We start from the raw sequence: 72,089 nt of genomic DNA, 5'->3' as shown, positions 1-72,089 counted from the left end.
AGCAGTGTTAGATGGAAATGGCTGAGACGACCTAACCCACAGGTCACATACCTAAACTCACAGACAAGTATTCTTTTTCTTGTTCTACTAGTGTTTTGAATTTTTTTGACCTAATACTTAAGATTTCCCAGAAAAATCTGGCCTTGCGGATTGATATATAAGAAAGGCTGGCAACTACGACCTCACATTACCACCTGAAAACACCTAAAATTTGACGGGGACCGCGCCCATGACGTAGGCATGGCCCTCCAGCTAAGCCCAGTCCCCAGCCCAGGTGTCCCTTGTTAGGAGATCCTCCTGACCCTCCAGGTTGGAGCCTGTGAAGCCAGACCTATTCATGCTTCATACTTTACCAGGATCCTCCCCAGCCCACAGTTCATTTCCCTCCTTTATTTTAGCCTGTTCCCTTCCAGAGCCTTGTCACCCCCTACGATTTCCTTCCTGTTGTCCTGCTGCTATATCCTTCATTAGTATAAAAACAACCCAGCCAGCAATGCAATTTTGTGTAACACTCCTTTTGCTGTGTCCATGCATCTAAATAAGTGGCTCTTAACCTGCAAGGAGACCACCTCTCCCATACCGTCACAGCTTTGGTGGATTTCTGCTGCTATTATGACTAGGGCAATCTGTGTTTAGGGGCCACAGATGCTAAATTATCCTGCTGCGAAAAATACTTCTACTAAAAAACAAACAAGCAAAACATCCCACTCAACGCTAGTAACTCTCATGCAGAAAAAACTGCTTTGAATGGAATGCTTGCTAATTTTGTCCTGTATCATTTGTGTAACTGGTCTATGCCTGTGTAAAATGGGGATGACATTTCATTCATATAACACCAATTTCCATCAGAGTTGTGTGGATTATGTGAGATAAAGCAGAATAGCTACTTGACATATATGAAGCACACAAAATGAATGATGACTGATACAGGAAATGGAATGGTGTGGCAAGAATTAAGTGTGTGTGCCCACAGAACCGAACCCTGTTCTGCTAACGGAACTATCTGCTACTAAACTATGTGAGCCTCATCATGTTGTTTCTCCTGTCTGAACAATGAGGGGCTGGCCTAGATTTCTGGAGTCCCGTAAGACAGTATGGCATACCCTTCTGATTTTCTCTCGGGCTTCCTTGATTAGGCCAGCATTCCCAACAGGGCGAAACTTACTGGGCTGTATTTACTTCCCCCTCAGATTAGAGAAAAAAGACAGGTAAAGACCCAAGTATAGACACAAGGCAGATGCACACGCGGCTCCCCTGAAGTTTATGATGCTTTGCGGTACACTGTGGTAGGAGTGGTAGTGGCCTCAACTGCTGTCCCTTCATCAGATAGTTCCTCCCCAACACCCGCCTTTTGTGATGGACACCTGTCCATCAGTAGACTCGAACACAAAAAGATTCATGAAGCAGCTCCCGAGGTTCAGAAATAGATGCCTCCTCCTGCTGCCTGCTGGGAAGCAGGCTGGCCACACCTGGGGGAGGCAGGGCATCAAAAGGAGAAAGCAGTGCAGTTCATCTGAATAAACCAGGAAGAAAGGAACTTCACTAGGTTATTACTGAAAGAATAATCTGTAACTAGGTTACAGTCTTGACAAGATGGAGAACGAACAGTAAAAAAGGACAAAATAAAAAATGGAAATATAGTTCTCTTATGTCCGGTGTGGAGTTAAGAGTACCATCTACCCTTTTACTGAAGGTTTCACTGCTGGATTTTAGAGGAATATTACAAATGAGCCCTCAAAACACCAGATTATTTAAATAAAGATCTGAACCGAGGTGGCTATCCTCTGGCAGATTCAACTATATTGTTTAAGGGCAGAGGGACCGTCCTTAGAGTCTATAGGTTACTGGTGCCCTCTGGTGGGAGATAAAGGGGACACTTGCTGGTCAAAGGCCAGAGATTTGTTTGGTCATTGGTATTTGAAACAGCTGCAATTCCCCAGCCCTGATACACCAGCAAGAGGAAGAAATACCAGGTACTAAGTATTTGCAGGCACCACTTCATTTGTCCAGCACACCTGTTTTACAAATCTGTAAACTGAGGCTGAGAAACATCAAATGAATTGCCTCAGGTTAAACAGCAAGAATCAGCAAATCCTGTGCCAAGGGTTCAGAATACTCATGGCCAGTGTTTCAAATAGACACATGTGCATATATATTCTCATGAAACCCCTTCTCTCCCTCCCACCCCCACTAAAGAAAAAAAAAGCAGACACATATCCACCAACTATGTCTGTCTTCTATTCAGGAAGTTTAAATGTTTTTTTTTTGGTTTTTTTTTTTTTTTTGGTTTTTTTGAGACAGGGTCTTGCTATGCTTGCTGTTCAGGCTGGCCTCAAAGTCAGGTGATCCTCCAGCCTCACCCTCCCAAGTGCTGGGATTACAGGTGTGTGCCACCAAGCCCAGCTTTAAGTCTTTACCATAACTCAAATGCATGGTTTATTTTCCATTAGTGATTCTTTTAGCAATTAATGATGAGGAAAGAGCCCCAGTCTGAGAAGAAAACCCTTACCCGGATCCAACATGTTCATGAGCCATGCAATGCTTGGTCCCGCCTCATGACTTTGCAAGGTAAAGGGGATCAAGACATGGTCTTTACAGCATGTTAACCTAAATATTTTTCATACTCCAGGTCCTAACCCTAAAATGTGTGCTCACTCTCCTCTTCCTTTTCTCCCCTCCTGAAAGATTTTCTATGTGGCAGAAATTACCCGGAGTATCTGCTTAATTAAAACTAAGTTCCACAGAACAAAACAAAAACACATTCTCACATACACACACACGTTTCCATGATTGTCCCTCACCACTTCCCACGCCTTCCTCTCCCTCCACCTCAGCCTTGACTTCACCAGCGGCTCTCAGGGCAGGCTTCCTTGCCCAGCAGCAGCAAGGAACACAGTGAAAATGCAGGCAATTGGGCCCCTCTCAGCCTACTTGACTGGAACCTCTGGGTGGGTTTAAGTCTGATGTCAAAGCCTGCCAGGTGGTTCTGGCACTTGCTAACACTTGAGAGCCACTGTTCTGTAACAGGGCTCTTAACCTGGGGCCTCCTGATTTCCTGCAGTTTAAGGCTCTTGGGTTCCATATAAAATTTTGCATATGCACAGGTCCCTTTTCTCTCCTAAGCTCCTTCCCAATCAGATGCTCTCATGTGCACGAAGTCAACACCCAAAACATTTTCTCCTATCTCCCACCACTTTACTCACCCACCCACATTCTTAACCCTGGCCGACCTCGTCCCACCCACCAGCTGCCCAAGGGAACCTTGACTTCCCCTCCCCCTCACGCCAACTTTCTAAAGCCCGTCACATTTTCACCTTGTTTCCCTGCACATGGGAAAACCGTCCTCTGTACCCACCGCATTGTCGAGACGGTGGGCAAACCGAAGGCAGCCTCCTAACCACGCCATGTCCCCAGGACAGAGCAGTCTCTGGCCCACGATAACATTTCATCAATATTCAGTGAATGAATTTGGCTATCATTTATTTTGAAGAGGATTAATCAAATGAATTCAGAGTAGAGGATGTACGTATCAGGACTGTCCTCATATCCTCACAGCTGTAGTAACATGAAACTTTTCTAACGATGCCTTTCTGTATACCTTCACAGGTTGCGTTTGTGCAACTGTAATGGGGGAAGCACTGATTTGGAATTTGTCTGACAAGAGTTTGTAAACTCAGTTCTTAGTTTCAGCTTACGTTCCTCCAGCCTTGGAACAGTCAACACAGAAAAACCTGCACCAGGAACGCAAGGTGAGCAAGGATGTAAAAGCCCAACAAAATGTTACAAATTTGGAATCACATTAAAACGTCATTGTGCAAAGCATGGTAGTGTACGCCTGCAATCCCAGCTCAGAGCTGCAGCAGGACCATGAGTTCAAGGTCAGCCTGCACTACACAGACTGTCTCAAAAAACAAACAAAAAATGTACTTTAAAGAGAAATGTTGGCCACGGATATAGCTCAGCAGCACAGCACCTGCCTGGTAGGTGCAAGGTCCTGAGTTCAATTAGCAGTACAAAAAAAGAGAAATGTAGAAAGGGTTACACAGAGAAAGCAGCTGTTCCCATCACAGTCTCTAATCTTACTCTTGGTTTCCATTTTTAAAATGCCATCCTGGTATTTCTGGTAGCAGCCTGCCCTACTCCAGGGTCTCCTCACACATTCAGGGATGCCACTCATATGGCAGTCTGTGATTGGTACCCTGCAAAGCTGTAGCGTACGTATCAGTCCAGGCCCCCTACATCGCAACCTGTCCTCAGCACTGCTCCGAACTGACCTGTTCCATCTTACTGGCTTTATCCTAAAGTGAATGGCCTTTGCAAAAGCATGTGCACTATCACAGTTTTTGTATCCCATTCACTCTTTTTTGCTCCCTCTCCAAAGAGCAGAACCTGAAGGCTATGGCCACGGACTAGTGGGTTTAAGGAAGCCCTTGAAATTGAATTTAAATGTTACACTATAAACACGGTTTTGCTGGATGTGGTAGAACACAGTTGTAATCCCAGTACTTGGGAGGCTGAGACAGGAGGATCTTGTGAGTTCAAGGCCAACCTGGGATACATAGTGAGTCCAACGCTATCATGTACTACACAGTGAGACCCTGTCTCAAAAAAAAAAGTTTCATAAATTTCATCAGCTTTCCAAGGAGGGATATAATCCCTAAAGTTTAAGAATCAGTGTTGGAGCGCTCCCTTCGGTAGCACATATACTAAGAATCAGCGTTACAGACCCTAGCAGATGCTAGGTATACACAATAAACGCAACAGACACAATAAACTCAATGTTAAAAAATAATTCACAGCTGGGCATGGCAGCACACAACAGCCACATAGTGAGTTCAAGGCCAGTATGAACTATGTTATGGTTTGTCTAGATGTCCCCCCAAAGCCTCATGTGGTCATGGGGTTTCTTCAGAGGTGGCAGAATCTAGTGCGTAACTGATTCATGTAAATGCTGGGTTTAAGGGTGCTAGGATTAAGGGTGAGTGACTGCTGGATCAGCCCACTGACTGGACTGGCACCACCCTAATCCTCATAGACGGGATACAATATAAGGTACAGAAAGAGGTTTCTCCCTCTCCTTGCCTTGGTTGCTTTGCTGTCTTCCGCAGCCATGAACTGCTGCCCCTCTGCCACACCACTGTGCCTTGGAGCCAGCCAACTATGAACTGAAATGTCTACAAACTGAATTCAACAAACCTTTCCCCCTTCAACTTTAGGTGTCCAGTATTTTGTATCAGCAACATAAGAAAAGCATCTAAAACAAACTACTTAGTGAGACCTTATCTCAAAACAAGAAACTTTGCAGGTGGGTGTGGTTGTGCAAATCTCTAATCTCAGCTTCTTGGGAGGCTGACAAAGGATGATCACAAGTTTGAGGCTAGCCTGAGCAACACAGTGAGATCCTGTTTCAAAAAATTTGAAATCAGGGATTTAGCTCAGCGCCACAGTGCCTGCCTGGCAAGCGTAAGGTTGTGAGTTCAATTCCTGGTACTGGGGGAAAAAAAAATTTGAAAACAGAGCTGGGGATGTAGCCCAGTGGTAGAACCTACCTAGCATATATGAGGCCCTTGGTACTTATTAGGAAAAAAAAAAAATCGCAAAATTTAAATGCTTCCTTTAGATTTAGGAATCTAGGGCCAGGGATACAGCTCAGCGGCACAGCACCTTCCTGGAAAGCGCAAGGTCGTGAGTTCAATTCCCGGTACAAAAAAAAAAAAAAAAAAAAAAATAGACTTAGGAACCAAAAAATGAAATACAGCAATTACTCTAATAGGTAACTCGGGGGAAAGTTGCTATTAAGTCGAACAGCTTTCTCAAATCAGATCAAAGATACAAAAAAATGAGATTTAGTTACATCAGTATTTCCCCAATAATGACAACACAAAATGAAAATTAAAATATTTAATACACAAACACAATAAAATCAGAAGGCATTGAAAGCATTACACAGTGCAAACACCGAAAATATACAGAGCTACTGACTTGGTGGCGTTTATAAAAACTACGCAGGAACACAGGAAAGTGTCTCTGTCTCCATTTAGTAAGCAGGCCGCTGCACCATGCTATTTTAAACTGCCTTTTCTTTCCCATCTTAGGAAACCTCATCTGCTGCTCCTGCTGACTATAACTCTCGCATTAGAAATATCTGGAGAAACCACGTGTTTTCTGTGTACTGGCAGTTCACTTTATACCACTTACTCAAGTGTACATGGGAAGAACTGTTCTAACTTTAGACCACTGCAAGGCAGTTCCCTCAGGATAAAATCTGTCATCCAAACTTACACACAATTCTCTCAGAACATCTGGAGGCACAACTCTTTTCTAATCAAAGGCTTTATATGAAGCTGACCATGGTGGCGCACGCCTGTAATCCCCGCGTTCTGCGAAGCTGAAGCAGGAGGATCACAGATTCAGGCGTGGCCTGAGCAGTTGAGAAACACAGTGAGACCCCGTCTCAAGAATTAAAAAATAAAAATGTTTAAAAAGGGCAAGAGATGTAGCTTAGTGGGAAGGGCCCCAGCAAAGAAAAAATGAAAGCCTTACATGAAAGGACAGAGTTAGAAGCGCAGCTAAAAGGGTCACACTAAGTAACGCTGGCCCTGCTAGGCAGGCATAAAGAGGCACTTGTGCTCAGTTCCCAGGACAGAGGGACTCTGAACATCACCCCCGAGCTTGCTTTACCAGGAGTAGAACAGGTTCTTGTATCTTCTTCAAGGCAATTACAGGTTTTAAAGTTGTTCATCTCCACACTAAACTATGAGGTAGAAAGGGAAGATGTGGACGCTAATTTTCAAATCAGAAAAACTGACGTAAGTCCATGGCTAAAGCACACATGATTGCACACACCTGAAATACCAGCACCTGGGAGGCGGAGGCAGGAGGATTATAAGTTTGAGGCCAACAAGGACTACATACTGAGTTCAAGGGCAGCCTAGACAACACAATCATAGCGTATCTCAAAAAAAAACAAAACCAAAACAACAACAAAAACCCAGAAATACATAACTTTGAACTAAGAGGACCTAAGAAGAAAAATAAGGGAGGAAGGGGAAATATATGCTGACATCAAAGTACTTGTTGTTTTTTTTTTAAAATACAGTTAACACCTTTGGATAAGAAATTAAATGTCGATAAATTCTCAAGTGGTGTAATGGCAATGTCAATTTTCAGTAAAGCACTTGCCAAGTTACAGCAACTGCTTAAGAAAGCAACTGCTCTGATCATGCCACGTCACTTTTAAGGTATCTCTAACCTTAATCTCTACTTCCAGAAATGGGGTGCGGGTGGAGGTCCTACCAGCTGCACTGCACTTCTAGAAGGCATTAAATGAAGACCCGTCATACAGCAATGACAACCTGCAGGTGGATCCCAGCAGACTACCAAGAAATACTAGCCACCTCCTACAGACCTACCGCTTTCTCTGTAACGTTTTCAGTCATTACAAAGACTACTGATGAATGCTCAATAAACTGTAGGTTTACTATAAAAGTTTAACAATACCACATTCACCAGTAATGACATTCCTTCTACTGCACGTTCATTACATCAACCAACCTCAAAATGCTTATGCAACCTTCTCCTACAGGATCGGATACACAGTGACTCCTGAAAAGGAAGAACACAGGTACAGCCATGGGAGGTAACAAGGTGAACTGGGCCAAGAGAAAAAACATCTCAAAACAATCAGAAAAAAATGCCTTTAAACCAAAGAGCCGCTTTAACCACTATCTCAGATACTCATTTCCAGTTTAGCCTTAGGGTCCCCAACAGTTCTCCTCCTTTGTTCAACTGCAACTCTGTCTACTCATAAATTTGAGAAATTCCAGCAAAGTAACCTCACCACTCCCTATGGCAGTGCAAATTTCCTGACACTTGTAAACACTGTATATTTTACTTTTGGCACAGGGGGAGAGCTTGCGGTTCCTGTATCTTTGAAGTGCAGATTCTAAACACAGCTAGTTCCTAGTCTACAGCCATTGCTGGCAAAGGCAACCTAGTCTTGACCCTGTGTGTGCACATGCATGCATGCTCACAAACAAGGGACCAGCAAAATGAACTCTTCCCTAGAATATGAGTCGCAAGGATTTCAGCACATAATGGGCTAAATGGAAACAACAGATTCACAGTATCTCAAGCTATGTACTTTTAAAAGTCCACATAACTCTGCAGAAAAAAAAAATACCTAATAGCTGCTTAGCGAGTTTCCACCTTTCTAAAGTGAACAGAGGTAACATTACAATAGCTTTGTAGAACCCAAGAACATTCTCCAATTTCTCATGAGTGACTTTTCAAAGCCAATGTTGCACAAGTGAGCACACACAAAAGTTACAAACTGCCATGGTCTTTAAAAATAACTCAAACTACATAATATTCTACAAAGTATTACATATATCTAAGTATAATAAATTATAACTAAAACACAACACCATTATTTCAGGTGCTTGGCAGTGACTCAGTTTACATGAGAGGAGCTTGTGGCAGATTGGAGGCTGACCTGGCTGGATCCCCGCACTGCTCAAGCCTGCGACTGGAAACCTGGGCTGTCCCTAGACAAGACTTTGGGAAAATGGTGATACCAGGTTAAAGGCTTCAGCTACAGTTTTTGAGTCTGATTTAAGTACTAAATACAAAAGCATACAATCACTAGTAAGTATACTATAAGGAGAATGAGTAATGCTGTAATCTAGGAAACACTCTTCTAATGATTTATCATCTCTTCTCTAAACCTTTTGTCCAAAGTAACACGAGCATAAATACTAACCTAAATTACATTTACGATAAGAACTGTAATGCTCATGTGGTGTGGTCTCATTATTCAGTCTATGGCACGATGCAGCAGAACGTGCTGAACTCTAACACCTACTTTAAAAGCTCCATCCTCACAATCAAGATTTCACCTGAAGCAGGGCCATACAAACCAGGGGCACACAATTTAATGTCCAAATGCAGACATCTGAAAATAAAAGGAGAGAGACCGTGACAAACTGAGTAGAATGCTGAGAAGAGGCAAGCTGGTACTGACTCTGGAAAATCAGCATTATGTTGCCACCATCAAAGCTAAAAGGCAATGGGAGTATATGCTACAGAAGTAAACTTTTTTAACATTTCATAGGCAAACTGTGACTTACTTTAGTAGCAGAGAGTAAAAGTATCTGTAACCTGGTGACAATGAAAAAAGAACAAAGCCAGGCGTGGTGGCACACCCCTGTATTCCCAGCACTCAGGAGGCTGAGGCAAGAGGATCACTGTGAATTCAAGGCCAGCCTGGGCTACACAGTGAATCCAAGGCTAGCCTGAACTACATAATGAGACTCTTTCTCAAAAAAATAAAAAATGAAAATAAAATAAAATAAATTTTAAAATTTTTTAAAAAAGAAAAAAGAACAAAACCATCTGGCTGTGGTGACACATGACTCTAACTCCAGAAAGGCTGACACAGGAGGACAAGTACAAGTCCAGCCAAGTCAGTTCAACTTAGCAAGATGATGGCTCAAAAAGCGGGGGCGAGGGGTCCCCAGTTCAGGTGGGTGGGCAAAAATGGACTAAGAAGATGGTTTGAAGTTTCCTGCAAGTAAACACAAGGTTTGGCTCAAACATTATCCCCAGCAGCATAAAACAAAACAATTTACACTTACATCTTCTAAGCAAAGTACTTGGTACTAAGAGGGATGGTGAAAATCAAAGTGAGCAAACAGGAAAAGGAGGAAGTTGAGTGGCCTACAGGGATTTCGTGCGAGGTAAAGATGTACCAACAGTACCAATACATACCTACAAACATAAATGTGTAGTTCTTACATTAAAAAACCCACAAGTTTACATGAAGGGATTGCAGCCATAACTGCAGTTCCCTAATTCTCTCAGCACTCCAGTTTAACACTTACAATGCCTGACTAATAAAACAGTTTAACACTTACAGTGCCTGACTAATAAAAATCAAACAATTGACAGCTATCTCTTAGGAGGACAATGCTGCGGGGAGGAGACAGGGAGAAAATTAACCTTCTATACTTTCAGACCATTCACTGTCTTCTCACAAACAATCTGACTAAAAGGAATGATAGTTTTGCTTATAAGGGGAAAAACACTCATCCTTAAATGCCTAAACAGCAGTGTGAGCTTCAACCAGGACAAAAAGTTCAGGTCTCTCTGTTACCTTTACTTGCTCTCACAATGGGGCAAGTAATGTTCTGATGAGCTAAACCTGACATTTACAGAGTCTTTCTCTTTTAGGAGAAGTATTAAAAATCACTGTTCTCTCTAAAGTTTCATTTTGGCTACAAACCAGTCTCTAGTACTAATTATTAAAGATCTGTATTTTAAGCTTCTTAGTTGTCCCGTGTTCAACAGGTCCCACATTTAAAGTATTTAATAAACAAGGTGGCACACAGCTGCTATCTCAGCACTCTGGGAAGATGAAGCAGGAAGACTGAACGACTGAACTCAGCCTGGTCAACCCAGTGAGACCCTGTCTCAAAAAAGTTAAAAAGGGTTGGGGATGTAGCTTAGGGAGAAAACATGGGGTTCAATCCCCAGGACCACTACAAAAAAACAAAACAGTGGATAGGAGAAACATGTATTTTTAAAAGATTTACTAGTTAAGACATTGGGATTTTAGTAATACCTCTACCATTAGCTATGTCATGTGGCTTCATGAACTAAAAAACTGAGTGCTTTATAGTTTCAAAATTCAGAAAATTTGCCAGGCATGGTAGTGCACTCATAATCCCATCATTTGGGAGGCTGAGGCAGGAGGATTGCTGTTAAGCTTGAGGCAAGCCTGGGCTATGTGAGTTAGTTCAAGACCAGCCTGCATGACATAGTCTCAGACAAGATCAGGCGTGTTCAGGATGGTCTGGTCATAGACAACATAGTCTCAAAAAACAAACAAAAAAAAAAACAACAGGAAATTTTAAGAAAGCTTTTCTTTTAAAACTAGATATGACCCGGCATCCTGTTCTGTCTTTCTGTCTTGGATCTACAAGAACAAGAGAGAAAAGCCCTCCCTTCTAGGATAGGGATAATCAGTCTCTGGGGTCTTGGGCACTTTTAACAACAACCCAGGAGATTCTTAGAACTCACAGCCAACTTCCTAGGACCTTTGTCCTCAATAATATAAATCACATCCCTGGGATACACGACAATTTTCCCATGGGTTAAGCAGACATAAATGGCAATAAAGAAATCAATTTGAATATCTTCAATTTCTGTATTTTTCTAAAATTGATGTGGTTTAAGATGACTGCAGAAAATTAGATTCATTTCTCTTAATTACTTCCTTTGCCACAAATGCTGTAATCCCTTACTCATGTGAATCTTACTGTAGGCCATTGCCTCAGTGTGAACTCCAGAGGCAGAGACCAAAAAAACACCTGGAGGCCTCCCAAGAGACCAGATAAAGAAACCAGAGGAGTATGGTTAAAAATTCTGTGCTCTTAAGAAGTGATAACTGAGAAGGCTGTGCTAAGAATCACATGCTCATGTATATACTGAGACATTTTCTGACTAAGTTTAGTCCAATTTAGCTGATTCTGAAATGAAAACAGCTTTTGTCAGTTTATATGACTGGCTTTCAGCTAAATCTATAGGTATGACTATTTTCTTTTTCTGTAGTACTGGGTGTTGAATCCATGGCTTCACACAGAGCTATACCCCTAGCCCCTCCCCCGCTTTTTAAGGTCTGTTACTAAGGTGCCCCAGGCGGGGCTTGAACTTGTGACCCTACTGTCTCAGCCTCCTAGAGTGCTGCAATTACAGACAGGTGCTGTCATGCCCAGTTTGATCAGGGCATATATATTATATGCATAATTTTTGATGGTATATTCTTTGTAAGTACTTCAATTTTAAAAATTTAAATATCAAAGATGTGCAAAAGGAAATTAATCTAGGATGAGAGGCACGAAATGAAGGACTGCTTGAGAAAGGATACAGGGGATATTTTGGGGAGACAGGAATGTTCTGTAACTAGGAATGGTTACTCGGATTTCTCCAACTCATCCAAAAGAAACACTTCATTATATGTTAACTATACCTAGATTTTTTTAAAATGTGCATAAGGTACTTTTCTCAGGGTTGCAATTACTCAACTGAGAAACTTAAATGTGATGGGTTTAACAGGATCCGGGGTGTCAGTGCTCAACCATCAAAGGCCTAACAGGGCCATCAGTGCTGTAATGAACAGGAGAAGCAAAACAAATGATAAGAATGATCTGATATAGCTGGGCATGGTGGCACACAGCTATAATCCCAAAACCTGGGAGGCTTAGGCGGGAGGATTACAGTGAACTTGAGGCCAGCTTGTGCTACACAGTGAGTTCAACGCCAAACTGAACTACACAGAGCAAGACTGTGTCTCAAAAAAAAAACAAAAAACAAAATGTATAGACCTATGGTACTGATTAATTTACCACGTTTCCAAAAATGAAATACATAGGAAGCCTACCAAAAAAAAGCTATAGTTTCTAAAATTATTTTAAGGGTATGATACAAAATTGTTTGATAACTATAGACTAATGCATACAGGAAGAAATTGCTTATATTTCAACTTTTTTCTTGAGCTGGACACAGTGACATGAATCTGTAGTCCCAGCTGCTCAGAAGACTAAGGGAGGAGGGCATCAGTTCAAGGCAGCCTGGCTAACATAGTGAGATCCTGACTTTCATAAGAACAATAAAGAATGTAGCTTAATGGTACAGCACATACTCAAGCCCCTGCATGGATCCCCAGAACCCAAAAAGCAAACAAAACCAAAAACAAAAAATACTTTCCCTTTTGGCTTAGCAGAACTAAACAGCCTTACTACAACACAAAGTGATTCACAGCACTTCTCAATTTGATGAGTCAGATAATTTGTTTTTTCAGTGTTAGCGCTAGTATTTTTCTAACAACTATCTTGGATTTTGATGGCAGAACATTATATTAACAGGACGGTAAAAAACAAAATTAAGGCCAGGGATGTAGCTCAGTGGTACAGTGCTTGACTGGCAAGGCCAAGGCACTGGGTTCAATTCCCGGTACAAAAAAAAAAAAAAGAAACAAAATGAACTAAAGAAGGAATTAGTCTTCAGATAATTTGCTAAGTGAATGAATAAATATACTTTTAAGTTCATACTGGTAGTTGTTCCCTCTCAGACCTTCATCTTTGGAGAATGAAGTAGCTTATGTGTTTTTATTTTTATTTTTATCTTTATGTTAATGAAGTCTCCAAACTGATGTCTAGTTCTACATTACTCATTCTCAAATTCCGTAAGTTTATAAGCAAAACTGACCCAGAACACAGATGTTTACGTGAATAAATAAACATGGGGAATGGGTCATACTTGGCAGACAGGCTCAATACTGACGTAGAGACCTGGTCCTCTAGTATTTCACAACTGATTCGGTTATGCTATAAAAACCTTAATAACCAACTGAATCTCTTTCTGGCAAATAGGACACGAGGCCCCAGCCTTCTTCAGTCTTCTAGCACAGTGAAAACAAGTGGTGAGATGGCTTGTCCTCCCATGGATAATGTTTCCGTCTCGTGGTCTTCTCTCACATAAACTACAAGGCTTCAGGATATTCTGGCAATCCTCCATATTTTCTATATCTACTTTCTGCTCAAAAATGCTGTCTGATTGTTCTCCCATGCTTGAGATGGTCTCTTGGCTTTCAGAACTGTGAGCCAAATCCAAAAATTCCACTGAGCTGCAGGGATTAAACAGTTTGGAACTGTCTTCCTTGACAGGTACATCTTTAGGTCTAACAACTGGAGCTGAAATGGTTCTTCGGCAATCAGGGACATCAATTCCTTCATTTTCCGTCTTTTCAGGTATAGCAGTGATATCGGATGTGGAGAGAGAATGAGTTAACTTAGAACAATCAGAATACCAATCCTTCCTCAAGGCCCAGCAACGGAAACAGTACCTCTTGCTTGGAGAATTAAATTTCTTGCACTCTGTACACTGCCACTCGTCCTACAAAGACAAACACAGCTAATTAACACTCGGCAGTGACCATGACGCTAGGAGGAAGGGCCAAGTTATCATCACACTGAACTAGCAACAGGGCAGACATTCCATACCTGTGATCCAGCCTAGTATTTGAATATATTCCATAGCAATGTGGAAGAAAGTCTTTGGAAGCTGTATACTGATAGTGCCACAACTGCATTTTTCAAGCCAAATTCTGATACAGCTATTTTTTAAGAAAGTTAAAAAGAAAGACTAGCCAGATGTGGTAGTGCATTCCCTAATCCCAGCCCTCTGAGAGAGGCTGAGGCAAGAGGACTGAAAGTTCAAGTCCAGCCTGAGCAACTTAGCAAGACCCTGCCTCAAAATAAAAATATTAAAAGAAGGCTAAGGATGTATCTCAACACAAAGGCCCTGGGTTTAATCTCTAGTACAGGGAGGGGGAAAAAAGCTAAATTATTTTGGCTTCCCATCCACTTCAGGTGAAATTTCTATTGTTTGTTTTCCTTGTTACCTTCTTCAGAGCACTTTCCTATGCACAATTTACACTTTCAACAAAGGAGAACAAGATAATATTTTTTTTCATATTAATTAATAAATAATAAAACTTGGCAAAGAGGAAACTAAAACTAAAATGGGATTTGAAAACTACTCAATTTTACAAATGTTCTCCTACTGCTCTGAGGATCACAGGTAGACTGTAGGCCTAAATCACATACTCTTTTTCAGAGAGTACTTATCCTTGAACTCCAACTAGTTTTACTCCTACTTCTCAAATATTCAAATTAGAGGACACCAGAACTCAATAAATTTTAAATGCCTTCCTTAATTCAAAGGTAGCTACCTGGAACAACTCATGTGTATTTAATGTGGGTAAATGCCTGCTTTTGACCGGATCAATGATTTGACACAGACAGACTTCATTTCTTTCAGGACAGAGACCAAGCCCTTCAAGTTTAGAAATCATAACTCAACTGTCACTCTACATGGAGAGGCAGGGATACAACCATTTGTTAAACTAAGATCTTCCCCAGAGAGTCACAAAACACTCTCACCAATTTATGATCCTCTGATCTCATAGGAAATGCTATACTCAAAGGAACTTCATGAACAGTTGGAATTTGTAATTGATGGCATGTTGCAGTTTATTGTTTTTTGTTTTTGTTTCTTTTGTTTTTCTTCCAGTACCAGGAATCGAACTCACGACCTTGTGCTTGCTAGGCAGGCACTGTGCCACTGAACTAAATCCCCAGCCCCCATGTTGCAGTTTAATTCGCAACACTTTTTCTCTCTTAATAGTACATAAAATAATAAGGCTTATTAAACTCAGTGGTATCTCTGATTCAATAAAATATAGGCTATTTGCTTAATAGGTTTTCTGGGCCCAAGTAGCCATGGAAGTCTGATTAAGATGGAAACATTTATCTCTGCTGTTTGTACTATGGTCAAGCACACTTATTGGACCAATATATTATACTTTATTACTTAGCTATGCACAGGTAGACAATTTGCAGTGAATTAGGATGGTCAACAGCAGTGCAGGGCCAGGGATATATAGCTCAGTGGCATAAGTGCCTGCAGGGCAAGCCCAAGGTCCTGAGTTCAATTCCCAGTATCAAAAAAAAAAACAAAAAAAAAACCAGCAGTGCAGAAGGAACAGAGAAGATCAACACCAGGACAACCTAAAAGTGTTTCTATTCTCAAACAGCAAAATATGGTCTCCTTATCCATGCTCGACCACTCTTCTCCCAGAGTCAGTCAGTTATAGAAAGTACAGCGCTAAAAGGAAAATAAGAAAATTACATGAAAAGGGAAAAGCAAAGTATACACTTGGGTCTGGGCTTATGCTCTCAATCTGTAATAAATCATTCCTATAACCTAAGAGTCTAATACCAAATCTTCCTTCATAGTAATCTGTGAACTAAGCTGTCATTTGCTACTTTGTAAGAAAACACTGACAAAAATTTTTTTGTATTGTACTCATCACCGAATCTTAGATAGCCTACAAGTCTGTCCTTGGGATTACAGAGAGGTGTTTAGGGGGGAAAAATTATTAAGGAGTACTTTGAATAAGCTGTGTATCTCCACTGTATTAAAACCGAAGAGTTTTGATAACAGGGACATGGAGCCATTGAGGTCATCTTTCCAAGAGGAAAGGGCAGAAATTAGACCAAATTATCCTTTTCTCCTCTCAAATTCCAACAAAACCCCTAACAAGATGTAAAGAACCCAGTACCTCTTAGCAGCTAGGAAAAGTAGATAGAAACAGGAAAAAATGGCATTCCTTGGCACAACAGAACTGCTGGGATTATATCACCTAAAGATATGGGGCCAGGGCAAAAGAGCCCTGACCAGGTGTTCATACCTCAGAGGTAACTTCTACATCAGTATCATCACTTAAGGACTTGGAGTCCTCAAGGTCATCATCTTTCCCCACTTCAGTCATCTGTGAAGGCAAAGACACCTCATTACTAAAGTTTATCTGTTTTAATTGAGGCCATTATTACCTGAAAGCAAAAAGACAAAACGGCTTCAGTTTAAAAATCACATTCTGCCTCCATCACTAACATTTAAAATGCGATAGCGTAAATGCGAGACCAAATGTGATTCTGTGGACATTTAGCTAGCATTTTAGTGGTACAAATGGTCGAAAAGCATCCAGAAGGGTTACCAAGTATCCTCTACCTTCAGAAGGGAAAGAGTACCCAAATTTACAACTTTCAAGAAAATAAATATTATTAGCATAGGAATGCTACAAGTTACTGAGAAATTTTTCATCTTGGGAATCTAGGTAGACCATAAAAGAATGAAAATAAACCATTTAAAAACTTTTCAGATTCAAAAGTAAAACTAGTTGTTACTCCGGTTGTCTTATAAGAACCTTCCCCATAGTCCAGGAAACAAAAGTCAAGGAATATTTAGAATTTAAAATTCTAAAACCTAAAACTCTAGTTTTGCAGTCCAATAAATGGAATAAAAACAGCTAGGAAACAATTATGAACCTCTATTTAACAACTTTCTCACAAAAGTATTTTAACCCCAGCTCTTTATGTAAGTTCCCAAATGTCACTTTTGTCTTTATTCTTCCACCAGCATTCCTTCCTTCCAACTAGTCTAAGAGAACCCAAGCTATATAGCAAACTACCCAAATTCCTATGTAACTCTCATAAATGAATGGATGAATAAGACAACTCAACTTAGGCGTGCCTGTCCCCGCCCAGTATTTATTCAATAGCTGTTTACTGAAAATCTATATGCTGGGCACTAGGTGTCTTGCCCAATCTCTTTTGAGACATGAACATACAGCCTATTATGACTTCATTTTGGTGTATTCACACCATATTATACTCAAGATTCTAATTTCCCTCTTTTCTCCCAACTCTAGAGTAGGTAGAAGGAAATCATCTACCTTCCCATTTAGTTATGGAAAATGTTAAGACAATTCAGAACCTTGCCTTTTCAGCACAGCAAGATTCTGAAGGGAAAAAAAAACACTTCACAGTAGGACAGTAGGTAAGCAGTAAGGAAAAGAGTAGCTTGTAGCTTCTGATGAAGAAGGAGTTTCACCATGACACTCTATCTTACTTCTAAGGCAGCCTAGATTAACTTAGTGTAAAACTGAAAACGATATACACGTAAGATTAAAAACTAAAAGAGATTATACAACTTGTTGTACAGAGAGAGAGATCAGAAGAAATTAACACTATGAACACATAAATACAATGAACATTGAATTTTCCAAAACGTACCTTTTTGTCACTCACTTTCCCTACTTCTTCACTTGCTTGTTCAGTATCAGCAGCTTCAACTTTTATTCCAACACCTAACTGCTCTGATACTGACTCATTTAAAAACCACAAATCATCTGTAGTATCTGAAACAATGGCAGTACCTATATCCTAATAGAGAAAAACAAACGTGAGCCTCTATAGTTAGTGACTTATCAGAGATGCCGAACCAACACAAAAGAACCCAAAACTATAGTCTTCACATTACATCTCCGAAGAACATTTCACCTTCCCTCAACCTCAACAGATACCTACTTGGCACCTAACTACTAGGAATTTTCTTTTACTTTTTTCTTTTTTTTGAATGGGGGAGGTATTGGGAATGGAACCCAGGGTTTGTGCATGCTAGGAAATTTTCTATTGTAATAGTAATCCAGAAATAGTACTATTTTAAAAGGTTAAGGACTCTCAATTCTTAAGTAAACAAAATTCATTCTTGGTATTCCTTTCCACAGGAAGCCTTCTAAAAATCCAGAAAACATTCCACTACTTCTGGCATAGTCTTCCTTCTAATGGTCAATGACTGCTTGCTGAAGAAATACGGATGGTAATCCAAACCTTTAGTCTCAACATCTTCTGAAGTTTTAAGCAATTTAAAATGTTCAAAAACTTACTTTCTGCATTTATCTAAAAACATTTTATGACATGCATTTCTACAACATTCATAAAACTACTCATCATTTGGCCATTGTTATATCCCCATTCATTTATTCAATAAATGCTTACTAAATACCTATTATGTATCAGAAACTGTTCTAGGTACTAGGCAAGGGAATAGAGTGGTAAATAATGCAAAAGCCCTGGCCTTACATTTCAGTGAGTGTAAATGGACAATAAATGCATACATAAAGTACTGATAATATTTTTACAAAATGAAAAGTGCAGCACAGAATAAAGATTAAGATAAAAGAGCACAATGCACAGTGGCCAGGAAGGAACTATTTTAATTAGGGGTGGGTTTTGCCAAGGCTACCACTTGAAACTGCACAGATACAAACATCAGCAGAGTGGACACCACAGTGTGCAGCATGACAGTACTGGCACTCAGGCACAGCCTCTTTAAGGACAGCACATGGGAGCCAAGACCTAACTCACAGAAGAAAATGAAAGGATTTGGGGGAAGAATGTTCTAGAAAGAAGAAAAACCAAATTTAAGTTGCCTGAAGGTGAGAAAAATTTTGGGCTACAGGGTCAGAAATAAGCCTGGTGTGTCTGGAGGGCATGCAGTGAGTAACGATAGAAGGCAAGGCAGCAGGCTGGGCCCAGCTCCACTACGGCTATGGTAAGGAGTCTAGATTTTACTGTACTTGCTTTCTGAACTCACTGAAGAATAAGAAATAGGACACTGATATAAATTACCCATTTAAAAAGATTTGCCAAGCATGGTTGAACATGCCTGTAACCCCCAGGCTTGAGAGGCTAAGACAGGAGGACCCCCTCAAGGTCTAGGCCAACCTGGGATACATAATAAGTTCCAGGCCAGCAGGAATCACATAAACTGCCTCGCAAAGATAAACCAAAGACAAAAAAATACCTTTTACTCTTTGAAAGGACTCAACTACTAAAATGAACGAGAATAAAAACAGAATCACTGGATAAGGATGTTGCAATACCAGTCTGAAAAAGAATGATGGCTTGAATTAGGTTATGACAGTAGAAGTAGCCAAAACAATAAATTTTGGATAAAAAGCTGATAATCCAAATGTGGCCTATGGTTGAGAAAGAAGGCCGGGGGTGGTGGCGCATGCCTGTAATCCCAGCACTCAGGAGGCTGAGGCAGGAGGATCGTTGTGAGTTCGAGGCCAGCCTGGGCTACAAAGTGAGCTCAAGGCCAGCCTGAACTACAAAGTGAGACCCTGTCTCAAAAAGACCAAAAAAAAAAAAAAAAAAAAAAAAGAGAGAGAAAGAAATCAGTGCCTCCTTGTGTTTGGTCGGAAGAACAAGGCAGATAATACGAGTACAAAAACGGGAAGTGGAGTACCGCAGTCTGAAAAAAAAAAAAAAAAAAAAAAGAGCTCATGTTAAATGTCAAATCCCCTAAAAGTAGAGGTGCTAAGTAGGGAACCTGATATGAAACTCCGGCATATGGGGGAGCACTCAGGACATAGAGATATAGATTTGGGCCTCCAATGTACATAGATAGTATTTAAAGACAAAGCAGTGAGTAAGAATTCTTAGAGAACACAACATATACTGAGTAACCAAAGAAAGTCCCCCTTCAAATGTGAAATTTACCTGATGTGTCTGTAAATCAGTTGAGCCATTACTTCTACGTGTATAGTTGCTTCTCAAGTTTCCTAGAAACCACCAAGGGAGGCCAGCCACATCCCACTCCTCAAACCCAAGGTCCAGCCTAGAAGTCTCTTCTTGGGTTAAATTTTCTATCAAGTCTTCATCTATAGAAGTTAAATGAAAAGAATAACTACATATACAATATTTGAAAGCCAAGGATCTCCTTCAAGAACAACTAATATTTACAAACTCTATAAAATAGGTAAAACAAAAATTCCTACTCTCAGTACAAATGAACCAAAAATCAAGTATCTGTCTTAGTGGAAGAGCCCAAACCTTCTCCTACTTAGACTTCCTTAGCAAATAATGAGACTAAAAGTAGATATTCACTTATCAAAGAACCTAAACTTTAAAACCATCTGAGCAATGAATGGTATTATTCCAAAAGGATTTCTACGTGGTTAATAACTGGTGCGTGCATGCGTGTGTGTGTGTGTGTGTGTGTGTGTGTGTGTGTGTGTGTGTGTATGGTATTGGGGACTGAACTTAGGGTTTTGTACATGTTAAGTAAGTGCTCTACCACTGAGCAACATCCCCAGCCCAGTAAGTATTTCTACCACTGTAGACTGTATGATATCAGATAACGGCTTGACCCACTGGACTACAAATAGAAACAGCATAGTAGCCTCATTCTTGAGATCAAAGCAGAGTGGTACAAACCTAACAGGCAATCACAAGGTTATCAAGGCATTCTTACTTATACATCATGTGGGACACTTCTCAATAATTTATGTTTTAGTAGGTAACAACTGTTATAAATACTAAACTCTAGGTTGTCCAAATACACACACACATACATATATCCTTCCTGGGTCAAGAGGGTCTTTTAGAGTTAAGTTTATAGAACTGTCGCAAATATTTAGCCTCCTGCCAATGTGTTTCAAGCAAAAGATATTATACTATACATGTAAACCACATTCCAGGTAGTTACTAACACAAGTCTGCTGCTACCACACAAAATCTTTTTTTTTCTTCTCACCCTCCAGGTTTGTTTTTTGTATTTTATGCTTCTCCTACTTTCTCACTCTCTTCTATCTTTTCTCAATGCCCCAGGCTTGCCAATGGCAATCACAGGAATTTAAATATAGTGAGGTACATATGGCTGAAAAGATTTCTGCAATAAATAGATCCCTGACACAACCTAAGGTTATCCTATCTACTGACAAATTATGTTGTTCCTACTTATTATAAATGTATCTGTGCACATGGGAACTTCAACTACTGTTTTACTTATCACTAAAATGGTCAAAAGCCAAATTCTGGAGATGGCATCATATTGAAGTTATGCTCATGTATGCAAGCCCTATAATTTACTGTGAATGGAATGTAAATAGGTCATTTTTACACAAATAAAAAATTTTGTCCAATCTATAGGCCTTCCTGAAAATTCTAAACAATTGATTTTCAAATTACCATCAAACACTACATAGTTGTTGGACCTGACTGCTCTTGTATTTATTGTCTATTCTTATACTTTTTTTTTTTTGGTTTTTTCTCCGGTACCGGGAACCGAACTCATGACCTTGCGCTTGCCAGGCAGGCGCTTTTGTCGCTGAGCTAAATCCCCAGCTCCTTATTCTTATACTTTAAGCAGCCTTTTAGACAGAAAGTAAGGAAAGACCTGCATTCCAATAAACAAAATTACATATTTAATTTTATACATACAGACTGCAATAGTTTCAAAATGAATACAAAGCCCAAAATTCAACTTTTGTTCAAATGCACTTTGAAGGAAACAATCCAGCATGATAAACTAATTCAATGTGACTTAAACATATAAAAAAACTTCTGCACCATAACTTTCTGGGATATAGTCAGAGGCCCAACCTGCCTTGATCCAAGTAGCAGACAGGTACCTAGACTAGAAACTATCATGTCATAAACTGCCTTTGGGAAATTTATTATCTTATACATTAAAAAAGCATACTTTAGAAGATAATGTATAAAAAGTGGGATTCTGGAGAACTTCTAAAGTATCACTTAACTCATTTAGCTTCAATAAACCGCAACTAACAGGGTGATAAAGATCTGGTGACTACCAGCTAAGGCCAAAGAAGTACTAGGCTTACTATACCTTATTCTTGGCTCTGTGGTACTGAATATAATTTGTCACTTTTTGCAAACTTCAAAATCTGCAAAAATTAGCCTTTCCCTCAAAAGGTAAATACAAACCAAGATAAAAATTCTAACCATATCAAATATATACCGGTGTACTAAGATTAAAATAATCAAGGCAGCTGTGAAACCATGTATATAGAAAATTCACCAAGGGATAAACTGACAAATGTAGAGCTACTTTAAACTAAGCATACTAGTTAATAAAAGGGTCATACACTGTCCAAGTAATCATGGACTAGGCAAACACTACCATCTTCAAATTAACATGGTGACTAGGCTGAAAAAAGGTGTTCAGAAAAGAACAAGGAGTGTGACATGGCCAAGCGTGGTGGCCCATGCCTGTAATCCCAGCACTTAGGAGGCTGAGGCAGGAGGATCGTTGTGAGTTTGAGACCAGCCTGGGCTACAAAGTGAGCTCAAGGCCAACCTGAACTGCACAGGGAGACCCTGTCTCAAACACCTCCCCCCCAAAAAAAGAGAAGTGTGACATATGCAAATGCAAAGAGACAGCATTATTTTTTGAAGTTTTCTACGTAAGTTTCTAAAATGGTCTTTATTACAGCTAATACTTAACATGGTTAGATACCATTTGTAGAAATAATCAACCCAAGGAAGGGAGGGAGGGAGAGAAAAAGAGAAGAAAAAAAAAGCCTATATACCCTTAATCCAAAACTTACCTCCTGTAGAATTTCTGTGTTTATGTTGTGAGGTAGGCAGTGTGTGACCATCACCTTCTTCGGCTCTTTTCCTGGGACTGGAACCTTCCTGCGCACTTTGCTGAAAGAAGGGAAAGCTGCCCATCAGTGCAACAGAAACGACTGAGACCAGGGGATGTAGCAGTTCCACTCTGGCTCACCAGTTAGTGTGCAACACAATGGGTTAAGCACCAGAAAGAGAACTCTGGAGTTCACAACAGTCATCAAATAAAGCAACACAACACCTCTCAACCCACCATGAGCAGAGCTAGGAGAAACCCACACCTACAAGGGAGAAAAAAATCCTCTGCACAAAGGCCAAAATCTTAAAAAACAGGCTATTTATATAAAGCCTACAGCCTACTATAAAATTAGGCATAATGCAAAAAACTTGTGAAACCTCCAACATCTATCAAGATGATCATAAAGCTTCTTCAGGTTTGAGGAAAAGTTAGGAAGCGGCCTGACACAAGCTTAACTGCAACAAGCCTACTAAAATCTAATATAGTATGTAAAGCAGTTTGCCAATACCTATATAGACACAAGAAGACACAAGACTGCTCTCTTTCTCTCTCACATACACACTTGCAGAGGCACACACAAACCCCAAAAAAATGCAACTGGAAGAACTGAAGAACAGAAGTGCTACATCCCAAAGAAAGATTCAGAGACTGGAACTCTGTTATGGGCAGAACAGAGAAGTTCACTCTGTCCCTGGTCTGTGAACTCCCAAGAACTTTTCTTGCAAAATTCTTACCACACCAAGGGAAAGGCCTTGGGAGTTCACGATCCACAGGTACAGAGAAGGGGCCACTCTGTACAACAAAAGAAGTCACCGTGTGGTGATTTTACCTTCGGTTGGTCTTGACTTGGAATATCCATACTGTGATCCTGTGCGAGAGCGAGAGTCTGAGCAGCATCTGGATAGCAAGTAAAACAAAAGGAAAACCTTCCCTGGTAATAACCATTCTTTCCACAGAAAAATGGACCTCAGCAAACAATCCTGCAGCCAGGCCCCTATAGCTATGCTTCACGTTGGCTGGACAAGGCGCACGTGCAAGAAGGTAAGAAACAAAAGTGATAAAAATGACAAAGGCCAGGACAGGCCCTGTTCTAAATAATACTAAAGCATAATCTTGCGGAAAGTGAAAAATGATTAAAAATGTTCTCCATGCAAGCGTTCAAATTTTTACAGGAAAAGTGTTTCCATGCAGGAAATAACGAAAAAGTATTTTTACCATTTCCTACATTATCAAACTTGCTAAATAAGCAACAAAAAGCCTGGTTTTTTAAATTTAATTTATATTTTTAAGTATTAAATTCTAAAGCTGGGCAGGGTGCAACATGCCTATAATTCCAGCACATGGGAGGCTGAGGCTGGAGGATCACCATGAGTTCCAGGCCAGCCTGCACTATATAGTGAGTACAAGGCCAGCCTGACCAACACAAAAAACAAAAACAAAAACAAGTTGGATTATAAAATGTGAAAATCTGATTTTTCCCTCACTTGCTTCATAAAATAGTAAGTTTCAAGCAAACCTACATTTTAAGTGTTAATCTTGATTTCACGACCTAAAATTCCCATCACCTTAATACAGACTAAGTTCCATCACCTTAATACAGACTAAGCTTTTTAAGCAAAAGTCTAACTACAAACATTTCCTAAGCAGAAAGACAAAGCAGATGCAGTTTTCTCAAGACCAATAAAAAGAAGTAAAGAAAAAAATAACCTGAGACAAATTTTTAGATAATGCATTAGGCTAAGAGAGAAATGCATTTCAAGGACTTAGAAACTTCAAGCAAACAGAAGAAAAAAACTTGGCTCCAGAAAACAAGCTGCAGGGATTTAATGATCTATACCCAAAATAATTCTGTTGTGGACTGGGTTCCTCAGCCACTACTAGGTCCAGGGAGAAAACATTTATGACAAACATTAACTTCCTCTATTAAAGATTGTCAGAGACTATCCAGACTCTACAACCAGTCTGACAATTCAGCTGTTTTGCACAAAGCAAACGTGCAATATTTTAATAAGGAACACTGTTCTGAGAAGTATTTTTACAGCTAAGTGGAGATACTGAGTTCAAAGACAGTATTTTCTGATCACAGTGGTTTTAAAAGCAAATGTCAATTAACATGCAATGCAGAAGAAGCAGTTCTTTAATAAAGCAATTCTATTCTTGCCAGTTATATTACTAAAGCCTTATTACCTTACTTAGGCCAAAATAATTAGAAACAGAAAGAATTTATCTAGAAAAGCTACCAAGTAAAAAAAACACCTACTTTTTTTTTTTTTTTTTTTTTTTTTTAGTATTTGCGGAGTAAACCCAGGACTTATTAGGGATGGAACTGAGCTACTTCCCCAATCCTTTTATTTTGAGACAGTGCCTCACTAAGTCACTAAGTTGCCCAGGCTAGGCTTGAACCTGAGATCTTCCTGCCTCAGTCTGCCAGAGTACTAGATTACAAGTGTGAGCCACCATGCCCAGCTGTAACAACAAAAAAATTAGTATAAAGCTTGTTGTATCTATTTCATTTTATTAGTATACATGGAAAAGTTTGGAGAAATGTTTTAGAACCACCTTCACTTGAATAACGGCATTGTCTTCAACTATCTACATAAAGGTTTAAGCATTTGCAAAGGTGTAAGTCATATGAAAAGTATTTTCCTCATTTGTCCTTTCACCCACAGTGAAATAGTTGTGAGCTAACTTATGAAAATCAACAGAGATGGCTAGCTGTAAGCACCAGTGCAAGGGCAAGTAAGAACAGATAGTCAACCAACATTACTTGGGCAGTGTCCTGGTTTTAGTAACTGTAATGTTGCCATGGGGGCATCAGGAAACTATATTTTGCAACTTTTAAATCCAAATTTTTTTCAAAATGCTAAATTAAATAATAAAAACATTTTAAAGACAATGTTCAGAGGAAAGAAAAGTCCAAAACAATGGGGAAAAGGCCAATTCTGTTACAATAACGGGTGAAGGAGACACCAATGTGTGGCATAATGGGCAGAGCAAGGCCTGGCCAGTCAGAAATCTCTGCTCTACCCCTTACCAGTGGCATCTGACATTGGGCAAATCAGTTATACTATTAAACAAAAAAAGTTTCTTCATCTCCTGACCCTCCTCCTCATAGGGTTTTTGTGAGGATGAATTGTAGTGTTTATTACAGAAATGCTTTTTAAAAGAAAAAAAAATGAGAAGGGAAAGTTGAGAACTGTATCTACTCCAGATATTCAGAGAACAGATCCATCAGAAAACAAATTTTAATGAAAGCGATCAGCCCTTATAAAATTCTCCATATACTTCAAGCCACCAGAAACTATCCCAGGAAAGTCATATTATTTCATAAATGACTGAATTTCAATAAAGCTACTGTAGCAGCTACAAGGCTTTCCCTCCCAAAGAGAAATGCACAGCTGCAGAGTGGGTAAAATAGATAAATGGCTCTATGAAATGAGTAGGCTTCAAAAGTCAATGTAAGTTTGGGGGCTGGGGATGTAGTTCGGTGGTAGGTTCCATCCCGAGCATTGAACTCCTAAAGAGTCAATAAAAATTCAAAATCATGTTTCAGCATGAGAACAAAATCTTCCCTACCTAAAAGCATAAATCTTTATTTGAAATGGATTCTTTTACATCTATTTCAGTAAACACAGCCAATTTAAAGAGATTACATGTTCTTTCTTCAAAGGACAATGTACCCTACAATCTAATTTGAAGCTAAGGAAAGGTCTTTAGGTAGGGGCAGGGGCGTCATTCTGTGAAGTGAATGAAAGTTAGGAGTTACATTCCAGTTGTGTCTAGTTTATTCACCTATCTCCACCACACCACCACCTTGGAGACAGACTCCAAAGCAACCAGTTTCCTGTGCACACCGAATAAACTCAAAGGGCAGTATTTAAAAGGTTTAGAATCAAACAAAGGGTTAAATAAATTAGCATTCAGATTAGGTTAAAGGTTCTTGGGAGAACCTTTGTAACAGGTAGATCAGACTTAGAGCACCTGAGCCCACAGAATCTTAACACAACTGACAGAGGGAGAGGCAGACCTCATATGACTCAGATGTGATGAAATAAAAGTACAAATCACCACCTACAAAGATCTCTTGGCAAAGAAATTTAAACTGGAATCTCTTCAAGCACTACCAGCTTACCAAAAATAGGGAGGATAAAGAAGTTAAATAATTATGAAGATACAATCTGCCAACTCAAGAATGTGGAAAATTCTCCACAAATGATCTATTTCTTCCATAAATAAATAATATGAAAACAAAAGGAGTGTTCTATACCATAATGGAGTGACTGTAGTTAGTAATTTATTGTCTATCTCTAATTACCTCAGAGAGGATTTTGAATATTTCCAACACAAAGAATTGATAAATGTTCAGGGTGACACATGTAGATTACCCTGATTTGATCATTATATACTGTATTCCATAATCCATGAATACGAGCAGTTAATGTGTGATTTTTTTAAAAAGACAAAAGTTTTTGTTATTGAATAAAGTTACTAATTAAACCAATCCAAACACATATATTCTCACATAAAAAAGTGGATTAAATTAAAGACACTCATCAGATCTATCAGCCAAATGCAACATGTATGGTCTTTGCACCTTAATTTGAACAGGTCAAAAATAAAACTTTTCTAAAAAAAATTTCTAGATAACTGGGGAAAATAAACCATACACTGGCTTATCAAAGAGGATTATGGAACAATTATTAATTTTGTTTGTTATTACCTTTGTTGGATATATTTAGGATGCTACAGTTATGTCTGAAGGAAAAAGCCCTTATCAGTTAGAGACTTAAAAGTTGTCTAGATGAAGCAAATATGACAATGTTAACAATTGCTATGTCTAAAAGGTAGGCATCTTTCTATGCTCAGTAGGTTCGACATTTTTCACAATGAAAAGCTGAATCACGTACACCGACCTATAGCACAGATAGTATATGTGCCCCCAGTCACACCAGACAGCACTTCCATCTTGGAAGCAACCCCAGCACTGGCCCTCCCTCCTGAACTCAAAGCTGTGATACAGACTGAAGAGATATGTGACATACCTGTAGTAGCCATAGCTAAAGTGACAAGATTCTTTCTTAGCATATCATAGAGAGGGCTGTGAAAAAGAAACAAAAATTAACTCCAAATGGCATTCTGAAGATATTAGAGGCTTTCTAGTAAATATTAAATGTATTTCTGGAATGCTATCCCTCATCCAACTCCAAAATTTGGGGAGGGAGCAGTTTTAGACAGTATCTGATTATACATAACTACAGTTCAGGCTGACCCTGAACTCATTATGTAGCACAGGCTAGCTCAAACTTGCAGTAGTCCTCCTGCCTCAGCCTCCTGAGTGCTGGGATTATAAGAGTGTGCCACTAAATCCGGCTCAAAATTTTGTTTTAGGGGGCTGGGGATTTAGCTCAGCAGCATAGCGCCTGCCCAGCAAGTGCAAGATCATGAGTTCAATCCCCGGTACCGGGGAAAAAAAACAAAAACAAAAAAAAAGAAGAAAAAATTATTTTGTTTTAATTATTTAAATATTAAGATGTTAATGCCCAGACTCTTGTGCTACTTTGTCCCATTAAAGAGCTTTTCAATATATACATTTTATCTCATTAATAACAGTAACCAACCTAACTGGAGATATTTCCTTTGGAAATTACCCCTATATGTTAAGAATTAGATTTAAAATTTTAACTGAAGAGTAGAAATGGAAGAGATTCTTAATACTGTAAAACAAATGAGCTGAGGAGAAAGCAGTTTTTACACTAACCTAGAGAAAGAATGAACACTGACTCCTCAATTACTAACTAGTTTGTCTAAATGAACTAATGACCACACACCCGTGCAGCTAGAGAAAGTCACACCTAGGTCAAATTAGCTCTACTATGATTTTTTTTTTTTTTTTTTTGGTTTTTTTGGAGACAGGATCTCACTACATAGTTCAGGCTGGCCTTGAACTCACTATGTAGCCCAGGATGGGCTCAAACCCTCAGTGACCTTCCTGCCTCAGCCTCGTAAGTGCTAGGATCACAGGCACCATCAAATCCAGTTTCTACTGTTACTCTTACCAGGCTTAGGATTTACCTCAAACAGCCATGCAGTTCTACATTTCTCTACCTGTTCACTTCTTCTCCGCACAACTAATTCACAAAACCCTAACCTAGCAACACTAACCTTTCACATATGATGTTCAATCTGAAGCAATCCTTCAACTAAGCTCCTATAATCAACTCAGCCCTACAGCTCAAAGATCAAAGCGTCCTCTCACACTCTAAAACTGCCACCCACCACTGACTTCATGTACAGAGCTCCTGTGCAACACTGACCACAGTGTACTGGTACCACACAGTAGCACAATTATCTGACTGTCTCACAACTCTGTAAGCTCTGTAAAACTAGACTGTGTGTTCACTACTGTATTCCCAGTGCTTCACTGCCTAATAGATGCAGGTCCTTATCTGCTTACTAAAGGGACCATAATAATCATTAATAACACAGACAGATTAAGTGGGTAGGTAAAAGCACTCAAAGAGATATACAACCTGTCCTTTTTACCTTGGATCTTTCACGGAGAAGCTCTGACGTCCTAATAGTTCTCCCAAAAGATCTCCACCACAGTATACCATATGCTGCTCCCGAGGATCATAAAGCTGCTTCACCATTATATACTGGCCAAGATAGTGCATTACCTACATGGGAATGAAATACCATGAAACGATCTGTCCAGCAGCTACCACCACCACACGTTAATTATGAGGAAACAGGTAAGGAAGTTTGCTAGTGAAAGAAACAACATACACAAGATTGTCAGAGGAGGTACCCTGCTCCGAAGGGTATGTAGGAAGGGTCACACAACAATCACTAGGTGACCCGCTCATTATCTTTCTGGCCATCAACAGACCTGACTTTTTAGCCCAGACATGAATGATGTCACAATGAAAAAAAATGATGAATTTATGTAGTATTCCCTTAAAATTCTTCTTACCAGTTCAAATAAAGGAGTCTGTTCTATCACCAGAGGCAATAAACTTTAAATATGCCTGGGCCGAAAAAATACTTTCCAAGTCCTGGGGCACATAACCAGGCTTTTGATGTTTATCCACTTATTTCTTTTTGGCAAATGTACAATGGTTAATAATACATCAGCACTGTATGTGCACAAGAAAGAATGTAGGCATTCAATAAATAAATACTTAATCTATTTGGCACTTACCACAGACACCACAAAATGTAAAGGAACACAGTTAAGTTCACGATTCAAAACTTTAAAATGGAGATGAAGCATTTCATATAACCTTTACTATGTTATCTAGGCTAGTTCTTTTTGCCAATAGACTCAGCTAAATTTTATTATAAAATTAATTAAATTTATTGAAAAGAAATGTTTTTCTAAAGCTAGCAGACTAAAACCATTTTTTTACTTCATGATTACGTTCTTATCACAGAACACACAAGCAGACCAAAATAGCCATCTTTATCATTAGGCCCAATTTCTCAGCAATTATTAAATATCTTGTACAGAATTTTTCTAACAGGGCTCCCATTAACCAGCACAGTGATACTCCTAGTCATACCCCTAAACATGTTTCAGTATTCACAACTTAGCTGAGCTCTCAGATCTGATCAGCTAGGAAAAATAAGATGAAAAAAAGCACGTCCCTGAAGAGACCGGAGGACATTCCTTGTAGCCATCCAATTTCCAGAAAAAAAATAATTCAACTCCAAGTATTTAAAATAGAATTTTCTAAAACACTAGTCTAGGGCCAGGGAGATAGCTCAGTGGCATAAGCGCCTGCCTGGTAAGCACAAGGTCCTGAGTTCAATTCCCGGTACCAAAAAAATAAATAAATAAAATAAAACACTAACCTAAATGTACATGATACTACTATTCTCATCGTGTCATACTGCTTCAATGTACATAATGAGAACTATATTAAAAAAAAAAAAAAAAAAAGAAATTCCCTTTTACAGTTCTTAAAAAAAAAAAACTCATCCTGTAAGCACAGGCAGACTACTATGCAAACAAAGGAAATGGCACAATTTGTCCTAATAACTTCATTGGTAGTATAAATCCATACTTTAGTAACCGTTTCTGCTATGCAAATGAAGAAATGGCACAATTCATCCTAATAACTTTAATAGTAGTATAAATCCATACTTTAGTAACAGTTTCTGCTATGCAAACGAAGGAATGGCACAATTCATCCTAATAACTTTAATGGTAGTATAAATCCATACTTTAGTAACAGTTCAAGTAAGTCTTATGTACAGTATTAGAATTTTAGAGATACCGTCCAAAATGGTACACTCAATTTAAACAAGGGGGCTGGCCCATTTTTTCTCCCTTTGCCCTTGAGTCCTTTTTTCCCTTTACCCTTCTCCTGCTTCCTGTTACCATCCTGTGATCTTCAATAAATGTAGTTACTCACTACAAAAGTGGGGGTTGCTGAGGATGTGGTTCAACGGTAGAGCACTTGCCTAAGCATGCACAAACCCCTGGGTTCCATCCCCAAGCACCTCAAAAAAATAAAATAAAAGATGGAAACGTGGGCATTAAAAAAAAAAAAGAAACACCTCCGGCTCAAAACAGAAAGAAGAAATGTCTCCAGATTTACTTCCTGGAGAGGCACAATGATTTAGGAATGCAGCAGTACTGACAGGTATGGAGCTTTTCACTTAAAAGAAAAAAAAACTTAGTATTTTTGTTTCCTCTATTCACGAAGGACTAGCTATCTACCCCACTAAATGCAAACAGTTTCAAGAAACGAACATTTTAATGTTGAGTCTTTTCTACTTAAGGAATTAATTTGTTTTTATTTAAAAAAAAAAACTTTAGAAGCTAAATAAGTTATTTAAATGCATAAGAATTTAAAATAACTTACAGTGCTCAGAAGGGTATCTGACATATTTATAATGAAACACCACTGCATCAAATTTAGGCCTGGCTGAGTATCTTGTAAATCAGTGTCATTTTTAAGCTGCACATGTTTGCCTTTTAACTCTGAGATCAATGAATTCATTGTTAATCTTATATTTACGAGACACTTTAAAAGGAACTCTAAAGGAAATATGAAGTTCAATTTAGCAGGATGGTCTTTAAAATGGAGTAAAGTTGCCCCATAAAAGCCTAGGTGTAGAACTGATTTCAGAACTATGTATTTTCTTCATTCTACTTCTCAACTGTTCTTAAAACTGAGAACTTCTTTGCTGTCTTACCTCTTTAACAGTGAACATTTCACCTTGTGCACCTGCTGCCTGCAGTATCTTCAAAAGCGGCAGTTTTGGTCGTACCTGACAGAAACACAGCAAATAAATCTATTTACTTTACAATTAGACTGGCTTCTGAAGTCCTAAGGAACAAGAAAACTTCCTTACATGCATTTTAAAAAATCCTAGGGAACACTTTTCACCTGATAAAGCACAATCTTCCAATATATAAAATAACTATGGATGATTATTAGCTGCTGCTTTCTAACAAATCATATTCATAAAAAAAAGCACATTCACACAAGAATGGCTACATTTTTTTTTTTTTTTACTAAAGAAAGTAAGTGTTGCCCAGACATGCCTGTGGCACGTGCCGTAGTCCCAGCACTCTGAGAGGCTAAGGTAGAAGGCTCTCAAGTTTAAGCCCAGTCTGGGCAACTTAGTGACTTAGTAAGGCCCTGTCCCAAAATTAAAAACAAAAAAGGACTGAGAATGTAGCTCAGTGGGAAGACTGAATTCAATGGATTCAATCCAAATACTGGAAGGACAGAAGGACGATGAAATGAAGGAAAGGAAATGAAAAAGTAAGTTTTGGGTGAGGATACAGAAAAACTGGAACCTTTATGCACTGCTGGTGGAAATGTAAAATGGTATAGCTGCTGTAGAAAATAGTTTGGCAGTTCTCATAAAATTAAACACAATTACCATGTAACACTCCTAGCTGTATATGAAAAAAACTGAAAGCAAGGACTAAACTAAATGTCTGTTCACCAGTGTACACAGCAGCAGTATTCCCAAACAGCACAGAAGACAGAAGCACCCAAAATGTCCATCAGTGAATATACGGATAAATAAAATGTGGTACATGTATCTTTGCCATATTTTGACTCTTGACTGTGGAGGTTGTGGAATCTTTAGCCACATAAATGTGGATGGTTTTGTTCTATTTTCAGATATAATGTCTATATTCATTACTAATTTTTAATGATTACAAAATGCACCATTCATGTGTATCTTTTTATCAACTACTTACCTAGACTAGGGAATGGCAAACTACAGCCTGCCCCACATTTGTAAGCCAAACTTTTATTGGAACATAGCCATTCCCACTTGTTTACACACTGCCTATGACTGTTTTTATGCTACAAACAACAGTGTTGAGAAGTTATATGGACACAGTACAGCTTACAAAGCCTAAAATATTTCCTTTCTGGCTCTATACAGAAGGTTTGCTGAGCTATATCACCAGCCCAATAACAACATTCTTAAGGCTATTACTACCCATCATTCTCCAATATTACAGCTGGGATATAATAATGAGAGATGTGACAAGAATGGAAAGGAAAACCAGGTGTGGTGGTACACGCCTGTAATCCCAGCAGTCTGAGAGGCTGAGGCAGGAAGATCCTAAATTCAAATCCAGCCTGGACAATTTAGCAAGACCCTGTCTCAAAATAAAAAAATTTTAAAAAGGGTTGTGGATGTAGTTCAGTGACTCAGCCCTGGGTTCATTCCCCAGTACCACTACCAAAAATGAAAAAAAAAAAAAAAAAAAAAAAGGATGGAAAAAAGACCCACTTCTCTGGTCCCTGTTAATTCAGACATGTAAGTTTATATTCTGGATAAACATACTTTCAGTTTTAATTTAAAATCAACCAAAGAAGGGGCTGGGGATATAGCTCAGTGGTACAAGTGTCTGCCTGGCAAGCGCAAGGTCCTAAGTTTGATCCCCAGTACCGGAAAAAAAAAAAATCAACCAAAAAAGGAAGTTAACAAGTGCAAGCTGGGTGTGGTGGCGCACACCAGTAAACTCAGCACTCTGGAGACTAAGGCAGGAGGACTGCCACAAATTAGAGGCCAATCTAGACTACATAGTGAGTTCAAAGCTAGCCTGAACTATATAGTGAAAGCCTGTCTAAAAAAAAAAAAAACAGTAAATGCAACAGGAAAACCAAATGAAAGAACTCTTTTTACTTTCTACTGAGTATAAAAAATGAGACAGTCACAAATTCTCCAGGTGTTATCAAAGCATATGTAAAATGCCATCTCAAACTTGCTGTGGTAGGCAAAAGGCACCGGAGCACTGAACAAGGAAAGCAGTGTCAGTTTCAACAATGAGCTAACAGTGGTAGCAAAGAACAAAGAGGCAGCAATGTGTGAGACAAGAGAAGTACAGGGGTCTCCAGAGCGTGTCCTTGCATAACCCTACATACAACTATAATTAAACTGTCCACACATTAGAAGGTCTAGAACAACTACCCTACACTGTGAACAATAAAAATTATTCCATCTGGGAAACTTCTACTCTTCAGAAAGAAAACTTATGGAACGGAGACCAGTTAACCCCATGTCTACGATAACAGATCTCAGATACAATTCATGGGAAGTTTAGATATTATTTTATATATTCCAGCAGAATAAATCCATCAGTAACTCTATGATGGACTACTGTGGACTTAAGACAAACCAAAAGACACCAGCAAACCTGGATAACCCTGTAATTTTCAAGATCTCCCTTATCCTGTTATGACTGAAGGGAGTAAAGAGGTACAAATACTGTACCACAGTCTGCAGCCCGGCCCCTTCTATCTCAGTATCCAGAGGCAGATGGGCTGGAATTCTGGTAATCCCACACAGCTCACTTTGTGCTACATAAACCTGGCTCGCAGCTCCCATCATTTCTGAATACCTAAGATGAGCATCCATCCAGGCATCCTCAGGAACGCACAAGTGACCATGGCTGCCACCTCAACCCAGACTCACGATACAGCCAGAGTCAGCTCAGAATTGCTCACTCTTCCACACTGGCAATGCTATGTGCCCACAGTGTACAATTTTGTTTTTTGAATTTTCTATGGTCAAACTTCTTTCTTCCTCTTACACAATCCCCAGTTTCACCCTAAGACCTGTCCCATTCTAAAGTTTCATATGTTTCATACATTTTTCTCCCAATATGTACTTCATTTTTACATTTAAATCTTTAATCCATCTAGGATTTGGTTTTGTACAAGGTCCTCAACCCGCTCCTGCCCTGTGGCACTGAGCTATATCCCCTGCCCTTTTTAGAATTTTTAGCTAGAAGCCTAGTGTGGCAGTATACACCTATACTCCCAGCTCTAACCCCAGCACTCAGGAGGCAGAAGCAAGAGGAAAGCCACAAGTTTGGGCCAGCCTGGAATACACAGTGAGTTCAAGGTCAGCCTGAACTATATGGCAAGACCATGTCTCAAAAACCCAAAAGTAAAAAATAAGATAAAATTTTGAGGTAAAGTCTTGCTAAATCACCCAGAAAGAGCTCAAACTCATTCATATTGCCTCACCCTATGATTACAGGTATTTACCACTACACAAATTTAAATTATAAATTTATAATTTTTAAAAACTGATTTTTACAGAAAACAAAGTATAACAAAATGAAAACGACAGAAAATAAATTCACATAACCTGGCCCCAAACTCCCTACTAGCCACATCTAACGTAAAATACTCTGCCAGTTTTCCAAATTACCAGTGTGAGCAATCATCATATTTACTACATATTTACTCAATCGCTACATATTTACTCAATAAGCAATTCAAATGTATGAGCACTGCTACTGTTCAACCATTTCGCTACTGTAACGTTTTTAAAAAATAACCACTTCTGTATAAGCTCTAGTCAATGAATTCCGTTGGGGCTGGGGATTTAGCTCAGCAGCACAGCGCCTGCCTGGCAAGCGCAAAGCGCAAGGTTGTGAGTTCAATTCCCAGTACCAGAAAAAAAAAAAAAAAAAACACCAAAAAAATGCATTCTGTTATATACCTCAACTCAATTTTTTACAAATTTATGAAGAAAAACAGGAATGGCCACTAAGGATCTACCTGGTTGATTCGCTCTGGAGAGATCCTGCAAGCACTCTCAGATGTTGAACACTGGGCAGAGGTGGAATATGATGTCATTTTGGCAGTGAAGATAGTTCAGTCTGTCGATAAAACTAAAAGTAAAAAAAATAGATATATAAAGAAACAATTATGCCAGCAAGAAAAAAAAAAAAGTAAAAATAAAAACACTGTAACAGGGCTGGGGATTTAGCTCAGCCGCACATCGCCTGCCTGGCAAGTGCGAGGTTGTGAGTTTGATTCCCAGTACTAGAAGAAAACAAAAAAACAAACAAAAAACAAAACACTGTAACACATGTATCACAGCACTCTACACCCATGCTGAAATTCTCTACACATAACTTTCCAGTTCAGAAAAAACTGCAAATTCCTAGAGTGCTTAAATAAGAACCATCTCCTCCTCCCTCAAGTGAAGCCTGAAGCAGCAACAGGTTTGGGCATGCTCCAACCTCACTGATGTTAATGAGCAAACTGTTTCAGTGAAAGTCACATTTACATCTTACTACTTCCCAGGGCTACTAATCAGATGGTATCAGTTATCTTCTCCTTTGGGTGGTGCTCAAGAGAACCTCTCAAAGACAGAAGAGCTGGAGAATTATCAAGATAAGTAAAGCATCCCTGAGAACTTCAGGAAAACCTCCTCCCGCAGTGTGTTGGAACTGGTCTGCAAGAGGCAGCTATGAAAAAGTGAGAGTATTTTCAATACCAGTTAAGGTGGCTTTCCAATGCAACAAACCTAAAAAAAAGGCAGGTCAACCAGAAGTCTCCTACAAAATGGGATTAAACCAAGACAGACATGTATCACTAGGGAAAAGATACAGCACAAATTGAAATAAAACTTAAATGTTTTCACTCTCTACTTTTCCTCCTGAAACACATACAAATGGAAGGAAAATAAAATTTTCAAGTAAACTTGAGTTTGCCTTTAAGCCTTTTTCTAAGAAATAGGTGACATTCAACTACCAGTCATGAAAATGTGACTTAAGCCACATCAGGGAAAGGGTGAAAGGAGCCTAGAAAAACTCACAGTGCTGAAGCTAACAACAAAGTATATAAATTCCTCCCCGAGCCACCCTTCGGTTCATGAGCCTGATGACTGGGTGTTCCTGCCATCTGCATGAGATGTGCCTCCCTCAAATCTTGTTACCACGTGGAGAAAAACAAAAATAAAAACAAAAACAAAAACAGGAAGCCAAAAGGATATAGGCACAACTTACAGCTTTAAAGCTGGCTTTTCTCTTTTCTTGTTTTTCTGTTTTTTTTTTTAAGACACGGTCTGATCATGCAGTTAAGGCTGGCCTTGAATTCAGTATGTACACCAGCCTCGCCTCAAAATCAGAGATTCTCCTGTCTCAGCCTCCAGAGTGCTGAGGTTACAGAGGTGCTCCACCACACCGGGTTAAAGCTGGTTTTTAAATGACATTTCAAACATTACAAAATTTAAACATTAACATGTTTAACATGTTTAATTTAAACAATTTAACATTACAAAAATTAAACTAATCTTGTTCTTAAACCTGCACAGTCTCAGTAAACAGCAATTCCATCCTTCCAGTTGCTCAAGTCAACAACCCTGAAGCCATCATTACATTCCACACCCAGTCTATAAACAAATTCTTAGGTTTTATCTTCCAGAAGACATCCAAAATCTAACCACTTTTCACTACTCCCACTATTACTATACTAATCCAATATATCTCGTTTTTCCTGTCTCTTGTGGTACTGGGAATTGAACGCATGCTAGCCAATCACTCTGCCACTGTATCCCCGCCCCTCCTCACTTCTTTCCTTCAGCAGGCATCTTGCTTAGTTGTTCCATCTAGTCTCAAATTTGAGATCTTCCTACCTCACCCTCCTGAATAACTGAGATTATAGGAGTGTGCCTCAACTCAGCAGATACCTCAGACAGCATAAAAATAAACTGTTTCTCTTATATTCTCACTCAACAATCAACACAGAAAACTTCTATCTATGATCTGTGGTCACCCAGAAGTACAACAAACCAATTCTGCACCTGGGTTGAGTGTCCTCTTTTTTTTTGATACAGGGTCTTGCTATGCAGGACTTCAGGCTGGCCTTGAACTCAAGGTGATCCCCCTGCCTCAGCCACCTGAGCGCTGGGATTACAGGTGTGCACCACTATGCCTGGGTGTCCTTTAACTCTTACTGGAGATAGCATCCGATCCCACAGGTTCTGGACTGTCCCTCAGGACTGCCCCCCACTTCAATACCAACGGCTGTGCTTAACCGACTGGCTATAAATTCCCTTGATCTTCTCAGGTTTGATCAATTCGCTAAACACTCACAGAACCTGGGGAAACACATTTATAATTTATTACAGGTTAAACAATGCACACCACTTGGAGATGCACAAGGACAGCCTCATGGGTGTGAAGTTTCCAGGCTCTCTCTGGGCAAACTGTGCTCCGGGACACAGTTCCAGGACATTCATTCACAGGCCTAACTGGCATCAGATCAACTTATCAGGCCCCGCCCCACTCCTCCCTGCCATCTCTCCCCCCTACACACACACACACAGCTGGAAGGGTGGGGCTGAAAAGGCCCCACTAATCCTGCCAGTTTTCCTGGTGAGTAGCCCCCATGCCACAGCACCTACGGGCTGCCAGCCAATAGTCATTAACATACAAAAAGACAGCACTTCGGAGACTCTAAGATTTAGTAACCTTTTTTGGTACTTTTGAGACTGTTTCAGAGTTGTTAAATTGCTCAGGCTGGACTCAAAGTTGGAATCCTTCAGCCTCAGCCTCCCAGGGTGCTAGGATTACAGGCACACCCTCGGCTGCAACCATCCACTTTTAAAAATGCAAGTCCCAAATCTCAGTATTCCCTGTCTCCTTCCTTGCTTTTCCTTCACTATTCTTACCAACCAATACACTACAGATTTTTAATTACTTACGCTAAAAAAAGAAAAAAAAGCTAAAAATGGGTAGAGACTTCTATCTCCCTGTTCATTAATACATGCAGTTAGTGTTATGGGTCACTTAAATTTCATACTCAGGTCTGTTTGCTCACTGCTGACCAAACCAAAGAAGTATTTATCTTGGTACAGAGGAAAAAAGGTTTATTCAAAGCCAGCTCCGAGGAGATGGAGGAACCTATTTGCCTCAAATCGCCATCTCACACATATAGGTGTGCTGGGGTCTTTACAGCACGCAACAGTCCAGAGAGGACAAAAAGAACCCTAGACTTGTTCAGGCTTGCTCCATTCCTGGATGGGACCCCTCTCCCCCTAGCCTAAGGGAATGAAACTGACTTGACAGCTGAGAGGTGGGGAGTGGCAGTTTATGCTCTAGGCCTGAGGACAGTTGGAGAAGTAAACTGTCTCTAAAGGAAAAAAAACTACTGTATTAAAGTTCCCTTTTGCAGGGTCAGTTACATTAACATGCACAAGGATATTAACATGCACAAGGCCCTGGGTTCAATCCACAGCACCACAAAAATATATGTATTTGTCTATATATGTTATACATATGTGTATATATTCCCAGCATTCAAAACTGGCAACTTTAGGGCAACATGGCACAGCAACATGGTGGATGGTGATAGGTTTTTTCCATTACTATAATTCCTTTAGAATCGCTGTGGCGCCACCTACTGGAGACTATATGCCATGGCCAATATGGCACTGGAGCCTAGAGGCCATGTGCTAAGCCCCACCTTTCTTCCTGGAGTCAAATTACGACTTCCTACTCCCCTTTATGCAATATCCTGTTTCATTTTCCCACGCTCCTACCCAGTGCTAGCCTGCCACATCAGCTAGCCCACCCCTTAAACCCCGCCTCTAGCCTGACCATATTTAACCATTGTTCCCTTAGCCCGGCGCGCCCCCCCAGAAGATTTTCTCTCTGTAATCTTCTCCGTGCCCTGAAATAAAGGCATTTTATTGTTTTATTACTTTCTGCACCGCCGGCCTGAAATCTATCAGATGGTAACATTAACAGTAATGGGAGGGGAAGGAGAAGTAAAAAGGATCAAGATGCAATATGTATGTACCAATTCCTCAGGATAAACACACACTATTTGTTATGTATCACAAGCATATACTAACACAAAGGGGAGAGAAAATAGTAAAATATTAATAATGGTGTGGATAGTTTCCAAAAACGGCCCCCAATGAAGCATATCATCTCAATGGATTGCAACTTAATCAACGGAATGCACTGGTGATAGACAATGAACCAATTCCAGCCTGGCAGCTTCATTTTTTTGGTGCTTTCATTTGCTTATTTTTAATTTTTATACATGTTTTTGAAACCGGATCTATGTAGTTCAGACTAGCTGTGAACTCACTATATAACCCAGGCTGTCCTCCAACTCTAGGCAATCCTTCTGCCTCAGCCTCGTGAGTATTACAGGCACGTGCCACCACAGTGAGCTTTGACGCTTTCAAAGGCCCCTGAAATCTGGCTACCTTACTGGAGACCACACAAAAAGGCTACATGCAGAGGGAAAGTCATCAGGCTGCCCAGTCATTGGGCTGAACCCAAGACTTGCAGCCATGCCCTTCAAAGAACCACATATCTTCCAGCCAGATCTGATGCCACCTGACTACAGCTACTTGATGCACTGACAGCTCAAGACTATCCAACTCAGCCTGGCAGCCAGAGAATCCTAAGAAATGAAATGGTTGTTTCAACTCACTAAATTTTGGGGGTGCTGCGGGGCATGGCAGTCCAAGCATTCAGAAGGCCGAGGTAGAAGGATGACAAAAGTTTCAAGCCAGCTGGGCTACATAGCAAACTACATCGCAAGAGCTTTTCTCAAAAAAACAAAACAAAAACCAAAAGAAAAATAAATCAATTTGGAGGTGATTTATTACATAGCATTGGGTAATCAAAACAAATGACGAAGACTTGAGTTTACTTTGTACAGGTACCTACTTATCTGTATAAATCCACTTCATATCCAAGCAGCTGTATGATGTATATTTATTTTAAAGATGAGGCAAGGGAAGCATAGATATTACTGTATTTGCCCCACTCACAAAATTAGTAAACTGTTAAGAGTCAGACAAGCTCTACAAATACCCCTTTAGCAATATTTTTCTATTACATGTGGAAAAAAAAAAAAAACAGAATTAGCACCAGCCATAAGGGTATATGCCTGTAAACTCAGCATTTGGAAGCTGAGGCAGGGGCATCACCAGGAGTTCAAGGCCTGCAGGACTACATAATGAGCTCAAGGACATCACAAACTGGGGGCTGGGGATTTAGCTCTGGCACAGCACCTGCCTGGCAAGCGCAAGGTCGTGAGTTCCATTCCCGGTACTGGAAAAAAACCAAAACCAAAAAAAAAAAAAAAAAAAGGACATCCCAAACTAAAAAAATTAAATTAAATTAAGATAAAAGCTCTTACCCTTTATTCCATACATAATCTCACTGTTCATACATACATAGCCTTTTGCAGTGAAGGGTGTTATACTGGGGATTAAACCCAGGGCCTTCAGATCTGAGCTACATCTCTAGCCCTTTTTATTTTGAGACAGGGTCTAAGTTGCTAAACTGCCCAGACTTGGCTCAAACCTGAGATTCTCCTGCTTCAGTGTTCCAAATAGTACTGAGATTATAGGCCTGTGCCACCACCACACTGGGCTTACAACAGCATATTTTTATTTTATTATCTCTAATAATTTAATAAGTACCCACAAAGTAGGACCTGAAAATAATCAACATTTAACAGTAATATCCCTATCCCATGCTCCTACTGCTCTGTAACAATCATCTTATGTTTTATTTCCTTGGTTTCCTTCTTACACACTTTACTGAATCAAAATGGATTCCTGAAAGGTATGTATTTTTAGTTGTGCTTTAAAAAAAAAAAAAAGGCCGGGCATGGTGGTGCACACCTGTAATCCCAGCACTTGGGAGGCTGAGGCAAGAGGATCATTGTGAGGTTCAAGTCCAGCCTGGGCTACAAAGTGAGCTCAAGGCCAGCGTGAACTGCATAGCAAGACCATCTCTTAAAAGACAAAAAGGCAGGGCTGGGGATTTAGCTCAGCAGCACAGCACGTGCCTGGCAAGCGCAAGGTCGTGAGTTTAATTCCCGGTACCAAAAAAAAAAAAAAAAAAAAAAAGTAAAAAATAAAATAAAATAAAAGACAAAAAGACAGTAACACTATACGTAACTTGGGTTTACTGTTTCACTAAAATAATTCTGTCACTTTAATTCATTTAAATTTTCATTTCATCATGGTAAACTGTATATAACAAAATTTACCATCCTGATCATTTTTAAAGGTATAATTCAGCGTAATTAAGTACATTCACAATGCTCTATAATCACCACTATCCATATCCAGAACTCTTTCATTAGCCCCAACTGAAATTCTTTACCCATTACAGTAATTCCTCTGTCCCTTCTCCAGCACCTAGTAACCACCACTAGCCTATCTCTAGGCACTTGCCTGCCCTCTATAACTCATATATATGTTTCTAGCTTACTTCGCTTCTATGTTTTCAAGGTTTATTATTGTACTGCATGTGAAAAACATGTCTCAGTTTTACTATTATGAATAATACTATTAACATTACAAGCAATCACTTACTTCCCAAGGTCTTCTATTCACCTATGCATTCCATTTAGATCAAGGTGAGCAGGATCTACTAAGATTCTTAAACTTTATGCTACTTAAATCCTTAAGTATAGTTTGGAGTTGATTTTTTTTCCTATTTCCTATTTTACTTTCACAAGGATAGCCACTGGGCAATTTACTGAATATGCTTTAATGACTAGCACTCACCTCTGATATGTATATTTTCCAACATACATCAGTGTTTGACTTCTCTATTCTGTTCTACGTCAACTATTCTATGTTAATGCAATTAGACACTATATCCTCTAAAAAGTCTGGCTATCTGGTAGGACAAGTTTTTCTTTCACTGTTCCTTTCTAGAAAGGACTTACTATTCTTAGCCCCTTAACTTTTCCATACAAATTTTACTATCACGTTTCATAAATATACCTGAGATTTTGAATGAAATCACAATGAACTGCTTTCTAATTCATATACATGTTATGTTCTTTTGTTTATTAAGGACATTTATTACGTCCTAACAAATTTTCCCTTTAAAGGCTTAGCATATGTGTATTGTTTCTGAAGTTCATATTTTGGTTTGGCAGATGCAGAGAATAACAAATAAATTTCATTAATCTTGTATCCAATAATCTCAAAACACTTAAGTAATTACTTCTAATTTGTCTGTAGATGCTTCTAGATTCTCTATATAAATGATCTTACCATATATGAACAGCAAAACTTTACTCATCCTTTTCCAGTTTCTTCGAGACTGGGTCTGTGTTGCTCAGCTGCTCTCAAACTTGCCATGCCTAGAACATGCAGTCTTCTCACTTCACCTCCCCAGAGTAGCTGGAACAACAGGGGCTCCACTCCTTCCTTTACAATTCTCATGTCTCTATAATCTTTTGTCTTACCCTGCTTAAGACCACCAACACTGTGTTGAATACATATATTGAGCACCTTTGTCTCTGACTTTAAACATAATGAATGATTGCTCTCCTTCCCCTCCCTCCCCTTCCCTTCCTGTTCTGCTGGGAACTGAACCCCAAGAACACATGTACTAAGCACACCACTCTGTTTCTTCTACTTTTTAATAGTAATTCTTTATCACTTTTGAATGGTTCTCTTCCCCACAAAGAATATATTACAAAAGGTAAATTACAAACTGCTTTTGCTGCACACGTCAAGAAGCTAGGGAATGGGGACACAGCCCAGCAGTGTAGTACTTGCCAAGCATGTGGGAGGCCTTGGGTTCCATCCCTAGCACAGAATAAAGAAAAAAAAATTTTCTGAGACAGAGTCTCAGTATAATAATTTAGGCTGACCTTCAATTTACTATGTAGCCCAGGCTGGACTCATGCTCACGGCAATCTTCCTGTCTTATGCCTCCCAAGTGCTAGGATTACAGGCATGCACCAGCATGCCCAGCTCCCTAGCACAACAAATTAAAAGCAGCAACAACAAAAAAAAGCTAGGAATTTTTTAATGTTTCACCACAAAGAAATTATGTTTGAGTAACCTGATCTTTAAATATACTGTGTACATGCTTCAAAATATCACATGGTACTCTATTATTGTGACTTTTCAGTTTAAAAGTCAATGCATAATTTAAAAAAAATTTAAATTATAGAATGCCTTTCTTGCACCTATTATCTTCCTCTTTTTTTTTTTTTGAGACAGGGTCTCCCTATACTGACCAAGCCGGTTAAACTCCTGAGTTCAAGTGATCCTTCCACCCAGCCTGAGTGTTGGCAGTATAGGTTTGCACCAATGCTCTCAGCTTAAAATATGTCTTTCTGCTTATTTTAAATTCCATTTATAGATTTCCTAATATTAAATTCTTGTACATCTGAGATAAGCGCAACTTGATTATTAAGCATTATCCCTCTTTTTGTCCTGGCATTACTGGCACCTGAACCCAGGGAGCACTGAGGTACACCTCCAACCTTTTTCATTTTTATTGAGACACAGTTTCACTGAGTTCCCCTGACTGCACTGGACTGTTTTTTTTTTTTTTGGTTTTTCTCCGGTACCGGGAACCGAACTCACGACCTTGTGCACTGGACTGTTATTCATCTGCCACCTGCCCCTCAAACAGTTGAGACTAAATGGGTGTGCCACCGTGCCCAACTGTGTACTATCCTTGTTTCTTAAGACTGTTGCCTTGGATATGCTAATATTTTGTTTTGTAAAATCTGTATTAATACATTGAAAGTGTCTCTAAGTTGCCACCTGCACTTTGTGTCTAGTTTGGAAGTCAGTGTCATAGGTGCCTCACAATGAATTAAGTAGTCCTTATTTGTTTGTCTTTCTAAAAATTCTACAAAACAAGGATTTCTGGTCTTTGAAAGACTGAAAGACTTTCACTTATAAAATGTATAACCCAAACCAGGCTCAGTGATGCATGCCTATAATCCTAGCTCTCTGGAAGTCTGAGGCAGGAGGGTTGCAGGTTCAAGCGCAGCCTGAGGAATTTAGCAAGGACATCTCAAAATAAAAAAAAATTTTTTTAAATGGCCAGGGAGGGGCTGGGGATTTAGCTCAGCAGCACAGCACCTGCCTGGCAAGCGCAAGGTCATGAGTTCGATTTCCAGTACCGGGAAAAAAAACAAAAAACAAAAAACAAAAACAAACAAACAAACAAAAAATGGCCAGGGATGTAGTTAAGTATGAAAGCCCTGGGTTCCATCCTAAGTACCAAAAAACTCCTTGTAATCATAAAAATTTATAATCCAATATTTTCTGTGGGAAGATTTTAAATCATTGCTTCATGAATGTTATTCAAACCTGTATCTTCCAGCACTCGGAGGCTGAGACAGGAGGATGGTTGTGAGTTCGAGATCAGCCTGAGCTACAAAGTGAGTTCAAAGCCAGCCTGAACTGCATAGCGAGACCATCTCAAAAAGACAAAAAAAAAACTCTATCTTCCATTGTCTACTGTACATACATCTTCCTTTGCATTCACAATTCACTTTTTTTAAACCAGTCTTGTTATAGGCTGTCCACTTTTCCCCCTTAAAAAAAACAATTTTTTACTTTAATTTTTTATTTCTTGTTTTACTACTTCTTTCCAATATTCACTTACTCTTTCTGTAACCTCTTCTATTTTTCCCAAATTTATTCTGGCTATTTCCTGATTTCTGAAGTTACTTATTCCTTCTTTGAGAATTTAGGGCTACAAGTCACCCATTCTGAACTTTTTTTTTAATATGGGCATCTCACTGTTGCCAATTGGTCTCCAATTCATGGGCTCAATCAAGCCTCTCTCCTCCACCTCCCAAGTAGCTAGGAATATAGACTTGTGCCACTGTGTATGTCTTAGAACTGTTTTTTTATTCAGCTCACATGTATGTGTTCTCATTTATAAATTTTTATAGTAATTCTTTAAATTTATGAGTTATGTAACTATGCTTATGCACATGGTATTTTTCTTTTTTCTGTGATGAACTTCTGATCCAGCTGCTGTGTGGGGAGTTCATTCTCTGCATAGAACACACCTCTAGAGCTGTTAAAGCTTTCAACAGGGCCTGGTGGGTATCAATTCTATAACTAATGTTTGCAAACTCTGTTCAGCAGGTTAAATTTGTTGGTAAAAAGCTTACATCTTTCCTAATGTGTCAGCTTGACCTACAAATAAAGAGATGCAGTAGACTCTCCAGCTATGGTTCTGAGTTTGTCCATTTAGTCAATGTGGTTCTGCCAATTGTTTCATCCATTTTAAGGTTTTTAATCATAGCTATTATGTTTTAAATTGTATTTTCTTGCCAAACTGTCATTATGTAGTGACCTTCATAATGTAATGACTTCCTACCCCACTTAAGACATTCTGTCCTGAAGTTTATTTTTCCTATCAGGATGATCATGCAAACTTTCTTTTATTTAGTATGTCTAGGGCTGTCTTTTCCTAACCTGTTACTGCCAATCTTTGTGTGTCCTTAGAAAATTTTGGCATGCCCTTTGTAAAATGCATGTATCTGGACCTTGAGGACTTAAAAATATTGATACATCAATTTTCACTCTTTAACTGGTAAGTTTAGTCCTTTTAATATGATTAGTACGTATGGGATCTATTTCTTGCATTTTAATTTGTCCTACTCTTTGTGTGTGTGTGTGTGTATGTGTGTGTTTTGTACCAGGAATCAAATTCAGGACCTTGCTGTCCTTCTCTTTTTAATTCTTCTCTTTAATATGCACTTATCTTCATTAAAAATTCTCTGTACTCAACTTTAGCAGACTATCATCTACAGTTAAAATTCTGGGATACAGTTAATGTTTTTTCTTCTCTGCCTTAGCCTTTAAGGCAAGGCAATAAGCAACATAAAAAATCTCCACCTTTATTCATGTATCTCACAAGTTTTTGGGTTGCACTTTCAGTACTGTCTTCAACACAGCTCTTTGAGTAGCAGTCTCTAAGACCTCATACGCTTCAGAATGTATGTTTGCCATTCCCTATTTAAATGTTTGGCTACAAAGTTCTAGACTGCCCTTCAGTACTCTGAAACATATGTTTCTTCTTGGGTGATTCTGCTAAAAACTGCTATCAATTCAATTTTGCTCCCTTGTACATGATCTGTTCTACACTTCTGATTTTCTTTTGCTCTGATTGTCCAGACTACCATGTGAGTATTCCTGATCTATCATCTTTTGCGATGGAAGTAATCTTTCAGTCTGAATTATTCTATTGTCTCTTCAATAACTTCCTCCTTTACATTTTTATTTCCCTAAAACCTTTATGAAATCAAATGTAAGTCCTTCTACATCTACTGTTTATCTCTTACTGTTTCCTTTGTACTGTATTTTTTTCCTTACTCTGGGAGATTTTTATTTCTCTGTTATATTTATTCCATAGGTAACCCATCTTTGATTTTCTTTTTTTCCAGCCACTGTACTTTTTATGCCTAATATTTGTTTTTCTCAACCTCTGCTTATCTTGTTTTAAGTTCTTAATATCTACCCTCATTTCTGTTGGTATGATTACTGGTCTAACTTTAATCTCTTGATCCATGTATTCTAATATTTCTGTTCCAAAGAAGCTTACATACTGGTTTTCTCTTAAAATACCTGTGCTCTTCAACTGTCTTTATTATTTCCTGGTGGAGATCAGCTACAGTGACAAGCAAAGCACATGGGGAAAATACAGTGCGTATCAGCCCCAGTGAACTGCAGGAAGGAAGGAAATGAGCACTAAAGTAGGCGCCCAAACCACAATCACTCCTCATCCAATCACTACTCAGATCAGGGCTTCATTGCTTATTCCCCTGGGAAAAGAAATGAAGAAGAGGAAGAAAAAGAACAGAAAGAAAGAACAAGAGGAAAAGCAGGAAGAGAAAGAGAAGGCGGAGGAAGAAGAAGAGGAAGGGAAGGGGAGGAGGGAGGAGGCAGAGAGCAAGGAGAGATTAGACAGCTGAGAAAGAAGAGAAGGAATTCCTTGACTGACTTCAAGTATTTTCTCAGCTCCTCCCAAAAATGGGTTTCTGTAATGCCTCACTTACACTTAAGAGGAGCTAGACTAAGACTGTGTACACAGGAGGTATGGGAAAAGGTAATTGCAAGGTAAGGAAGTAGGGAAGAACCAGAGCAGTATTCCAACAGTTCTGTCCCCCATGGTTTCAGTATCTCACAGCCATACCTATTTGTTTCTGGCCAGTCCTCTCATCCCATCATTTCAAACCAGCCCCCATCACACATCGGTTTTCTCACAGTAGATTCCCTTTACAGTTCCTCCAGGGATGATTTGGGGGAAGGTAGCCAAAGGTTACACTAGTTCAGCATCTTGGTAGAAACAGGAATTGACCTCTTGGCAGTTCTAAAGAATTTAAGCCACAGTAAAGGTTTCTTTTATTAACAACTGGTGGTAAAAATTATTCCATGGGGGTGATTAATGTCCATGGATACTCAGAGCAGAAGAAATTAATTTTGATTGCTAGGTACAGGATGAGAAGGAAGAGACAGAAGTGGAAGGATTTTAAAACGGGAGAATAGTGGAAAGAATGAACAAAGATACTGATCAAGGACACAGGTGAAAGTAAAGCCAGCTGCCAAGCTTTGAATTCAAGGCAAGATTTTGTCTCTTTTCCACTTGGTATAAAAACCTTCATGGGTATTCACTTCTAAGCTTAACTAGCTAAATTACTTAAAGCAGCTCTTATCTTTTGTTTTGTTTTGTTTTGTTTGTTTGTTTGTTTTTCTTCCGGTACCAGAAATTGAACTCACGACCTTGCGCTTAGCCAGGCATGCGCTTTGCCACTGAGCTAAATCCCCAGACCCGCAGCTCTTATCTTGATATGTATGCTATTTTTTTAATCTGACACTCTCCTAGGCTGCCCTGACTGCTTACTTATAAACTATTAAACAATTACATCACTCCTTTTGAATATAAGAGGAATACAAGAAAACAAAGGTTTAATTAAATAAGTCAGATAACTGCCCAAGCTAAAAGTGCACCCTCTTCCACTATGCTGCCAGTTAATACATTCAGTTGCTCAATTGAGAAAGTTAGGAGTTATTCTGGTTTCTCACTTTTTCTCTACTATCACATTCATCACCAAACACTGTAAGTTTTAACTCCTAAACCACTCAAAACCATCCCTTCTCTTCATCTGCATGTTCAATTCCCCAAATCAAAAACCATTATTTCAAATTGGGCATGGCAGCACACAATTGTAATGCAAACACTCAAGAGGCTGGGACAGGCAGATCATGGCCAAGTTTGAGGCCAGCCTGGGCTACCTAGTAAGTTCAAGGTCACTTTACACTACAAAGCAAGACCCTATCTCAAAAAAAAAAACAAAACAAAATTTTTTTTTAACCTAAAGATAAGAAATACTGATTAATTTAAAGGAAAAATGACATACCATTAGAGATAAGAGAAAGCCAGGTAGAGTCATGCACACCTGGAGTCTGAGGCAAAAAGGATCACAAATTAGAGACCAATTTGAGTATCATAGAGACCTAGTCTAAAAACTTTTAAAAATTTAAAAAAGTTGAGGTTCCTCAGCAGAACATCTGCTACCATGTGTGAGCCCCGGGATTTAAACCCTAGTACCACACTTCAAAAAAAAGGAAAAATATTGCTTTGAATAGGTTTAAATTACCTTAGCCACACAGTAAATCTAAAATTACAGAAAAATTCTATTTGTATGTCTTATACCTTGGAAAAAAACCAGTAGTCTTGGAAAAATACCCCAGTCACATTACATTAAAAGAACTATTATCACTAATAGGCTTGGCTTCCTGGAAATGTCTTTCCAGCTCACATTAAATCCTAGGGATTAGTAGAAAGTGTTCAAAAGAATTTGCCTGCTTTTGAAAGATGACAGAAGTCCTTTCTGCAGTAGTCTTTGTTTGCTCTCAAAAGGATCCAGCGTGGTGATACAGGCCTATAAGCCCAGCACTCTAGGAGACTAAAACAAGAGTTCAGCATATTCAAGCCCAGCCTAGGCAATTTGGAGAGACCCATCTTAAATATAAAAAACTGAGCTGGGTGTAGTGACACACAAAGTCATCTCAGCACTCAGGAGGTTTAGGCAGGTGGATGGTTGTGGGTTCAAGGACAGCCTGGGCTACAGAGTGAGCCCAAGGCCAGCCTGAACCACAAAGAGGCCCTGTCTCAAAAAACCAAATGAATGAATGAATGAACAGGCTGGCCTCAAAGGCCTTGAGTTTAATTCCCAGTACTGCCTCCCCAAAAAGATTCTCTCTCAAGAAGGTAATGTTTCACAATACAGGAGCGAAAGAGAAGCCAATCTCACCACTTCATTTCACAATGAAACAGAACTACGGCTCCAAAGCAGTCAAAAGTCCCCTAGTTTTCCAGAGCATTTGAAAAGCAAAGGTGTATACTGCATGGGCCTGGACAGCTGACTCAGTAATGATGGGGCTCAATACACATCATCCCAAAATAGGAGTGTAGGAGACTAAGATGTACCAGTCTCACTGTTTTGTCAGCCTGGCCTTGAACTCCTGGACTCCTGGAATCCTCCCACCTTAGCCTCCTAGAGTAGCTAGGACTAAAGGCTTTCACTGTGTGTCCTTCATTTCTTCGGCAAACTCTGCTGGGTTTTTTTGTTGTTGTATTTTGTTTTTTGTCTTTTTGAGACAGGGTGTTGCTATGCACTTCAGGCTGGCCTTGAGCTCACTTTGTAGCCCTGGCTGGTCTCAAACTCGCAACGATCCTCCTGCCTCAGCCTCCCGAGGGCTGGGATTACAGGTGTGCACCACCACGCCCAGCTCTTCTGCAAATTTTGAACTGGGTTATTCTGAGAAACTAGAGGTATCACAGTAGCTCTAAAAAACTGTCCTTATGTAAAAGAAATGCACACCTAGGAAGGAAATCTGATTGCACACACCTGTAACTCCAGCATTCAGAGAGGCTGAGGCAGAAAGATCACAAGCTCCAGCCTAACTTGGGCAATTTAGCAAGACCACTGTCAAAAACTAAGAAAGTTTGGGGAGGTAGTTCAGTATGAAGACCATAGGTTCAATCCCCAGCACAGGGGGAAAAAAAAAAAAAAAGACCAACCAACTGACCTCTATCAGAAAAGTATCTTTGCTTACCTGACACTTTATTTGCATAAGACTTCTGTCCACCAAAAAATTCCTCCGTACTACATCCACTGTAACTTGTGTTCTCACCACCCTCCAGAAGCCTCAAGCCTAATGTCTTTCCCGTTACTCAAGATATACACGGCTCCAACATCTGATCCTTCTTTGAGTCTCATATTTTGTAGGATTTCTGTGCATGTGCAGATAATTAAATAAGGTTTCTCTCTCACTATGTCTCTGTTAACTCATAGCCTAACCAAACAGCCTAAACAAACTCTTTCCTCACTCCAATTCCAGAAAATCATGCCTCACCAGGTATGTACATAGCCCTTCCTGATTTATCTCCCACTTCCTTTCCCTTCCACTGTTGCACTCTCCAAGTCTCTGTCTCCACCACGCAATACTTGCCATGCTAAAGGAACACAGTTTTGTGAATCTGCCTTGCCCCTCTACCACCCAGTGTTTTTTAGCACCAGCTTTTAAACTGGAAACTGGGGGCTGGGGATTTAGCTCAGCGGCAAAAGCGCCTGCCTGGCAAGCGCAAGGTCGTGAGTTCGGTTCCTGGTACCAGAGAAAAACCAAAAAAATAAAAAATAAAAAATAAAAAAAAAAACTGGAAACTGCACTCCAACTGGCTAAATATGCCTCTAAAAGTAATGGAACAGAACAGACCAGGAAATAAAAGTGCCTAACAAAGTTGTGTACGGAGAACCTGTTCGTTATACAGTAGTGACCAGCACTTACAGTTAAACATCTTTGTGTCAGGCACTCTTTAAAGCACATTACATAAAAGAGTTCATTTAATCCTTACAGAGATCCTGTAGGTAGTATCACCCTCATTTTCAGAAGCGGGAACTAACACAGAGGTACATAACTTGCCCAAAATTATGGAGTCCAAGCACCCTGGCCGCAGAAGCAAGAACTCTTAACCACTATCTCTCTTGTAGTTAACAGGTCACAATGTAAAATTTGAGAAACCGATCTTCTGCAGATGGGAAGAGGATCAAGAGATGGAGGAGGGTGGAAGGAGGAGGAAGGAAAGGGAAAGAGAATGTAAAAAGAATAAGGTGTGTTGTGTACATGTATCAACTCCCCATGATGAATGTAATTACTATGTACTGCAAACATGTACCAATTAAAAATTTTTAAAATTTTTTAAAATGTAAAATTTATTTTTCATTGGGGTTAAAATTTGCAAGCTACTGCTTTAGCACCTGTCCTTTCTTCTTTTCCCATGCCTCAAAAAATCTTAACTTACTTAATCTAGGTGAAAAGTCACTTCCTTAGTAAGGCTTTTCTGACTCTCTAAGGAAAGCTGTAATACCAGAACAACTTCATTAAAAACACTTACTTGGGGCCCAGGGATATAGCGCAGCGGTACAGTGCCTGCCTGTCAAGCACAAGGTCCTGAGTTCAATTTGTGGCACCAAAAACACTTACTAGGGGTATAGCTCAGTGGTCAGTCGTAGAGAGCACACTTAGAACACACGAGTTTAATCCCTAGCCAAAACCAAACAAAACATACTTGGCTTTTGTATGTGACCCTACTGGACTGAAATCAGAGCCAGCAGGAACAGCCTTATTCTCTGTGATGATGAATGAGTGGCCTTTATTCTATACTTATTTTTTAGTTCCTTTTTTTTTTTCCAGTACCGGGAATCAAACTCACGACCTTGCGCTTGCCAGGCAGGCACCGCGCCACTGAGCTAAATCTCCAACACCTTATTCTACACTTAGTCCAACAGCGTCCTACACTCCATCTTCAAATCTCTACTCTTGAAGACAACTATAATTTTAAGACTAAAATAAAAACTTATCAAGTCATAACAGCTGAAGGGACCTTGATTAAACTATTCTTTGACTCAATTGGACACATGAGAAAATATTTTTTTTTCTTTGAAAAAGAAAGTACTAGCTGGGTGTAGTGACACACACCTGTAATTCCAGCACTCTTGAGAAGCTGAGGCAGAGGTTTGAGCCCAGCCTGGACAAATTAGCAACTCATCAAGATTCTGTCTCAAAATTAAAACTTTAAAAAGGGCTGGGGATGTAGCTTAGTGCAAAGGTCCTGGTTTCAATCTCTAGTACAGCAAAAACAACAACAAACACAAAGCACTACTGTTCAGATGTTTCAGTTCTTACCAGATTTGCTACACAGGTAAAAAGGTGGTATGCAAAACAAGCCAGGAAATAACCTAAAAACACACCAATACGAAACAGGTTAAAGAAAACTGCAGCACAACCCTACAAATTGACATTACGTAAGTTCTGGGAAAAAGTATATGTACAGATTATGAAACTCAATCCATCATAATGTCATTTGGAAAACATATGGTGCAGAACAATACATACAAAATGACTCCTCAGTAATTTTAAAATGGCAGTAGGTAGAATAGGTCAGGCTATAAAATAAAGCAGTTAACAGCTAGACTGAGGGAACAGGTTGGAGCTGCTGGACTGCTAACTTAATGCACTTGTGTATCTCGCATTTTCTTAAACAAGAGTTGCAATCTCAACCAGTATGATGAAACAGAGTATTGTGAAATAAACACCTTTCAACTAAAATACTTCTATCAGGAACGTGTGAGAAAGGGACTAAACCCTAACTGAGATGTAGTAACACTTAACACCAAAAGGTTTCAAGTACTTTTGACAGGTATTTGTCCCACGTGGTAACAACCCCAGCCTTGGGAGGAACTTCCTGACACAGAGATCTCTGCTGATAAAGGAAAAGGGAAGCAGCACTAACGGCTGGTTTTCAAACAGGGCATGGGCACTGGGAAGGCAGAGGCACGAGGACTGCCCAGAGTTCAAGGACAGCATGAACTTCATGGCAGGATCCTGTCCCCAAAATCCAAAAAAGTGGTTTTCAAATTTTAGGGTATACAAGAATCATTGGGGCGAGGTGCGCTAAAATACCTACCTCCTGATCCGCATCCCCCAGATAATTCTGTTTCAAGAGGTCTGGGTGTGGACCTAAAACGAGCTTTTTTCAAAAAAGCACTGAAGGGAGGCAACCGGTCTGTGACCCTAAAAATTACTAAACCTTAAGACACGTCGATGTCATTCTCCCCGTCTCCCTCTCTCCCACACCCTTCCTCCAAAGTTCAGCGTTGTTCAAGTTTTGTTCCAATTTTAGGTTTGTAAACTGCTGGCCTCACTCCACTCCCTTTTTATCTTCCGTGGGGCCGTCTCACAACCCTCCCCCCACCAGCCCTCCTTCCGCCAGGCTCGACCTTCCCACGCCGCCACCCATGCCTCGGGCTCCTCCTGCCCGCTTCCAGCTGCCGGGCCCGCAGAACCGACGGAACCGCAGCCTTCCCGACTCTTCCCACCGCCCGCTCCCGGCCTTCCAGCACCCCGCGCCGGAACCCTAGGGCCACACCTTACGGCCGCTCCATGAGGCGCTCCCCGACCGAGCCCAGGGCGTAGGGGTGGCAATCGCAGGTCCTAAGGTTTCAGCGGCATTTTGAAAGGGCGAGTAATGAGTGCGCAACTTCCGGCCTTCCGAACCCATTCTATACGACAGCTTCCGCTTAGACGTCCGGAAACCATAGATGGGAGAACTGGAGGACTAGAGAGCTAGAAAGACTGAGCTCTGTACCATAGAGTAGATCCGCGTCCAGAAAGAGAGTCGCAGAATTTGAATGAGAAGTAGAGAGGTCGCCAGAGAACATTTGGGCAACTGGCAAGATTTTGTGATATTTACAGAAGTGTCTTTAGAGGTGGAAAACCAGGAAGAGAGCTAACAGCATAGTCAGCCTTCAGATTTTGGGAAAAACTGTGCGCTTCTTTGCCATTCCTTTTGTTCCTTAACGTAATTTATTCGCCCTACTCCCCAGAGTTTGGCTGGAGAGGGGAAACGGCAATCCTAGTGTTGTCGCTAACTATGGGCGATATGACTGGTATTTTCACGAAAAACTACACGATAGGTAGTAAATGCTAAACGAGAGGTGAGAACAGTGAGGTGGAGTTTATTTGGCTCACAACCAGGTCCTCTAATCTCTCCCAGCGTTATAGAAGTGCCTCAAGGAAACATCGCAGGCAGGCTGTCTTCGACCTCCCCCACAATTCCCCGTTTCATTTCTTTCAGGATAATCCTAAGACTCAGAGGATATTTTGCCTTTGCATTTCTGTTGGTTTTAGCTTTGTACTTTGGAGAATAGAGTAAGTCAGTCTCCGTTATTTTCAATACGAACACTTCAGTTATTTGAAAAGAGCTTCCAGCTCCGTGCCCTAACCCTCTCGCTTGTTTCTCTGCAGATTTAAATACCCCGATCTTTTTTTATTTATGTATTTTTTATATGGTCGAGTCCCCAGCCAGCTTGACCGCTATGTTCTGGACAAGCACCTGTTCATTCTGTTTAAAATATGGCTGCCAGAGATAGATACAGACCTATGCAAAAGAAAGTAGGGCAGTGACATGCATTGGTTGGCACATTGCACCCTGCTCTACTTCTAACAACCTCCCACACAACTCGGGGAGCCGAAGTTCTGTAAAGGAACTGAAGAAATCGTTTCCCTTTTCACAGTTGCTCACAGTGAGTTTGAAGGCAGCAACCACCTCTCAAAGAAATGAAGGGGAAGCTTTTTTAGCTGAACCACTGTTAACTATTTCCCCTCTCCTTTAGTGCAACTATTTTTTAAAAAGGGATTTCCAAGTGAATTTATTTTGCATCTTTTAAATAGTGTTTGGTTAGTTTAGAGGCCCCTTCTTACTGTCTCCTGGAGTCTTGGAATTATGATACTCTCAGTTTGGTATAAGGTCAACAAGTATTAGTTGACCACCTCCTATATGCTAAGCATTAACCTAAAGGATTCCAAAATGAATAAGGCCTTGGAATCTGGGTAATGAGGGAGTCAGACTGTGCATGTAAAGAATGTGGTAAGTGTAATGATTGATCACCTACAGTTAGTGTCACCTAGAGGCTCAAAAGACATCTCTTTCAGTTTTGCATTTTGCAAAATATTGATCAGCATACTTTATTTGTCTCCACTTGAAACCTTGGTAAATACATTGAATAAGACATGATTAGGACATTTAAGAATACAGGTCATTTTAAGAAGACAGTTTTTCCCATCATGATTCAGACTGATTTGTGATTAATTGTTCATCTTCCAGTGTTGTCCTTACACCACTAATGAGCTCACCTAAAGTTGTTAACATCTGTCATAGTTACCATCTGTCCTTTCTTCAGCCTTTTCCAAGGTTTACATAAGTCTTTATTCCAATAACTTGCTATCCAAAAAAAAGCCTGTATTTCATTTTTCTACCAGTCATGTAACCTTATCAAAAAGAAAATAAAATTGCCTTAAAGACTCATAACTTTTTCTTAGTGATCACCACTTTCTTTTTTAAGAATCACACTCACAAATGGTTGATTGAATAAACAGGTAATCTAGGTTCTAGTATAGCTATTTCTGTTTCTAGAAACCAGAGCATTACAGTTCTTCCAGTCTTGAAGTCCAAATCTATAACATAAAGGGACTGAAATAGACCATTTTTCTATGGCCTCTTCTGGTTTTATTTTTACCTATATTTATTTTTTGAGATGGGGTCTTGCTATGTACTTCAGGTTAACTTTGAACTCACTATGTAGTTCAGATTGGCCTCAAACTCACAGTGATCCTCCCAAGGGCCATGATCACAGATGTGCACCACTACATCCGGTCCCTTCCGGTTTTAAAAGAATTAGAGCTCAGTATAATTGGTCCACAGCTGTTCTGAAAAGATTGAATAAACTAGCTCATACATACAAAAAGGTATAAAGAAGAATGTAATCATTTCCCACCACTCTTTCTAAGAAGGAATACTTTACCTACAGAAATAAGTTCCCTGTAATCTCTTTCACGGCATTAGAGAGCCACTGTTTTGGGGGCAGGGTCTTAACTGTGGGTTGAACCCACAGCCTTCCCACCAAGCTACATTCACACTACTTTTTAATTTTTTTTTTTTTTTTTTGAGACAGGGTCTCACTATGTAGTTCAGACTGGTATTGAACTCACTATGTAGTCCATGCTGGCTGCGAACTCGAGGTGATCCTCCAGCCTCAGCCTCCTGAGTGCTGGGGTTATAAGTGTGCACCACCATGCCCAGTTTCTTTTTATTTTTGAGACAAGACCTTGATAAATTGCCTAGGATGAGCTCAAACTTGCAATTTTCTTGCCTCAGGCTTTCAGAGTGCTGAGATTATAGGTGTGTGCCACCACACATGGTGGAAACCAGTACCCTGAATTTGATATTTGCCCATGGCATATATTTCTTTAGATGTTTAGAATTTATGTACGTGTATATGCCTTATAAGCATTGTATGCTAGTACCTTCTTATAAACAACATTAAACTATTTGTTATGTATTCTACTGCAATTTACCTTCTTGCTCATGATTTTAATGTTCATTTGTGTAGTTAATTTATTTTTACTGTTATATAGTATAGTATAATATATAATGTAAAGTAATACATTGAATTGTATAAATATAGACTAGATTGTTCTATTAGTTTTCCAGGGTTGCCATAGCAAAATACTACTGAGTGGCTTAAGCAACAGAAATGCATTTCCTCACAGATCTGAAGGCTACAAGGATAAGATCAAAGTGTCTGTTTTCTTCTAATACCTCTAATGCTTCTTTCCTTGCCTTGCAGATGGGTACCTTTTCACTGTGTCCTCAGTTGGTCACCCCTTTGCTGTATGTTGTCTGTGCTAATATTTTCTTATAAGGACACAAATCATATTATGTTAGGCCCCACTCGTATGACTGCATTTCACCATAATCACCTCATTAAAGGCTTTGTCTCCAAATATCTCAGAATATTTGAGACAAGACCTTGATAAATTGTACCAGAATATTTGGAGACAAGGCCTTTAATGAGGTGATTATGAGATACCGAGACTGCAACATGAATTTTAGGGAGACACGATTCAGCACATAACATACAAGAATGCACCACAATTTTTATTCATCTCTTTTAATAAATATTTAAGGCAGGCTTAAGGATCAAAAGTTCAAAGGCAGCCTGATTAATTTAGCAAGACCCTGTCTCAAGATGAAAATATAAAAGGACTGAGGCTGTAGCTCAGTGTCCCTTGGGTTCAATCTCTAGTACCATCAAAAGTAAGATAGGGAGGGAGGGAAGTAGACCAAATGTGTCCAGTTGTTTATTATTACAATAGCGCTATCAACATTCTTCTGTTTGTCTCCATCTGCACTGTAGGGAACATTAGTAGGTCCATACACATTGTCCATTCTATAGATCATGCCAAAGTGCTTTCCAAAGTCATTGAAAAACATACACTCTTGGTAGAAGTGTATAAAAATTCTGTTGCTCCATATCTTTGCCAAGCCTGGGCATTTTTGGATTATAAAAATAATCTGGGGCCGGGGATATAGCTCAGCAGCATAAGTGCCTACCTCTCAAGTACAAGGTCCTGAGTTCAATTCCCAATACCAAAAAAATAAAAATAAAAATAATAAAAATAATCTGTTGTGAATGGTTTCTCCTGGTTGTTTTGCATGTCTATGATTAAGGTTAATCCTTTTTCATATTTAGTGACTTAAGATTCATCAGTGAATTGACTAATTGTATCTTTTACCCATTGTCTGTTAGATTGTCTTATTTTAAATTCATTTCTACAACTTCTCTATATAACCTGGATACTAATACTTCCTGGTTATAGAGTATTACAACTAACACCTTTAATCTATCTAGCAGTTCTCTATATAATCTGGATACTAATCCTTCTTGGTTATAGAATATTACAACTAATATCTATCTTTAACCTACATAGAACTTGTTTTCACTTTTCAAAGGCTGTAGTTTTTAAATGAACAGAAAGTTGTTCTAGTACTGGGGTTTGAACCCATGGCCTTGCACATAGTAGGCAACTGCTCCACCACAGAGCTACACCTCCAGCCCCAGAAATTTTTTAATGAAGTAAAATTCATTATTTTTTGTATTTTTAAATTTATTTTTATTAGTATGCATTTGTAGTACATAGTGATTACATTCATCATGAGTTGGTACATGTACATAACACATCTTAATTCTTTATTTGTTTGGTTTCTTTTTTGTTTTGTTTTGTTTTTTGAGACAGGGTCTTGCTAGGGAGTTCAGGCTGGGCTTGAATTCATTATGTAGCCCAGGCTGGCCTCAAACTCACAGTGATCCTCCTACCTCAGCCTCTCAAGTACTAGGATTACAGATGTGCACCACCACACCCAGCCCAAGTGGTAGGGTTACAGGCACGTGCCACCACTCTTGGCTCAGCATTAAGGCTTTGGTCAAAGAATTATAATAGGACTGGGCCAGGACATAGCTCAGTGGCAGAGCTTGTATCTAGCATGCAAAAGTTTCCGGGTTTCATTCTTAGCACCCAAAAAATTAATAAATAAAAATTGAAACCATTTCAAGAGGCAAGGCCAGGAATGCAGCTCAGTGGCACAGTGCCTACCTGGCAAGCTGAAGTTCCTGAGTTCAATTCCCAGCACCTAAAAACAAAACAAGAAAAATGATAAGAGGAGGCAGAGATGGGAAGTCATTTGAGGAAGCAGCACAGGAAAAGAAGGATGAGAAATTAGAAGACACACTCTTTAAAGAGTCCACTTTGAAGTGCTGTTAATGTATTTAAGGTTGATATAGTATTGTCATGTTTTGTTTGTTTTGTTTAAGACAGGGTCTCGCTATTGGGGGCAAAGCTGTCTGTACCTCAGGTATATAGGACAAGGTCACTGCTTCTCATGAGTTTGGCAGGGCCCCATGAGAAGCGTACACAGCTCAGGGAGCTGGTGCACAAAGTGACCTGACTTTCTCCTGAGATAGTATAGACAACTCCTCTCTTGTAACCACCAAGGCATGATGTTTTGTTGAAGATTAGATGGTTTTCCTGTTCTGAATCTTACCCTTCCCTTAAAATTCTTTGTAAATAGCCTCTTATGCTGATTGTACAAGTAAACATGCTGGAGTTGTTGGGCAGTCCTTTCTCCCATCAGAAGAGGTGGGGCTCCACCTGACCTCAGCTTTCTGACTCTTGTCTTCATTTTTTCATCCTTCACTGTCCTCTCTCCGGAATTTCAAGAGCTGTGCTGGAAGTGGCATCTTGCTATGTATTACAGGCTGCCCTTGAACTCACTAGCCCAGATTGGCCTCAAATTCCCTGTGGTCCTCCCACCCAAAGTTCCCTCAGTTGTGCGAAACCATGCCCACCCACCTCTATTGATATATAACACTAGACCACACTATCCAAAATAGCAGTCCCCAGCCAAATGTGGCTTGCCCAAACTGGACTATGCTATAAGTACAAAACACACATCAGATTTCAAAGACTTAGTTGTAAAAGAAGAATGTAAAATAGTTCAATAATGTTTTATATTCATATATGTAAACGATAGTTTTTTGATATATCAGACGGAATAAAATATATTATTAAAATAAATTTCACTTACTCTTTTTACTTTTTAAACTGTGGCTTCTAGGGTTGGACGTGGTGGGGCACACCTGTAATCCCAGCACTCAGAAGGCTGAGGCAGGAGGATTGCTTCAATTTCAAGGCCAGCCTGGGATATATGATGAGTTCAAGGTCAGCCTGAACTACATAACAAGACCCTGTGCCTCCGCCCAAATGTGGCTAATAGAAAATGTTTAATTACATAGGAGGCTTGTATTACATGTCTATTGGACAGTGCTAGTATAAAATCTTAACAAAATTAGTTGGGGCTGGATTGCAGAGGATTTTGAATGTTACTATACAAGCTTTCATGAATTAGTGTATGGTGTAGAAGGATCAAAGGGTTTTAAGCTATCTGACAGTCCTAATTTCGTGATTCAGTGTCCCATCTAAACACAGCCAGTTTTAAAAATCATGGTACATTAGCTCTGGTAGTATTTGGATATGATTCTTGTAGAAAATATTTAATATAGTAACCCTTTTTTTTGGTAACCCTTGTTATTGTTTTTAATGTAATGTGAATATAACAAGCCTAATGTAGATGCCTTTGAGTGAGAAGTTGGAATATTAATGTGACAAAATTTTACAAGTTATAATTTCCCATTGCTTGGGGAAAAAAGTTCTTCCTTTCACCTGGAATTAACTTAATTTTGTCAGCTCTCACAATTCTCTATCTCCCTTCTCTCCAATGAAATATGTTAAGCCTTGAAGGGTGGACAGTGTCAGGGTAAGGTAAAAGAGCAGAATCCATAGTCTGTTTTTGTGATATCTTTGCCATTAAATCTTTATATGACTTCATGTATGCTTCCTACACCCTGACACAGCCTGACATTTGTTAAAACTTACATACATTGTCTTGTTTAAGCCTCACAATCATCCTACTGTCCTAAGGACACAGAGAAATCGCTTGCTGAGTGTTATACAATGGTAGCTGGGATTCAAACAGGGGCACCTGTCTTCAGAACCCACACTTTGCAGAAGCATTTATCCTTTCAGTTTTTCAATGTACATCTATGCATCCCTTTCTTTAAACAAAAATCACTGCTTTGAAATATTTTCTAATGTAACAATATTTTGCAATTTTTCCAAGCTGTATTGTTCTAGAACATATTCAAGGCTGCGTAACAGTCTACATTAAGGCTGTACCACAACGTATGTGGCCATTTACATCATTTCCCATTAAAATGGCATGAGCATCTCTGTGGTAGTCAGATGTTTTTGTACATCCCTGATTATTCTTTGGGACGAAAACCTAATTGCTAAATGCGGCATTGCTGGACCAAAATAATCACCCCGAAAACAGTTAAGAAGGGAACTAAAGGAAAGAAAGCAACCCCAGCTAACAGACCCTTGAATGTCCCTTCCTCAAACCTCTACGTTGGGTATTTCTCAGCCTGACCCGGTAGCGGAAGGCTGTGCTCAGATGACTGAGTCTGCGGTGCGCCTCGCGCAGGCCTCCAACGCTAAGGTCGCCACAGTCTCTCTACAGTCTTCGTCAGCCCTGCGTCTCTGGTGTCCAGGGGCTTCAAGTCCCCTTGTCACTGCTGGTGAGCTCCTCCTGCGTTTGGACGCCACAGGCGACCTCAGGACAATATCATTATCCCTTTATCCCATTTTCCACTGCGCAGCCCAACCCAACAGCTTCACAACAGCACAGCTGCATTCTCTCTCGCACTCTCCTCTGTCGGTAGGTGGGGTTTAACTCCGGGGTCCGCCCCGGTCATCAACGGCGAATACAGTAGATACAAAGCCTCCGCAGGATTTCAAAAGCAAAACCACACCTTTCTCTTAATCCTGGGCCTATTTGGATGATTATTAGGCACACAGCACACTAAAATTGCAAATTGAGTATTAGCTGGTAATGCTGGTGAGAGGTGTAGAATTTGAATATTCTGCTTTTCTTCTGCGCCTGAATCCGGAAGTTTCGCTATATTCAAGGACAGAGTCCCTTGCATGTCGACGTTTATTCTTATGTAAGACATTGTAGAACCTCCTTTTCTCCACAGGAGCCCGGATAGCTCAGTCGGTAGAGCATCAGACTTTTAATCTGAGGGTCCAGGGTTCAAGTCCCTGTTCGGGCGCTAGAGCTTTTAAATACTTTTAACAGCCACACAAAAAATTGTAGACTGTTATGGCTTAGTCAGACTAATAAGTGCATATATTACCAAATGTTTTCTATTGTAGTGAAAACAGGGAGCTTTGTTTTCAGTTTTTGGAGCTTTTGCTTTTTCAATGTGAAAATAAAATTTCCTCATTGCTAAGAAACCGTATAGAAAAGCTCAATCCTTGCCAAGACTCTTCCTTTTCTTCCAAATTCTAAAGCCGACTCTTAGGATTCAATTTAAAATGTATATCTCACCATTTATACATCTAGGGGCTGTTAATATACTTCCTATGTAAGGGAAAAAAGGAAGAATACAAACGCCCGAACAGGGACTTGAACCCTGGACCCTCAGATTAAAAGTCTGATGCTCTACCGACTGAGCTATCCGGGCGCTCCTGTTAGAGCTCCCTCTTTTGTTTACTTGATATAATAGCGATGACTTGCCTCCCCCTCAGCAATTTTATGTAAGTTTTATTTAAAGGTTGTTTGGTTTGTTTAGTAGTTTTAAAAAGATAAGGTAAAACAAAGATATTTTTCTTTTTGTTCCATTTACTTAAAACATAGGCTCAAGATCATTTCGTGTTTGATAAATTGCCAGTATATACTAAACTCTCGAAAACTAAAGTAATGGTGTGATATTACAGCAAAAACGAGCAAAGTGAACGTTAGGTTGCAACCTTTTAAAATTCCACTTTTCTATCCTCTGTCACTTCCCCGATCAGACCCTTTTAGTTTTTCTACTAAACTAGATTACAGTATCTTTCCTATTGACAAAATGCGGTTCCACTCACCAGATGATATAGCTGAGAGATACTTAAGGCTTACTAAGAAAAAAAAAAGAAAGACAAATTTGATTCAAAAGCATAGAAGCTAGTATTGTAGGAAAATAGAAGTGACAGGCGAAAGGTAGACCTGAATTTAAATTGTAGGAAATGAAGTTTAATTATTTGATTTTTTTTTTTTTCTTTTCCTCACTTTTCAGACAAATTATAGTTTTAAAGCAGGCTCACAAGATGAATCCTTCCAAGTGCTATTTGTGCACACCAGGAAGAGAAACATGGTGCATTAAGACTACAAGTCAGCCGGGTGTGGTGGTGCATGCCGGTAATCCCAGCACTCCGGAAGCTGAGGCAGGAGGATTGTTGCAAGTTTGAGACCAGCCTGGGCTACAAAGTGAGCTCAAGGCCACCCTGAACTGCATAGAGAGACCCTGTCTCAAAAAGGCAAAAGAAAAAAAAAAAAAAAAAAAAAAGACTCCAAGTTTCCAAATAGCCTAGGTTTTCCTAACATCAGTTTTGCAAACTTAATGCACTCTAGGGTGTGGAACAGAGAATTATGACATTTCAAAGACTGATAAGTGAATTTACTCTTGTCTCTGGGACCTTGAGTCTTCTGAACACAATGAAAAATAAAATAGCTTAGCTTCAATTGGAGGGAATTTTTCCTTTCTAGAACTGTCTGGTCTTTTAGAACAAAGACCAACAAATTGTGTGATCTTGAACAGGTCTGAGTTTCCACATATATAACATTTAAAAAGTTGATTAAGTGACCTCTAAAATACGTTCTAAATGTAAGTTTTACATTCTGTTAGCTTTTCCGGTGTGAATAACATCAGGAGCAAGCTCCATGCCCTAGGAAGGAGTGACAATGCAATAAACATTTTTGATCATTTATTGTGTCTTAGGCTTTGTGGTACCTCTGGAGTGGGGAACAAGTTAGACATAATCCTGCTAATAGTCTAGAAAAGAAGGCAGCAAATGATTTTGACATAAAGTAATAACAAATGTAGTAAAAAAAAAATGTAAGGAAGGGAATAGTAGAAGTTGAGGGTGGATAGAGGGTAGGGTTTATAAAATGAGGGTGGGACTTGAGTTCTCAGCAAGGAAAATCTGAGTTAAGTTTGTCAAGCAGCTGTCACACTGGGATGGAAGAAATTGTAATGCGCCTTCAGGTACATTTATTATTTATTTAGATATATTTCTTCAGCACCCAGTGTTGGACAAGGAAAAGCTTCTGGCTCTGTTTCCACGAATGAGATGTAGGAATTACACCTCTAAATTTTTAAAGAAGGGAAACGGTGTCTGTCCAAGCCTCCCTTCTCAGACGGGCAAGAAAAGATTAAAGCGCCTTCAAGTTTTTTCCCACCCAAAGCCTTGTTACATCATCATACCTCTCCTGCAGGATAATGATGCCAGCTGATTAAAGTTAAATCAATAGGATTGACTAAAGTACTTACCGAATATCCAGTATTTCCACAGCATTGAGCAAAACAGTAAATCAAAAAAATATATATGTATATAGTGAGTCCAGGGTACCTTTAGACTAGAGGACGGTGAGCAACTTGATCTAGCTCAAATGGTGGGAGGTAGAGAGGGGTAGGGAGACAGCTGACCAGGCTTCTATCAGGCTAAGGAGAATAGTTTTATTTTATAGGCAACGGCAAGCTAACGAACATTCGGCTTTGCAAGGTCCATCTGAAGTAGCAAGACTGCATCTGCTTCACCTGTGTTGTATTAAGAACATCACCGCAGGGATAAAACCTTCCCCGTGAGGTTGTTGAAACTTCACATTACAGAAACTCTTGAACCTAAATTTCCACTAGAGGGCAGGCTAAACACGCTGATTCTCTGTTTGAGGCTTTTTAATTTTCCTCTCCTTCAACCTCTGACCTCCCCATACAGTTAGTGATTATTTTTTCCCCCTAAAGCTAGTAAGTCTAAGAAATAGGAGCGTAACAATAACCTGAAAAAATAGTGAGACTGGGCACTGTGATGCACACTTATAATTCCAGCCCTTGGGAGGCTGAAGCAGGAGGATCACAGTGAATTCAAGACCAGCCTAAATTACATAGCAAGGCCCTGTCTCCAAAAAAAGATGCTATTGGGGCTGGGGATTTAGCTCAGCTGCAAAGCGCCTGCCTGGCAAGCGGAAGGTCGTGAGTTCGGTTCCTGGTACCAGAGAAAAACAAAACAAAACAAAACAAAAAAAAAAAAAAAAAAAAAAAAAAGATGCTATCAAGAAAATGAGGCAACCTACAGAATGGTAAAAACTATTTGCAAAGCATATATTATGTGAGAAGAAGATAAGATTCAAAATATGTAAGGAATTCATACAATTCAATAGCAAAAAAAAAGGAACCTAAGAAATAGGTAAAGAATCCAAGTAGACATTTTCCCAAAGAAGACTTACAAATAACCAACACATTTATGGAAAGGTGCTCAGTATCACTAACAATTAGGGAAATGCAAATCAAAACCACTGTGATAGGTGAGCTGAGGATATAGCTCAGTGGGATAAGCGCCTGCTTAGCAAGTGTAAGGACATGAGTTCGGGACATGAGTTCAATTCCCGGTGCCAAAAAAACAACAACAGCAAAAAACACTATGATAACTGAAGCACTGCTTAACGTGCCCCAGGATTCAGTCCCCAGCATTGCAAGAAATGAAAAGGAACCAAACACAAGGAGCTTCCATCTCAAGCTGGGATGGCTGTTCTTGAAGACACAAGAGATAAAAAGTGTTGGAGGAAATAGAACCCTTGTACATCATTAGTGGGAATGAAAAATACACCCATTAGGGAAAACAGTGTGGTAGTTCCTCAAAAAATTAAAAACAGAACTACCATGCAAGCCAGCAATCCCATCTGGGAATATATCTAAAGGACAGGAAATTAGTGTGTCAAAGAGGTATCCGCATCTTTCATTGCATTATTCATAATAGCCAAGATATGGAATCAACCTAAATGCCCATATCCAGATGAATGGATAGAGAATATGTGGCACATACACACACCATGGAATACCACTCAGCAGGTAAAATGAAGGAAATCCTGTTACTTGCAACTACATGGATGAGGCTGCAGAACATTACATGAAATAAGCCAGATGCAGAAAGCTACTCTATGATCTGAAAAGGAATTATAAAGGTCCAACTCATAGAAGCAGAGAGCAGAATGGTGGTAGTCAGGGGATGGGAAGTGGGGGAAATAGGGAGATGTTACTGGAAAGATAAGAGCTTTCAGTTATAAGGTAAATTTGGGGAATCTAATGCACAGCATGGTGACCACAGTTAATGGTCTTGAGTTGTTTTTGCTCAGAGTGTAGATGGTAAATGTTCCTGACACATACACCCCACACAGTTAAAAGAATCAGTGATTGAACTTGTTACATTCCTAACCACGCAGCCCTTTTTCTTTTTTTTTGAGACAGGGTCTCACTAAGTTGCTAACTCACCCCAGCTGCGCGCATTTCTCCTGCTTTGACCTCTCAGAGTGCTAGGATTAAGCATTTATATTCAAATATTTTTATTTATTTATTTAGCAGTGGCAAAGTTTATTTGAAAAAGTAAAAGTGAAGAGTGAGAGAGAAAGTGGCTCTGCAGAGCAAGCCTGCACCAAGCAAAAGAAGAAAAAACAAAATAAAAGGACACCCTGCAGGATATGGGGTCGGGGGTGGCTCTCACGAAGAAAGCCTCGATAGCCTGAATCTTTTTTTTGGGGGGGGGGTGCATTTTGGAGACAGGGTCTTGCTATACAGTTCAGGCTGACTTGAGCGTACTTTGTAGCCCAGGCTGGTCTCAAACTTGCAACGATCCTCCTGCCTCAGCCTCCCGAGTGCTGGGATTACAGGCATGCACCACCACGCCAGGCACAATAGCCTGAATCTTTTTAAAGAAAATCTACTGAAGGATTTAAAAATAAAAATGTTACAAAAAGTGCCTTTATTAGTTTTAGCTCAAATTTGTTCTGTCCTGGGCCAGTCATGAGATAGTACAGCATGGGTAAACTGAGTCCATCATCTTTCCCTCCCATTGTTTTTAGCCACCTGCTCCTGACCAGTAACTTAGTTCTTGTTGTCACCACTGAAATCTTAACTCTCAAGCCCTCCACCACTGTCTTTCTTCCAGTACACGGTATTGATCCAGTCTCAAATACCAAGTATTTATCGAAAAGCAGCTGTGGCACATAGTGATTAGGCTATCTACTCAAAGGAAGCACAGTGGGGATTTTCTTGCCCTTCAGGAGCTTTTAGTCTAGCTGCCCTCCCCTTCTGTTCCTTTCCCAAATGAGAAAAAGCAGACGATCACAACACCCCATAGTTAGTGTCATACTCCAGTCAGGTATTTCCTGGCCCATACAGACCCTCTCAGGAGGCACTGCAGCCCAACTTCCTGGAGAACCAGGTGTAGGGTACCTTTATTAGTTGTTGCTGGCATAACAGATCACCACAAATGTAACTGATTAAAACAATGTAAATGAGCTGGGTGTGGTGATGCTCACCTATAATCCCAGCGCTGGGAGGTGGAGGCATCAGGATCAAAAACTCAAACCCAGCCTAGACCACTTAACAATTTAGCGAGACCCTGTCTCAGAAGTTAAAAAGGAGTGGGGAATGAGGCTCGGTGTAAAGACCCTAAGTTCAATCCCCAGTACCAAAAACAAAAGATAAGACCCACAAAAACAAAACCAATGCAACAACACAATGTACTTACACTTCTGTAGGTCAGAAACTCACCAACAGTCTCACTGGTGTAGGATCCAGGCAGGTCTGTGTCCTTCCTGGAAGCTCCAGGGTCAGGTCTATATCGTGTTCACCTTCCTTGACTGGGGCCCCTTGTGCAACAACTTGACAGCAGCTCCATTGCACCTTTATGGGCATTCTTCCATCATCACATCTCTCTGACTGCAGCTGGGATACATTTCTAGTTGTTTTGAAATAGGGTCTCACTATGTAGTGCATGCTGACCCCCGGCTCTCAAACTTCCAAGCCTCCTGCCTTCTCCTCTCAAGTGCTGGGAAGATAGGCGTGCACCACCATGCCCAGCTAAGATTCTCCAATTGTAGCCCTTGGAGCATAAGACTAATTTTGTCATCAAGGCACATAAACATGGGTCTGTCATAAAATTATTAATTTTAATTTTATGAGTTTTATATTAAACAATGAGTACTTACAAGGAAAAAAATTACAAAAATAAATTGAGTTTTTAATATTGAGTATTTATAAAAAAAAATCCACATCTTCAACATTGACTGGTTTCTGGTATACAAAGTCTAAAAAATAACATCAGAAATAAATTCCCATGTCAACTCCGATGAAAATACCAATAGCACTTTCAGTCAGGTTTTACTGGGAAGAGTAAGGATTTAATACAGGACACTTTTTTTTTTTTTTTTTTTTTACAGGACACATATTGATGGGATTATTTTATAATCCAAATGAGTCAAATGCAAAAGAGTACCAGAGATCTGTCCACACAGTAGAGACCCAAAGAACCCAGCTGAGGGCCTGGATCCCATGACAATGTCCTGCACGAGTCCAGCTGGAGGCCTAGAGCCCATGGCAATGTTGTCCAGGAGTCCAGCTGGAGGCCTAGAGCCCACAACAATGACTCATGCAGGTCTGCATCAAGGGTCTGCGCTGGGAAGGCTGAAAGGTCAGTGGTAGAAACTAGAAAGTCTGCACCAGTTGGATGAAGGATCTGTGTCTGCAGGCTGAGGGATCTGCACTGGAGCCAGGAAGTAAGGCTCAAAGTGAGGACCAGAGCTTCCCGGAAAAGGACTGCAGCCATCCTCACCAACAGCAAGGACCCAAGATTCTCCAGCGAGGCAAACAGCTGAGTTAATAGCAGGAAAAACAGCATAACAAGCTTCTTCAGGAAAATCAACAGCATACCCTCTTCCCCTCCAGTTCTCCTGTTAAGATGTTGACAACCATCCTCAGGTGGGCCTTCCCAGCACCACGCTGATTCAGTTCAGCTGAATGTTATAAGCTGACCATTAGTTAGTCTACAAAAAGAAAAATCTTTACTTCAATTGTCACACCTGAGGCAGTCAGCACACATGACAACTGCACATTCCATACACTTACATTGCTTATACTGACAGCACATGGCTCTTGCTTTCCTGGCCTTTTTGTAGGACATACTTGACATCTCAGTGGTCTTGCTGTTTTCTCAGGAGGTTCTTATTATATTATACAGTGTGTAGTGAACAGAAACATAAAATATCAATAAAATAATGTATTAAATTTTTAATACGTATTGTGCATTTAGAATAGACATCAACATTTTCACATCAGCTGTTTATTTGCTTACAAAACCTAAAAGGTAACTATAGACAGCCCTTCCCAGTCCTCGTCCCAGCCCAGGAAGTTTGTATTTGTAATCCTATGAAAACTTTTGGAATCCTAGTGGGTTAATTCCAATCTACTACTTCCAGTGCAACCCATGGTGAGAATAAAGATACTAAAGCATATTTGTATTTATGGGGAGCTAAGGGGTCCTAAGTTCAGCCACAGTGATGGCCATCCGGAAGAAAGGCCTCCACCCAAGGCTGAATCCAGATTTTATTCATTTATGAAGAATGGAGTGACTTGAGGATGAGTGACTGAGAATTGTGGGAAGTAGGCGAGCGCCATGAGCCAGGCTAGGTAGGAGGCCTGAAATCACCTCTGCAAATGCAGAGAACTGCAAATGCAGAGAACTGCAAATGCAGAGAGAAGGATATGCAGAAAGAGTAATTTGCATAACACAATTGAGATAGTATCTAATGTTTTGGGGTTGGTGCTTTAGCTCTAATGTGTAATCTTTTTTTTTTTTTGGTTCTCCCCACCACCACCACCACTGGGAATTGAATTCACAACCTTGCGTTTGCCAGGCAGGCGCTGTGCCGCTGAGCTAAAGCCCCAGCCCCTGATGTGTAATCTTTCAAGCCCCAGGAAGTCATAGCCTCTATCTTGAGCTCCATCCCAGTTGATAGTGTGGAGCTTTGGCTCTACCTCCCGTCTCCTCCAGCTCACTGGGGGAACACGGGGCTGGGGAAACATTGCTGAGCCTGCCATCTTCAAAGACTACCATCAGCAAATTGGCTAGACCGATATGCATTGTTTAAAGCCAACTGAAGGAATAAGGAAAGGGTCCTAGTCAGCTCTGTACATATCAATACATGGAAATAGGGTCAGGCTCAACCAGAATTGAGGCAACTGCTCCTCTTTAAAGGACAGTTGCCTAGGTGGTCCTCCACAGATAACATAAAAAATAAAAACCTATGTGAATGACAGTGTAAACACAAACAAAAGTCTACCACAGAAATAAGCTTTGCCTCAACTGTCACACCCAAGGCAGTCTTCACACATGACAACTGTATGTTCCATATACAAGTATGACTCACACTGATAGTACTATGTTTTAATTTCCCGTCCTTTCTTGTAGGGCACAGTTGACATCTTTTTTGTTTTCCTGTTGTCATAGTCGGTCCTTGTGATGCTGTGCCTGCCTGTTCACCTGTCAGCTCACCAGTGTGCTCCACAATTGTTTGCATAGTCCCCTGGGCAGAAACATTTGTTTTTCCCCTGCTGTAAATAAATGATCTCTCATGAGCTCTAGTGCCACTCCTCTAAGAAAATTTCTCCGTGACATTTTGTATTTGTTATTTTCTTTGTAAACTATCAAACTATTTATGACACACATGTTTAGGATCAAGTAAATGCTTTGTGTTTCAAGTGACATCATAGTTGCTGCATAACTCATCAACATCTACTCCACCTTCAATTTTGTTGTTGAGAGTTTCCATCTCAGGCTTTCGATCTGTCAAGGTTTCCCTATCAATATTTCCATCATGGTGCAATGTTGACATCAGCAGTACCAGTTTGCTTTTCTTTGCCATATATAAGGCCAATGTTATATCTTTCAGAAATTTGAGGATTGTATTGTACAATTCTCCGTTTTGAAATTGCAACTTTTCATTTGGAATTTCTGCTTTGTTCCTGCATATAGCTCTTGTCCCGGTCAACTTGTATTCTGTTAACAAATGGAACATTGGTTTATTACTATACAAATAGGGACCTGATGGCTGAGTTCCAGGATAAAAGTTCAAATTGAAAGAATAATAAATCTTTGCATCTACAAAGGCATACATTTTTATGCTATATTTTGACCTATCATTTTTCCATAAGTCTTTTCCATACCTGTGATCACATGAGAGATCTGTGCTAAGTACAGCAGACCAATGAGTGCTTTCGGTTCAGCTAGTGAGGTATTATGCTAAATACATTTTTTAATGTGGCTACTGGTGCACACAGAACATTTTACTTGCATTTCAGCCTTTATGTGTTTGATGGCATCATGTAGCATTTCGTCTGTTGCAATTCCCAACATTGAATGGCGGTGCTGGCATTCTGTCCAATACTCTTCACCCCTGCCATGACCACTATATTTTCAGACCTAGTTGTGTGTGTGTGTGTGTGTGTGTGTGGGTACTGGGGATCAAACCCAAGTCCTTATCTTTGCAAGGCAAGAACTCTACCACTGTGCCACATCCCCAACCCTTTCTGACCTAGTTCTAATATTGGATTGTTCCATTTGGTTGCATGGCCATTTCAAAACATTTCAACTGGTCAAATATGTATTCACATTGCTGTTTTCTGTCTCATCATTTGAATCAAGGAAGTTGGAGTTCTCTGTGTCTCTATCAGTCAATTCTTGCTCCATTTCACTGTCACAGGAACTTTGGCTCACATAGCCAAGGT

The 72,089-nt window shown here is 39.8% G+C and overlaps 1 protein-coding gene and 2 non-coding genes across 11 annotated transcripts; 1 reads left to right on the top strand and 2 right to left on the bottom strand.

Annotated features, from left to right (window-relative positions):
• Positions 1-13,152: 13,152 nt before the first annotated feature.
• Mdm4 (MDM4, p53 regulator) lies at positions 13,153-54,513 on the bottom strand. 9 transcript variants are annotated; one of them, XM_013522793.1, is made up of 12 exons: positions 54,404-54,513; positions 53,161-53,213; positions 35,919-36,031; positions 32,068-32,142; positions 29,407-29,540; positions 27,906-27,961; positions 23,693-23,760; positions 22,823-22,922; positions 19,971-20,131; positions 17,697-17,846; positions 16,313-16,393; positions 13,153-13,953 (listed from the first exon to the last, which is right to left on the bottom strand). In XM_013522793.1, exons 3-12 carry the CDS (start codon positions 35,994-35,996, stop codon positions 13,381-13,383), a joined length of 1,476 nt encoding a protein of 491 aa, XP_013378247.1. In that variant the 5' UTR covers positions 35,997-36,031; positions 53,161-53,213; positions 54,404-54,513; the 3' UTR covers positions 13,153-13,380. The 9 variants fall into 9 exon arrangements, 6 of the variants coding, with proteins under 6 accessions (XP_013378247.1, XP_005375371.1, XP_005375372.1 ...); XM_005375316.2 differs by lacking the exon at positions 53,161-53,213 and having other exon boundaries at positions 13,489-13,800; positions 13,904-13,953; XM_005375314.2 differs by lacking the exon at positions 53,161-53,213.
• A 7,957-nt stretch (positions 54,514-62,470) lies between these two features.
• On the top strand, positions 62,471-62,543 carry Trnak-uuu. The gene has a single exon. It is a non-coding gene; the product is annotated as a tRNA-Lys (tRNA).
• Positions 62,544-62,884: 341 nt separating this feature from the next.
• Trnak-uuu lies at positions 62,885-62,957 on the bottom strand. The gene has a single exon. It is a non-coding gene; the product is annotated as a tRNA-Lys (tRNA).
• Between the last annotated feature and the right edge of the window lie 9,132 nt (positions 62,958-72,089).

This window comes from Chinchilla lanigera, unplaced genomic scaffold, assembly GCF_000276665.1.
Source record: "Chinchilla lanigera isolate Chin_1 unplaced genomic scaffold, ChiLan1.0 scaffold00005, whole genome shotgun sequence".
NCBI lineage: Eukaryota > Metazoa > Chordata > Mammalia > Rodentia > Chinchillidae > Chinchilla > Chinchilla lanigera.
The sequence above is the reverse complement of the archived record's forward strand: the minus strand, read 5'-3'. Positions and strand labels throughout refer to the sequence as shown.

Coding starts and splice junctions, on each gene's coding strand:
- Mdm4 (XM_013522793.1), bottom strand. CDS start 35,996: ATGACATCATATTCCACCTCTGCCCAGTGTTCAACATCTGAGAGTGCT. Junction 27,962..29,406: donor TTCTCCGTGAAAGATCCAAG/GTAAAAAGGACA, acceptor TCTTTTTCACAG/CCCTCTCTATGATATGCTAA. Junction 13,954..16,312: donor ATGTAGAAGTTACCTCTGAG/GTATGAACACCT, acceptor TTGTCTTTGTAG/GACGAGTGGCAGTGTACAGA.